Consider the following 72089-nt stretch of genomic DNA (forward strand, 5'->3'; position numbering starts at 1 on the left):
AAGAGGAAGACTTGGTCATCTTCTCCCCATTCTGCTCATAAGGATGGTCTCAGCTGTGCTCCCTCCCTGCCCCAGGAAGATCAACTACAGAAACAGGGAAATATGTACCTGGTGTATATGGTCCTGCATTTCTGGCTTGAAAAAGGAAATCCCAATGATTGATTATATCTAAAAATTGTTATATACCTGAGTTAGGGAGATGGGGGGGGAGGGAAAAATGATAAAATCTGGGTCATTTTAAGCAACAGTGTGTATGGCCCTCATAAGTTCAGTCCAAACAAGTTTAGTCCCTTTTCACAACCTGGTATAAACTGTGAGAAAGGTAGGCCTTCTGGCAACATATGATCTTATCTCTCACAGGAGCAAATATTTGTACAACGAGACATCCATCCATCCGCCAAACTAACTTTCAGAGATAGTTTAGTCTAAACCAATATAGAAAGGAACTGAAATTTAACAACTCTCCAATAACATAATATTACTTAAAATGAATCCAGTTTCCTTCACTAAACACACTACTTAATAAAACTGCATTCAAAGGTAATGACAATCTCACAGACTATTGTTTTAAAACAATGCGTGGGTTTCGCTTTCCATTTGGATAAAGGGATCATTTTGGTAATTTTTGCCCAAACAAAGTAAGCAGGCTACAAAGGCAAATTGATATTTTCTTCAGAGAAAAGTTTTGTCAGCAATTAAATAGAAAAAAAGAAATTTCTTCAGTTTCAAAACATTTTAAGCCCCACTCAGCATCTCAGTAAATTTATAATCTTTCCTTTTTGCTGAGGCTTCTATGAATTCAAAACAAACTTATATCCCACTATTGAATAATCATATGACTCTTTATGACAGAAGGTTCTGTAGACTAGCCTTTAACTACATGTAAGGAAATATTTTGAAATTTTCAAACGGGCAAAACCATGGCTAGATATCCTTTCAAATGAACATTTAAATCTCTGGGATTATCTGATCTTATAGGAATGTATACTCCTGTTTATCTTTGACTAGGCTTATTTTATAACTCCTTAAAAATTTATAGAAAACTGATAGGAATGTAAATAATTCTTGTCCATAAAAATACAGATAGTTTGAAGAATGTATTTAATTAATTTTTACTTTATGGATAGATTAAAGTTTGCAAATTCATTTCAAATGTTTCTATTGCATTTATAATTTGTACTTCTTTGATTTCTCCTTTGAACCAGCTGTAATATCTTACTGATTCCCTCATAATTTATTTTTGACATGTGTTCATTTTGTATTTTTATGAGCATCATGACTCTATCATTTTTGGAAAATATTTTTTTAAGCTCAAGTGGTAAACCTTTCTTTTCACTTATTTTTATTTCACTTCAAAAATAAAATATACTTTCAAATTATTAAAGTAATACACCACTTATTTATAAAAAATTGGATAATACAGAAAAGAATATTGAAAGAAATTAGAATCATCTGGAATCATACTATCCACATATAACCACTGTTAACAGTTGAATTGTTTTCCTCTAGATGGGGAGACAGTGGAAACAGTGTCAGACTTCATTTTTTTTGGCTCCAAAATCAGTGCAGATGGTGACTGCAGCCATGAAATTAACAGACAGTTACTCCTTAGAAGGAAAGTTATGACCAACCTAGACAGCATATTAAAAAGCAGAGACATTACTTTGCCAACAAAGGTCCGTCTAGTCAAGGCTATGGTTTTTCCAGTGGTCATGTATGGATGTGAGAGTTGGACTGTGAAGAAAGCTGAGCGCCGAAAAATTGATGCTTTTGAACTGTGGTGTTGGAGAAGACTCTTGAGAGTCCCTTGGACTGCAAGGAGATCAACCAGTCCATCTTGAAGGAGATCAGTCTTGGGTGTTCATTGGAAGGACTGATGCTGAAGCTGAAACTCCAATACTTTGGCCACCTCATGCGAAGAGTGGACTCGTTGGAAAAGACCCCGATGCTGGGAGGGATTGGGGGCAGGAGGAGAAGGGGACGACAGAGGATGAGATGGCTGGATGGCATCACCGACTCGATGGGCATGAGTTTGAGTAAACTCCGGGAGCTGGTGATGGACAGGGAGGCCTGGCGTGCTGCAATTCATGGGGTTGCAAAGAGTCGGACACGACTGAACGACTGAACTAACTAACTAATACTTCCTTTCTTAAAAGTGAAAGTGAAAGTTGCTCAGTCGTGTCCCATTCTTTGCGACCCCATGGACTGTAGCTCACCAGGCTTCTCTGTCCATGGAATTCTCCAGGCAAGAATACTGGAGTGGGTAGCCATTCCTTTCTCCAGGGGGTCTTCCCGACCCAGGGATCAAATTTGGGTCTCCTGCACTGCAGGCAGAATCTTTACCATCTGAGCCACTGGAGAAGCCCTCCGATTTTTAAGGGCTTTTTAAAACTAACTTTTAAAAATTAGTTTTTTATCTATGTAACATAAATTCAGCTTAAAAATTCAAATAGTACTAAATGAAACACTACAAATTTCCTGTTCCATCTCTCCCCAGCCCACCAGTACCACTTCTCAGAGGAAATCACCTTCAACTCTTTTGGCTGCATCCCCAGGTGTTTGTCTTCATTTTTAGAAATAATATGCTCTGCCCTCTGTCTCTTTAATTTTCAGTTTTATATATTAACTGTTGACTTCAACATCTTCGTAAATGAGGACTGAGTTCTCTCTCTCTCTCCACTCCATTCTTGTCCCTTCCCCTCTCCCTATCTCCCTTAATCAGTTATATCACAATTTTTAGTTAAGAAAATAAACAGTTAGCATTTATATAATTTTACCTATACAAATCTTATTTGCTTCTATGACTACTACCCTGTCCCCTTTCTTGTACATCCTTTGTTTGCACTGGAATTGAAAAGTGCCTATTTTTTTAAATCAGCCTGATTTTCTGTGTTTTTACATTCCACCCCCTCCCATCAATGTATAATTAATCAGCAGTCAATCTAAGAAAGAAATGGAAAATTTCATTTGCACCAACCTGAGGATTATAACCTGTGAGATAGTCTTTCAGAAAGCTCTGAGGACTGTTCTGCCTGTTAGAGGTCAAGGCACAGTTATATAAGTTTTTGAGACAAACAGTTATATATCATTGTAACATATTGACCATTTACATAGCCCAACAAAGCAGGTAGTGGGTTAGTGTGACCCATTACAGGACTGAGAAAGGAATGTTATCTGCTAAGGAGTTACATTTTTGGCGCCAGGAGAAAATTGTGTGTGTGTGTGTGTGTGTGTATGTGTGTGTATGTGCATTCCTCTATCTTCTAAGGGGATCCAGTTAACGTGTAACACAAAAGAGGGTTAGTGGCTCAAATGGACAAAGAGAGAACTTTATGTTTAAAAACGTTCTTTTCCTGCCTAAAAAATTTTTATTTCATCAACTACACTCCCAATGTTCTGTCTCTACTGCATGCCTATCAATAATATTTTCTGTATACTTAATTATATCAATTAATTTTTCCCCCTGGGGTCTGTCTTTTAGAGCTCATATATAAGGATTCTTTTTTAAAGAGTTATCTCTTTTTTAGAGATGAAGAACAGAAGCAAAAGAGGTCAAGTAACTTACCCAAGGTCACATAACTAATAAATTGGGTTACAAGTCCAGAGTTTATGCTCTTAACTACACTCTGTTACACTATGTTACCATGTCATTCTCTTTCCAATACTTTGTATGTGGCCTGTACTGTCTTTCTGGGAACATTTAGGTCTTCTCTTTGGCTCTCAGCTCTTGCAATGATGAGCCTTGTTTGTACTTCATTTGTCATGCTAGGTTTTCAATGGGTCATTACTACGTGGAGACATGTTTCTTTCAGTTCCAGAAAAATTTCATTCATTATTATTAGCACTTTTATTATTGCTATTTGATCATTTTCTTTCCCTCATCTCTCTTATTACTATTTGGCAACTTCTATTATGCAGATGTTAGAATTCCCAAATTGATCTTTTCTTTTTTTCATCTCTTTATTTTCTTATTTCTTCTTTCCCATTTTTAAACTCTTGGACATTTTGTTTTACTTTATTTTGTTATCTTTATCTTCTAATGTTCTAAACGAGTTTTAATTTGCTACCATATTCTTAATTGCCAAGAGGCCTTTCTTATTCTCCAGTATTCTCTTTATATCAAATTCTGTCCTTCCATATCTCTCAAAGGATATCAATTACTGATTTTCAAAAATGTTTTTTGGTTCCTTTTATGTTCTCTGTTTCCTCTTTGTGCCTTTGTTTATTCACTTAATGTTCAGCTTTCATAGGCTTTCTTCTAGTATCCTATTGTCCTTTCGTATTTAAGACTGAGATGCTTAAAGCTCACTTATCGTTCCATAAATGGGCAAGAATTGGTGACTGGCAGGCATCACTATAGGACAACCAGGTGTGGAAACAGTCTTTTGTTGGGGAAACTTAAATATCATTATCACAAGATATTCCCCTGATGCTATTTGGGTCTCCAAGTGTAGAATCTTCCAGCCTCCTGTCTTTGTATTTGTATTTCCAGTTGCAGGTTTTCTCAGATTTGGGTAGGGGATGAGGGCTGAGACCCTTCCACAAGGTCTATGCGCTCTCATTTAAGACCCCTGGTTTTAGCTCTGTACTTGCTCCCTATCCCAGCCCTCTTATAAGCCTGGTGTCCTCTGAACTGGGCTTTTCCATTTCCAACTCTCCAAAAACAAATCTCCTGGTACTTTTAGGAGGCTGTTTGGGAAACATGGTCATCTGGCTGTGTGGTCTGTCTGCATCCAGACTGTAGACCAACATCTGTATCGAGCTTCTTGCCTGACCCCTGCCTCCCCTGGCATCTGGCATCTTCCAGTACAGGGTCTCTGGAATGTCATGGAGTGATAAAATGCCTCACATTTTATTGGCCTTGGGTGGTAACTTCATTCTTTTCTGCCGGGTCAGTTCCATCTCCTCTCTCTACTATCTACCCTCCGTCTCCTATCACCTTCCTGTCCTGTCGTCTTTCCTGGAGCTTCTTTCTGCACATGGATTACTAATTTTTAATTTTAACTTAATTAATTTAGCAAAGCTTTAGGAGGGTGAATAGATAATTGCATGTGTTCTGCCTGCTGGGAATTCCCCTTTGCTTTCTTCATTTCCCTTTTTCTTAAGGGTTGAATTGTATCCCCTCAAAATTAATATGTTGAAGTCTTGACCCTCAGTACCTCAGAATGTGATCTTATTTGTATATAACGTCATTGCAGATGTAATTAGTTAAGATGAGGTTATATTAGAGTAGGGTGGGTCCCCAATCCAATATAATTGGTGTCCTTATATAAAAGGGGAAATGTGGAAACAGACACCAGCAGGATGCTGTGTGAAGGTGGAGTTATACTGTTGAAAGCAAAGAGGCCACCAAAAATAAGGAGAGAAGCCTGAAACAGACACTTCCCTGGCTCCTTCAGGAGGAACTAACCTTGCCCAAACCTGATTTCATACTTCTAGCCTCCAGAACTGAGAGACAAGAAATTTCTGTTATTGAAGTTACCCAGCTGGTGGTGCTTTGTTATGGCAGCCCCCAGAAACTAAAACACTTTAGTTATCTTTAGATATCTTATTTGATGTACGTATCTTCTTGGTTACCTCAAATCTTTTGTGGAAGGTGGGGAATAAATCAATAAAAGCAAGACTGAGGCTTTGATTATATCCAGCAGCAGCTTCTGTGATTGGTTGGAGAGCCTGCTGGGTAAGAGGTCAACTGTTCCTTAGCTTAGCACAGTTCCTGGAACTTAGTTTGTGTTCAATACATTTTAATTGTTGTTGTTGGTAGTATTGTTTTAATTAACTGTATTTGGTACACTTCTAGTTTTAATTCTTTCTTTCTTTCTAAATTTAATTTAGAAAATTGTTATAACTTCTCTGAAGGGATTATTTCATTCAATGAATCTCTGTGATGAACAGGCTCTGGGCTAGATTCCTGCCAATGGGAAAGGAAAGGCAACAAATATAAATCAGGTGTGGTTCTTTCTCTTAAACGTCTAATAAGGCACTCTGTCTTCTCGTTGGTTTTGTTAAGGGACTCCGCCTCATCCTGGACCCAGTGAGAAGTTTTGAGGAGGCGATACAAAACAGAAAACGATTTCATTTTGCCATTTTTTCTGCTAAAGCATCCCTCAAGAGGAAAGGGTCTAGGATGCTTAGACATAGTCACACTAAAAATCCTGACATTAAAACTGCCGTACAGTGCCTAAAACTTCTACAGTAGTTGCGACATTTCTACAGGCAATAATATTAGAGGCACAGGCTTTCAGGGCAAAGGTTAGAAGCCGCATTATGCAGATTTACTGCAATGGTGACCATCCTGGCCCGACTCTATGGGTCTCCCCTGTGGGAGGCAGCCCCCACCCTTCTTTGAGCTGCAGAATTAGCCAGGCAGAATTTAGGTGGCAGGAACGTATCGTGTGCCGGTTGTGCTCTGGTCCTTTGCTGGGCAGCTGTGGCTATTTGCACAGGCCTGTGCTGTTTATGACTCAGCATATTTGCTTCAAAGAACCATCTCATTTTCTGACTCCAGCTGCCCACACTGGTCTGGCTGCTGCTGGGATTTTCCAGCAGGCCAGCACGCTGCCACATCACTGCAGTGTCTGCCATCATCCTCTGTGGTTCTTCTGCTCTCCCAGGGTACCCAGAGTGCACCTTGGTCCATTCATTCATTTAACCACTGTGCAATGAGTACCTACTTTGTGCCAGACACTATTCAAGGCCCTGGAACTACAAAGACCAGTGAGGTGCAGTTCCTCCAGGAGTAGCTTGCAGCCTGCGAGGGTGGGAAGGGGAAGAAGGTTTGGGGGTGGGGTGGGGGTGGGAAGAGTGAAGACTGTCAGATGATTTATTGTGCAGATTCTTGGCCATTGGTGTTGGTCTCTACTACCTCTTTCCTCCATTTTAAAACCAGATCCTTTGTGGACCCCTGCCACCTGAGAGCTTCTTTTTGTCTCTCCATTCATTGTCAAACTTTACTATGTGATGGCACCAAGTCAGTAAACACAATGTGGCTTCTAGCCTAGACTGGGGCCATACTGATAAGACCATGAGTCACTCACCTGCTCCTCTCCCCAACCAAGGAAGCCAGTGCCTTTCCCTGGGTTTCACCTACCTTTCCATTGCAGGTATGTGGTGTTTGACGAAACCTATTTGACAAAACACCTGTTTGTCTCCATAGATGGTGCCTGCTCTGCCCTGGAAGCCTTGATTTCATCCTGGTTTTCCTTCTTTCTAAACAAGAAACCAACCGTTTCCAGCCAGACCAGTATGGTCTCTTCCCTCTCATGATCATTCATTTGGCTGTCATGGTTTTTCTTGTAACATCCTTCATATTGGTGTTTGGTGGTGTTATTTTTGTTGTATCATAATTTGGCTTTTTATGGAGATCATGCATGGTCCTTGTTCTCAGACCTAATAATATTCACCACTTCGTCTTGTGGAATTTGCTAAGACTGGGATTAGAATTTTTCTTTTCCTTTTTAGTTAATTGGTTAACGTGCCAGGCCTGACCTGTGAGCCCACAGATCCACTCCTTGCCCTTTCCTGCTCTGCATCACAGGAGGCTGAATTTCCCAGGATCCTGCGTCAGCTGGCTTCTGTCTGGGTTTGGCCAATAGAAGGCACCAATGGGAACTGCATAGTGGGAGAAAGGGAGAAGCCATGGTATTTCTCCTGTCCTTCCCTGTGTCCATAGTTCTTCTCTCATGGCACCTATGGCAGCTCCTTCATGGCTACAGTCCCCAGTGGACAGGCCCGTTGTAGTTCCAGCTTCCGCAGGGTGAGCTGGCTTCTGGATTCTGGCAATACCACCTTTTCTTTGTGACCCTCCATTCCAGGGATGGTAGTAAACTTCCTGCTGCTGCTAATTTCTGAATTGCCTCAACACCTCTTGTAGCTACCCCATGTTTTTGTCTCTCAAGAAACCAAAATACTCAGAACGCTCTTTCTTGGTTGGACCATAGCTGATATAGCTATTCCTTCCTCTTTTTTTGCCCCCCTTCCTTCCTTCCCTTTTGGAAGTGGTGAAATCATTAGGAGATTTTTTTTTTTTTTAATCTTGTGCCACAGATTGTCTTTCCAAGGCCAACTACTACTCTTCAAATCCTCCATCCTTGTTTGTCTCTCCCAACACCATCAGCAAAACATGAAGGAAATAGATGTCTATGAGCTGTTCTGGGAACCTGTCATTTTTATATTGCCTAGATAAGCACTTATACTTGACACTCTATAATCCAAATATACAAGTGAAATTTTTGGACATGATCCATTTGTAAATGATCAACTTACTGGGATAACAACAATCCAAGTCTGCTTTTTGGAGAACTGTTGATGATTAAAACTGGAAGGATTGTAGTGCTCTTCCTGGCTGAGTTCATTTCACCTGGGATTGACATTAAAGGAAGTATATTGTTCACAGTATGGATACAGGCTCTTCACTGCATCTATCTGTTGGGGATGAACTAGAGCATGAAAGTCAATGCAAAGGCAATATTATTTTTTCAAAGGTAACTATCCTTTTGGAAATGATACTTAATTTTTTTTTTAATGTCACTGAATTGCTACTGTTATCAGCAGCAAAGCTGACTTATGGAACCTCCTCTCTGCCATGATAGTAGCATTCCTATGAAATGCCATCTCCTTGATTACATTGAGTTGTGGTGAGTTACTTTGCATCACTCAAAGAAGAGGTGAGAAATGAAACAAACATTGCATATACCATCCTTCTATTCAGGTACAAGAGCTGGTATTCTGTTTTCTTCTGAGTACTGATTATTCCCCATCTCATGGCAATTTCTATGCCTGTCTTTGTAAAGAAATAAAGCAACATAATGAGAAGGAAATGATAACTTGTAAATGTTGATCCCTTCATAGACATTAGGATGGATTATATTCTGACATATTTGTCATAAATACGGATATGGAAGACTGCCCATTGCAAAAGTCACCCATGTGTTTGCCAAAACAAATGTAAGCACTGTTTAACATTCTGTCTTTAGAAACATACCAATTTTTACAAATTGAGTTTTAAAGATTATAATCAAACACTCTGATTTATTCTGCCTATCCTGCCAAAAGGGAATCATTTCTTACACAGTTGTCTAGCATTTAGGGCTTGGAAGAGACATGACATTTACTGTGCTATGCTGAAGTAAGACCAAGGGGAGAGGATATAATGTTGCCTAGGGGTTTTATAAAAGAAATTGCATAACTTGAAAAGTGAACCAGAAACCCACACACCAAGGTAATTTCATAATGATCACAGCATGAATTTGGGGATAACTTTGCATAGATAACTTTCATACCTAATTTTCAGTGCTTCTGCACATGTGGTCCATATGTTTACCCCAAAGCGTTTTTGCCTTCAGCTGGAACATGCTCAGAAGGGACCTGTGACATTTTCACATTCACAAGCTAAAGGGATCTATATTGCCTCCTCAGTGTCCCTTTACCTCTGTGTCATTTTCTGTTCTGTTGCCATTTCACAGGAGTAGGTTGAAAGGTGCCCTTAAGGTGATCTTCATGGCTCACAGTCAAGTGCAGAAAGCCAATGTAAAGACAGAGGCCAATTGTTGGAAAAGGTCACTGCTGCTTTCATCAGCTGACACATGAACCAGGGAACAGGTACCATATCAATGAAAAAAAAAAAAAAAGCCATGGGCAAAATCAGCCCACTGCATCCTCAGTGCCATATTCTGGGCAGGCTGCGGACCAATGTTGCTTCTAATGAGAGATACTATTTGCTTTGGCTGGAGCAGACTTTTTTTTTTTTTAAGAAAAAACAGGATAAAAATAGGTGGAACAGGAAGGCACATGTGCCTTATTGGAGGAAAGTATGCTAATTGCTGAAATTTAGGACTTCATTTTTAAAGACTAACATCTTAATGGAGATACTACTCTTAGAGAGGTAATGAAGTCAGAGGCAACTGCAGTTCCTAGGCATGCCGCCCCTGAGGGTGCACCATCCGAGAATGATGGGCTATGAGGTTGCTGAGCTTTGCTAAGGCTGTTCTAGAGTGGTGCTATTAGTAGATGGCTCTAGATCCTAGCTGCAGTCCTCACTCTTATTCATATCTGCATAGAGTCCCCTACTGTAACTGAGATCACAAAGATGCTCACTGATACTCTTTTGATAAAGCAAACTTCACTAAAGATCTTTGGAAGGACTTGTTGCTTAGGTTTTTTTCTGTTGGATTATAGATGTCAGTGACAGGAAGTGTACATGAGCCAGAAAATTGGAGCCAAGCAGCAGATGTAATTTAAAACATTTGTAAAATAAACAAACCCACTGTATACACTTATATATATATATGTATGTATATATGTGTGTGTGTTTAAATATGTAGAAAGACTTAGTCCTCTAGATAGTTGGAGTTTGCAACTGAAATGTTATGTGTGTGAGATTGAGTGACTTGAATTTTCTAGTGTTAAAAAAGAAAATGTACATATTTTGTGATAACACAGACCCTTCACCGTACTAGCATAGCACGTGCTCATTGTTTTGCAAGAAAAGTGTTTATTATTAATAATTAGCTAGGTTAGATGATTTTGCTACCAGGGTTTTAGTCCTGGTTCCGCCACCAGGCAGCGGCTGTGTAACCTTGTTTAAATTGCTTAACCTTTCCTGACTTCCATTTCCTGCTCTACAACATGAGGGGATTAAAGTAGATCAGTGATTCTCAAATTGTTGGCCCCAGCCCACTAGTGAACCATGAAGTCAACCTAGTGGGTTATGATGAGCATTTTTTAAAAATTGAATAGCATAGAAAATATTAGGGTTCATTATATGTCATATGACTAAATAGTTTCCAGAAGCTTTTCATATAAATCTATGTTCATATAGTTATGTGTGTACAGCATTGCAAGGAGAACTTTTTTCTTACTATGAGGTGAAGTCAAAGAAGTTTGAAAACACTGAGACAGATTATCTCTAGGATTAAAACCTAAGATTCCCCAAAACAGGCACTCCTGGTCACACTAGGATGCATACCAGTATATATCAAAGCACTTCAAGCTCAGCTGAGAAAATGGGACTGGAAGAGCTGTGTATCCCTCGCCTTGTTCAGAATGAGCCTTTAGCCTACCTAGAAGAGGACTCTCCAGAGAGACTACACATCGGTGGCATCACCATTATTAGACAAGAGCAGGGAGAAAAGCAACCGTTGGTCCAATGCCTCCAGATTGTGTTGTGGGGATATTGTTGAGATCCCAGTAACAAACGCCTCTAGCCCTTCTCACGCCTCTTTTCCTTCCCTCTCCCCTTTTGGAAGAGTGCGCAGGAGGGAGGACAGATCAAGGGTATTTTTAGATGGTCTCAGGCACAAGAGGAAAACACTGTTCCATTTTCCTCTCTTATTCTCATGGAATGCCCAAGATCGAAGACCAGCTCTAAAACAGTGAGAGGTCACTGAATAGCTGATGACCTGCAGAACACACAGTTAAAAATCATGTCTTGTCTCTAAAAAAATCTTTCTCACGCGAAATGTTGACCAGGTTCTGTTTTTTCTGGAAGAGATTCAGTCTTTACAGGAAAACTCTCACTATTGTTAACAAGATACATCTTGCAGTTGAACTAAGCAATGAAACATGCTGCTGTTGACAGATCGCTCTCCTATTTCATGGTAGAAGTGTGGACCCAGGAGGAGGGAAGATGAGTGTCCTCTCTGCCCTAGTTTGTTCCTGGAACTTTATAAAAATACATAGTTGATGTTAACCTATCTTTCTCTGACTCCTCCAGAGAAGGGGTGCCTTTTTCTAATTCATATGAGGGTGTCTTATGGGCTAGCAGTGATCCTGGATGTGAATTATTGATCTCAGAGCACTCTGATAGGTGCTCTAGGGAGATGTGTGAAAGTGTTACTGAAACATAAAGGAGAAAGCAACTGAGTGGTGCCTGGTAATTCAGAAGAAAGTTGGAATTCCAGGCAGGAGTAGCAGAACACTGGAACAGCTGTTCTGCATCGTGTGAAAGGCTTCCTCCACTGGTTGGAGTGTTGATGTCATTGAATCTCGCAATCAAAATCCCATCAGTAGTTAGAAATAAGCCTGAGGATCAGTATCAGCTCCAATAGCAACTTATATTTAATAAGCAAAATTGAATCTAGAGCAGTTATCCCTGCTGTGTGTGTGTGTATGTGTGTGCGCTCAGTCGTGTCCAACTCTTTGCAATCCCATGGACTGTAGCCTGCCAGACTCCTCTGTCCATGGAATTTTCCAGGCAAGAATACTGGAGTGGGTTGCCATGCTCTCCTCCAGGGGGTCTTCTCAACCCAGGGGTGAAACCCGCATTTCTTATGTCTCCTGCATTGGCAGGGGGGTTCTTTACCACTGCACCACCTGGGAAGCCTTGGTTATATAAGTTGGTAAATTTGAATGGAGCTGCACTTGTAATGCACTTAGCAACTTTTGATTTAACAAGAGATTCCTTGATCCTGAGTAAATCAAACACTTTCCTGTGACATTGTCAATATATGGAGAAATAAAATGATAAGAGATGAATCATTCTGGAAGCTTATATGAGGATGTAACATATTCTTCTCCCTTCCCCTCATCTTTAATTTTTATTTAAAGAAACAAGCTTTCTGGCTAGTTCTGAACATTTTATAAAGTACCAGATGATGGCAGGCTACAGTTCATGGGGTCGGAAAGAGTCTGAGCAACTAACACATGCACATATGATTCTGTAGCCAGTAACTTAAAGAATATTGTTTAAAAAGGCATGTGTACTATTCATATGGTCTTTGGTGAAGGTGACTCTTCTCTAGAAAGATAATCAACTTACTTTAAGTGGTATATCAGATTGTTGGTGGTTGAAGCATTCGAAGAAAGAAAAACTCAAAATTCATTGACGATAGGTCTCCGTATTCTAGGTTCTAAATAAAAATGGTTCACATGTTTTTCTAAAAATTATTTCTTTAAAAAAACCCTACAAAGAATATCAGGTTGCAGTATATATCTGAAAGCGAAAGTCATTTTTCCCCCTACTATATTGAGGGATTGGTCTAGAATGTCCTTGACAGTTTAAACACCCATTGAGTAATTCTATAACCCTTTGCCAGATATTCATCACACTGTTAAATGAAAAAGTATTTAAAAAGTTATTTTATGTAAGTTTGTTCTTTACTCTCTTCATTTACATCATCCAATCTAGGCACATTTATTCACTCATTCAACAAATATTTATAGATTGCCTATAACATGTGTGTTGCCTCTGGGGACAGAGTGGTAAAAGACAAGACCCCACCCTCAGGCCGCTTACAGTTTTGGGAGAGTAGGGAGGAAAAACATTGAGTAAACTTATATTAGATGGTTGAAGGAGGATAAGAGGGGTTAGGAGCCTGAGTGCAGAGGTGGGTGTGTTATTTCATAGAGTTCCAGGCATTCTTCCAAAAGGGTGGCTATATCACTATTTTATCACTAAAGAAGAAAAGCTCTTTGGAGCAGAGAGAAACAGAGGGGAGGAAAGTTAGAAAGGCCAGGAAAAGGGCATTTGTCCAGACCTCTCCACCCCATTGGAAATCTGAACAGGAAATGAGGTGTCCAGTAGCCTGAAAATCAGGAGGTGGTTTAGTCACTAAGTCATGTCCGACTCTTGCGACCCTGTGGACTGTAGCCTGCCAGGCTCCTCAGTCTGTGGAATTCTCCAGGCAAGAATACTGGAGTGGGTTGCCATTTCCTTCTCCAGCAGACCTTCCCCACCCAGGGATCAAACCCAGGTCTCCTGCATTGCAGGCGGATTTTTTTCCAGCTGAGCTATCTGAGAAAAGACCTTAGAATCGGCCTCTCCTTTATGAGTCTGTGCTCTGTGGCTTTCATGAGTCCTTGGGGTTTCTGATGTGTTCCAGAAAGAAGGGCTTGTGGATAAACAGTCTCTCTCTCTCTCATGTTAGAGCAAGATGAACTGAATTTAGGGGAGGGAACAAAACAGGAGTAAGCAACTGGGGTGCCGGGTAGGGGCTGCCATGCTTTGTATGATTGCAAACAACTGCAGACAAGACTGTGCAAGATACCCCAGCTCAGAAAAATGATCCCCCACATCTCTCTTCCCTTAAAAGAAAACTCCTGAGAACCTGGGGAAAAGAACAATTCTACTAAGAATGTAATATTATGTCCATGGACACAAAATTAAGAAATTTAAAGAGAGGTTGAGGGACTTCCCTGGTGGTCTAGTGGTTAGGAATCCACTTTCCAATGCAGAGGATGTGGTTCAATCCCTGGTACAGCAGCTAAGATCCCACATGCCCCAGGGGCAACTAAGTCCTCCCCAAGGAAGATCCCACATGCTGCAACTAAGACCCTATGGTGTGGGTGCTTAGTCACTTCAGTCATATCTGATTCTTTGCAGCCCCATGGACTGTAGCTTGCCAGGCTCCTCTGTCCATGGAATTCTCCAGGAAAGAATACTACAGTGGGTTGCTATTTCCCCCTCCAGCGGATCTTTCTGACTCAGTGATTGAGCTCACGTTTCTTATGTCTCCTGCACTGGCAGGCAGGTTCTTTACCACTAGTGCCCTATGTAGCCAAATAAATAAATACTAAAAAAATTAAGAGAGGTTGAGGGTAATTTTATGTGTGCTTTGGTGGGGGCCAATAGTGGGAGTTTGATCTTCATAAGGCGATATTAAAGGGGCTTATGTTAGGAAGCATATGATACATTCCACTTTATAAGATCAGTATCTGAGGGGTAAAATCCGTACTGATTTATCAAGTTTAAAGATTAGAAACTGAGTTTTCAAATGATGTTAGAAAAGTTAAATCATTTGAGATTTGTAACAGAATTTCCCAGGGATTCATAAATGCAAGATGCCATTTGATCAAAATTGTTTGACTTTAGGGGGAACACTTGCCCTTCAATTTGGCTCTACTTTCAAACCTTGGGCAGGAGTATTCTTTGTGTGCAAATCAAAAGTTAAGTGATTCACAATCTAGTCCAGCCTTTCTACTTCCTCTAGCTTGGAAATAATTATCTCCATTGAATAGTTAGTTCAGAGTATTTTGAAAGGACTCTTAAGGAAAATTCTTTCCCACGCAGGTCTGCTTCAGGAGAGTCAGCAAGCAACAAGTAGGTCTGAACTGCTTTCGGAAATAAATCATCTCAGTGTTCTGTTCAATTAAACTAAGCAAACATATGGAATAAGACAGACTTGCTGGGCAGGATTTTGAGCTGGATTTCAATCTACTTTAAATTCCCCTTCTCCTTGAATTGTGATTCTTGTGTATATGTCAACTCCTGGCTGGAAGTTTGGGGGTGACTGCAAAGCCTGGACTGCGTGCTCAACACACTTTACTCATTCTGTCTGAGTCACTTGTTCACTGATGTAGGTGAGCTGCACAGATAATGATGACCCTTGGGGGCTTACCTCTGATCTTGACCCTCTGTGGTAGCTGCCACGGTCAGTGGGAGGGTTCCCAGCTGGGCGGATCTCTTTGGATTTATGAGGGACTCTGACATCAACTCATCTTTTTCCTTTGATTGATGATCTCATCTCTAATGTCACATATGCTGCTGCTTAGTCACTTCAGTCGTGTCTGACTATGTGACCCTGTGACCTGCAGCCTGACAGGCTCCTTTGTCCATGGGATCCTGTAGGCAAGAGTACTAGAGTGGGTTGCTATGCCCTCCTCCAGGGGATCTTCCCAACCCAGGGACTGAACCCAAGTCTCCTGCATTGCAGGAAGATTCTTTATCACCGAGCCACCAGGGAAACCCAGTGTGACATATGCTTAATTATAACCAAAAAGTTAGGAAATTGTAATAATGTGAAATATAAGTAACTATTAAAATTTCCTAACTTCTTAGTCGAAGGTAGCTAAAAATGACCTCTTCGTACACATAAAGAATCCTCTATGAAACACTATATCTGACATCAACTACTGGACAAAATTTATCCAATTTTCTTGTTTCTCTTTCTCCCCTTTCATTTTTGATCTACTGTATTGAGCTTTCTGTTAAGTTTATGAACCTGATTTGAATGAAATTTGAGCTTCTGATTTGGCCTCAGGATCAGATTGCCTGGATAATATTTCTTCTATAAATAACTATAGACAGGACTTTAAGTCTCTCTCTATATATATACACATATTCTACAATAGCTAGTATATGTATATTACATATGCATATATGTATAATATTTATATAGATATATTCAACAATAGCCCCTAAATATTTTCTAATGCTTCCTTTAATTCCTTTAGTAGCAGTGCCCTTGAATTTTAACATTAGTCAATCTCTGTGTATAACTGTAATAGAATGCCTTAAAATAGATTGAAACCATAATTGGTGCCATTTTTTTAGGCCAAAAGGGGTCAAATAGTGACAATTTGATATGGTAAAACCTGGTATAATATCCACACATCCCACAAATACCGAAGTGCCTATGGTGTGCCTTCGGCCAGTTGCCATGGGGGTTGGAAAATGAGAATGAGTGGCTCCTCCTTGGAGCCTCTAGTCTACAGAGCACAACTTGAGTATTAGGTAGAAAGCAATTCATTCTTTAGAAGAGTAGCACCTTGGTTTGGAGGAGTGGCCCATGCTTTCAAGGGTAATTCCCTACACTTTCATTGTAGTAACTAGAAGTCCATAGAATCCAAGACAAAGCCCTATTCTCAAGAATCTTTGGTGCCCCAAAGCCTTCTAAGTCAAGTTCAGAGCCCTTAGTCAAGCAATCAAAGTACCTTGCTGTTGTTCAGTCGCTAAGTCGTGTCCGACTCTTTGTGATCCCATGGACTGTAGCATGCCAGTCTCCTCTCTCCTCCAGTATCTCCCACAGTTTGCTCAAATTCATGTCCATTAAGTCAGTGAGACTATCTAACCGTCTTATCTTCTGCTATCCTCTTCTCCTCTTGCCTTCAGTCTTTCCCAACATCAGGGTCTTTTCAAATGAGTCAGTTCTTTGCATCAGGTGGCCAAAGTATTGGAGCTTCAGCTACAACATCAGTTGTTCCAGTGAATATTCAGGGTTGATTTCCTCGAGGATTGACTGATTTGATCTCCTTGCAGTCCAAGGGACTCTCAAGAGTCTTCTCCAACACCACAGTTCAAAAGCATCAATTCTTCAGTGCTCAGCTTTCTTTATAGTCCAACTCTTACATCCATACATGACTACTGGAAAAACCATAGCGTTGATTAGATGGACCTTTGTTGACAAAGTAATGTCTCTGCTTTTTAATATGCTGTCTAGGTTGGTCATAACCTTCCTTCTAAGGAGTAAGCATCTTTTAAGTTCATGGCTGCAATCACCATCTGCAGTGATTTTGGAGCCCAAAAAAATAAAGTCAGCCACTTTTTCCACTGTTTCCCCATCTATTTGCCATGAAGTGATGGGATCAGATGCCATGATCTTTGTTTTCTGAATGTTGAGCTTTAAACCAACTTTTTCACTCTCCTCTTTCACTTTCATCAAGAGGCTCTTTAGTTCTTTACTTTCTGCCATAAGGGTGGTGTCATCTGCCTATCTGAGGTTATTGATATTTCTCCTGGCAATCTTGATTCCAGCTTGTGCTTCCTCCAGCCCAGCGTTTCTCATGATGTACCCTGCATATAAGTTAAATAAACAGGGTGACAATATACAGCCTTGACATACTCCTTCTCCTATTTGGAACCAGCCTGTTGTTCCATGTCCCATTCTAACTGTTGCTTCCTGACCTGCATACAGATTTCTCAAGAGGCAGGTCAGGTGGTCTGGTATTCCCATCTCTTTCAGAATTTTCCATAGTTTATTGTGATCTACACAGTCAAAGGCTTTGGCATAGTCAATAAGGCAGAAATAGATGTTTTTCTGGAACACTTTTGCTTTTTTGATGATCCAGCAGATGTTGACAATTTGATCTCTGGTTCCTCTGCCTTTTCTAAATCCAGCTTGAACATCTGGAAGTTCTCGGTTCACGTTTTGCTGAAGCCTGGCTTGGGGAATTTTGAGCATTACTTTGCTAGCGTGTGAGATGACTGCAATTGCACGGTCGTTTGAACATTCTTTGGCATTGCCTTTCTTTGGGATTGGAATGAAAACTGACCTTTTCCAGTCCTGTGGCCACTGTTGAGTTTTCCAAATTTGCTGGCATATTGAGTGCAGCACTTTCACAGCATATCTCAGGATTTGAAATAGCTCAACTGGAATTCCATCACTTCCACTAGCTTTGTTCATAATGATGCTTCCTAAGGCCCACTTGACTTCACATTCCAGGATGTCTGGCTCTAGGTGAATGATTTTTAAAACTATCTTGTAACAAGTTTGCAAAGAAAGATTGTACTCTATATTGCCATTAATAATACTCTTTTAAGACCTTTGAGATTACTTATCACAATGATCTATTCACAGTATCTGCACCCCACGATATTAAGGATTTGCTTTAAAATAATCCTGGAAGAGAAGGGGTTACAAATGAAACAAGAATGTTCATGAGTTAATAAATGTTGAAACTGCTGATGGATTTCATTAAGCATTTTATGTAATTTTTTTGTTTATTTTATAGAATATATTTACGTTATACTTTTTTTTTCCTGTTGTATATTTTTGGGAATTTTTCGTGATAAAAAGTCTTAAAAATTTTGTCTCCAAAACTGAGGACCTCACGCAAAGTGGTATGTAACAACTTAGGGGCCATTCTACTTTAGGTAGTGAGTCTTACAAACCAGTACTTCACCCAACTGATGTGTGTATAGTATCCAACATCCAAAAGGTGCGTTTTGGAAGACAGGTGTCACTGCTGCCTCAAAGAGTGCCCTCATCCATCCTCCTCCATCCATCTGGCACTAACTTCAGTTGGCAAGCCCTATGCAAGCTAATCCTCTCACTGGAAACGTTGATGTTTACTCAGGTACCCTTGAGTTCTGTTAATTACCTCCAAATTCCTCACTGAGAGTTTGGGAAATGGAAAAGCAACTCAACAAATCTGGTTTATTCTTTGGGAAGTGAGAGGATCAAGATGGAAGTAAAAAATAACATGAATGCCAGGGTTGTTGCTGAATGTGAGATCACGCCCCTCTGGACCATGACTAGATGGACAAATCTTCTGAAATGACACAAAATAAGTCAGGGAAACAGGAATGTGATTCTTCAGCTTTGAAATATATACTGTAATGAATTGGAAGAGTAACAGATTCACCTAGGCTGGGCTGGCTATTTATGAACCTTGTGTTTCAGACCTAAAGAAGGAAACTCCAAAATGGCTAGCTTTGGGGCACACAGAAGGCAGGCTGCAAGAGACTTCTGGAGGTACTTTTTCTGTAGGTGTAAAGCCCTCTGGGGTTATGGATCTCAGAGAGTATGGAGTTCATTTTGAGCATACACTGAAAACAACAGTTGCACAAGCCCAGGCTGTTATGAAGTCTGCTTAACTAGCAGGATCGCAAATAGCAAATTAACCATAAAGACTTTACTTTCATGAATTTGAAAGGAATCAGAGTGATTAGCATCAACTACAGGAAGCATCCTAGATTAGAATACAGCAGCTCCTAAAAAGTATTCTTTTTTTAAGAAATCATTTTAATTTAATGTTTATAAACACAAAAAATATAACTCACACAAATGCAAGTTATGATGTATAATTAAACAAGCACTTAGGAGCCTACTGTACAGTTAAGGGACTAGAACATTACCAGTTACATCTCTCCCTCCTTCCCGCCACACTGCATCAATAACTACTATCCTGAATTTTCTGTTTACTATTTCCTTCTTTTAATTACTCATTTTTAACCCTTACAAAATATATATTGGTTTTGCTTGGGTTTGGGCTTTATAAAATGACATCTTTATATTTGTAGTCTCTTAGGACTTGTTTTTTTCCCCCACTTAGTATTGTGTTTCTAAACTTGATCCACGGCCACGTGAAGAGTTGTTTGTTCATTTTCACTGCTGTATAATAATCCATTGTGTGAGTAGAGCACAGTTTATCCATTTGCTGTGGGCTGTTTTCAGTTTCTCAACGTCATGAGCAGTGCTGCTATGACCATTCTCATGTCTGCCTCCCAGGATACATGGACAAGAGTTTTTCTGGGTGGAAATGCTGGACATCAGGACATCAATGTTCAATTTTACATGATGAACGGGATGTCATTACAATACAAGAGAATGTCAAATTGCTTTCCAAAGCAGTTGTACTAATTTCGGCTCCAAGCAGCACCGAGCAAGCATTACCATTCATTTACGTCATCTCCAATCACTTACTCTGTTGGACTTCTGGATTTTTGCCAACCTAGTGGGTATAAAATATCTCACTGAAGGTTTAAATTGCATTTACCTGTTACTAATGATCTTTTCCTATGCTTATTTACCATTCATTTTGCTTCTGTGAAATGCCTGCTTATGCTTTTTACCCCTTCTTTAATCCACATAAGGCTATCTTTTTTCTTACTAATTTTGTAGCGTTTTTTATATACTAAGCAGTGTTCGCTACGATTTATCAACTTGTTGATGTTTAAAATCTCAGATATATGGCATTTAGAACTGGAAGGACCTTGCAAAGTATATAGTAAATCTCCTCCAGATTACCAGTGAGAAAAACTGAACTATAGAGAGGTGAGACAGCTTGTTCAATATCACAATTTGTGTTCATCAGTAGGACTGAGATGAGTACTTGAACCTTTTAACCCCAAATTAAGTTGTGTTCTCATTTTACTATGACAACCTCCTTTATTGGTTTGTCTCATTTTTATTTCAGAGAAGGCACTGGCGACCCACTCCAGTACTCTTGCCTGGAAAATCCCATGGATGGAGGAGTCTGGTGGGCTGCAGTCCATGAGGTCGCTAGGAGTCGGACACGACTGAGAGACTTCCCTTTCCCTTTTCCCTTTCATGCACTGGAGAAGGAAATGGCAACCCACTCCAGTGTTCTTGCCTGGAGAATCTCAGGGACGGGGGAGCCTGGTGTGCTGCCGTCCATGGGGTTGCGCAGAGTCGGACACGACTGAAGCGACTTAGCAGCAGCAGCAACGGCATTTTTATTTAAAAATTTTAAAAGTGCTCAAGTAATACTTGGCCATGGAAGAAAAGGGAAAAACAAATAGCAGAAACAAAGAAAGTAAAAATCAATTTAATCCCACCTTCTAGATGCACCTCCTGTATACATTCTGTATTTCCTTTCCAGATAATAATGTAATAGATAATTATTACAGATTGCTGACTATGGGATAATTAGTATGGAGTGCTTACTGTGTGCCAAGCACTATTCTAATCATTTTACATGTGTTTGTTAATTCTTTTGATCTTCTTCACAACCTCATGATGCAGATTATTACCATTATCCTGAAGGTAGTAAGCAGAAGAATATCCATTCAAAGATGTCCACATCCTAATCCCAGAAGCCTGTGAATATGTTATGTTTCATGTTCAAGGAGAATTAAGGAAGTAGATGGAATTGAGGTTGCTAACGAGCTGACCTTGAAATAGGGAAATTATTTTAGATTACCCAGATGGGCTCAACATAATCACAAGGGTTCTTAAATATAGAAGAGGGAGCCAGAAAAGTTAGTGTGGGAATGATACAATCCGAGAAAGATTCCACCAGCCATTGCTGGCTTTCAAGAATGAGGAAGGGGTCCATGAGCCAAGAAATACATGCAGCCTCTAGAAGCTGGAAAAGGCAAAAAGACAAATTCTCCCTTAGAGTCTCCAGAAAGGGCTGCCACCCTGTTGACACCTTGATTTTAGCCCTATGTGGTAGAATAATGGTTCCAAAGACATCCTGTCCTAATCTCTAGAACCTAAGAATGTGTTACCTTACCTGGCAACAGCAACTTTTCAGACGTGATTAAGAATCTCGAGATAGATTATCCTGGATTATCCAGGTATTATCACAAAGACTGTTTTAAAAAGGGGACTGGAGGATGAAAGTCCACCGAGACTGCAGAGATTGGTGTGCTGTGCTTTGAAGACGGAGGATAGGGCCATGATATAAGGAATGCAGGCAGCCTCTAGAAAAGGCAAGCAAACAGATTCTCCCCTTGAGCCTACATAGGGGAGATTTTGACCCAGTGAAAGCTAGTTTGGGCTATCTCCAGAGCTGTAAGATGATACTGATAAGTCTGTGTTGTCTTAAGTCACAAAGTTTGTGGTAATTTATTATAGCAGCAATAGAAAACTAATGTGTTTAGTTTATAGCTGACCACAGCCATACAGCTAGTTAGAGGTAGACTATGCTTAGTCATTCACTTGGGTCTGACTCTTTTTGACCCTTTGGGTTGTATAGCCTTCCAGGCTCCTCTGTTCACGGGATTCTCCAGGCAAGAGTACTGGAGTGGGTTGCCATGCCCTTCTCCAAGGGATCTTCCCCATCTAGGGATTAGATCCCTGCACTGCAGGGATGCTTTACCCACTGAGCCACTGGGGAACCCAGTTAGTAGTAGATCGAGATCTGAATTCAGGCCAGCTGGCTCCAGAGCCCATCTCCTTTACCATGATGAGATATACATAGATAGAGATTTAAACAGTACATACATTTCAATGCAAATCTTTGACATTCTTTTAATATCCACTCAGCACGATCATACTAAATAGTTGTGTTCCACTGATTAACTACTAGATTGGCCAAAAAGTTCATTTGAGTTTTTTTGACAACATTATTGAAAACTCCAAATGAAATTTTTAGCCAATCCAATACCATATTTTATCTAATACATGTCCCTATTATTGGATTCTTACATTGTTTCTAATGTTTCAGTGCTCTAAAACTGACAGTGATAAACATCTTTCCAGTGATAGTAATAATTTCTTTAGGAAAAACTCTTAGAAATGCTAGTTCAAAAGAAATGCATTTTTTAAAAAAGGCCAAATTACTCTCATAAGATTGCACTGGAATAGAATTTAAAAGAAGTAAAATACCCAGTTAGAGCAAGACTTTCTGTTGCTGCAGCATTAGTCTATTTTTCTTATCCATGGTATACACCACATTTTATTTTTGTTTTTGAAGGTTTTAACTATAATCTTTTTTTCCAGTAGAATCATAGGTGTTAGAGCTAGAGAATGTATAGATGACATTTAACGTAACCCTTTAATTTGTAGGTAGAGTCCCTGAGGCTCAGAGAGGTGAGGCGATTAGAAAGGGTACCTCAGTGGAGCACACACTTGGTCAGAACCCACTGGCCTGACTCTTAAGCCCAGCATCTTTCCACATTTGCTGCAAATGTCATGAGGATGGCCCCTAAATTGGTAGAGTTATTTTTTTCTTCAAATCATGCCAGAAACCTCTTGTCCTCATTAATCAAAAGCATATGTTAAGGACTGTAGATTAATAATTAATAATGATCCATATATCCAGTTCATCCAAAGATGAACTCTAATCCTTTCCTGGAGAGAGCCTGTTTTTCTTTTCTTTTCTCATTGTGAAATTTGGTAGGATGGAGGCAGACGATAACCTCCCCCTTCCCAATGTCTTATGTAGCAGTTCTTAGAATGGATAATAGGAGGTTTCCATCCCACTTTTGCCTAAGAATATATAACTTTCTAACTTTGGTTCACATGTCACCCAACAGCACTAACGTTACTCTGTCCTGGAATCTGATGTACACAGCGGTATGCAAACTCCTTCCTTCCCTCTGAAGCAAACAATGAAATAGGAAAACACACTGCCATTTTCTGACTGACCTCAATCGCTGAGGGTGGACCCCGCACGTTACATCAGCAGCCCGGCTCCATTACACTGCCCTGCGCTGTGCTCGAGCTACTGAAATATTGATTTTTACAGAGCCGGCGCGCACGCACTGAAAAATCAATATTCCAGTGCACACAACTGAACAGGCAGCAGAGCCAGGACCAACTCCGAGGCCCAGCAAGCGCTGCCGGCAGGCCCTGGCCGAGGAGGGGTTGGGGGGCTGGACGAGACAATGCCAAGGGAGAGGCCCCTGCAAAGCCGGGAAGGGTCAGATAAACCCAGAGTGCAGAGCAAAGAGAAAGGAGAGTGGAAAAGCTCCTTGAGGATAAAACAGTTGGAAGGAGCAATGATTTACCTTTCCATAGGGGGAAATGGGGAGAAGGAGAGTAAATTAAGAAGAGAGGATGGGAAGAATTTTACAGGTAAGAATCTTCCCATGAAAATGTATCTTTTGCTTTTCTGTATCAGACTTTTGATCGACAAAGGATTAAGATGATACAGATATTTTATTACAGGAAGGAAAAAATAATTGGGCCAATTTTGAGGAAAAAAAAACATTTTTTTTTTAATGCAGCCCCTGTCCTTTTTCTTGGTGACTAGAAGCTGGCAGATCTTACAATAACCATCAGAGTCAGCATTTATAATATGGGCTTTACCTTTGCATTGCTGTTACTTTCTTTTCCTTGGGGAAGGGGGAGGGAAGGAAGAGGTCTTGGTCATGTGGCCATTCATCGATTCCCTTTCTTTCTAAAAAGCACCTTCCTTGGCATGCTTGGGGAACCACGTTAGGCATTGATTCCTTTTACATGCCTCGTGACTTCTCACGGAATTCTGAGCTCCCGAAGTCACACCTCCATCCAGATGTAGGGAGGAGAACGCGTCCCTGGGTTCCACTCTCGGCTGCCCAGTACTCAGCAGAGGGCGGGGTGGAGATGGACCGGCCTGTCGGTTAGTCCTTGTAGACTCGTTTGTTTGTTTGTTTGTTTTTTAAATCAGGACTTTTAGTATTTTGGTCTCTTTTTATGGGGGTGGGAAGAGACAGAAGGCATTTAATTAAAAGGGAGTACTTTTAACCCTGACGAATTCTTGATTTTGCTTTTGTCCCAGAATTCTCTTACTGGGAATCTCGCTGTTAGTTCTCTCAACTCCCTGCCAAAGGAGGAAACTGCCCTCCCCGAGGTTTCCATTTCGTTCTCAGCCCTGCAGGCAGCCTGGCTGCCTCCCCTTCCCTGGTCCAGGAGACCCGCGGCCCAACCGGGCTCGGCTCGGGTCTGGTGGAAGGACTCGGAAGGAAGCGGGCAGTGAAGGGTATCTTACAAAAGCCGGGGTTCCTGAGGCCCAGCGGGGCTAGCGGGGGAAAAGGTCCAGCAGACTCACTAGAGGCAGAAAAAGCAGGGGGGCCGGGGTGGGATGGGTGGCAGAGGGGCGTGGCGGGACGCCGAGCCAGGTGGCCACCTGGAGCACCCCGCCCCTCCCGGTTCCTCCCCGGGCCCGGCAGGCGAGCCGCAACCCCGCCCCCGCCCCGCGCGCCCGCCTACTCCCGCCTCCGTCCCGCCCCCAGCCCGGCGCGGCTGCTGTATTTGCATAAGGAGGTGGCTCCCGGGCCTGCCCGGGGCGCACGTGACCCCGGGGAGGCGGAGGGAACCTGCTGACTTGACACGAGCCGCTGTGCGGCTCCCCTTGGCGCGGAATAGCGAGAGCAGCCGTGACCTCCGACCCCGCCCGCCGGCAGCCAATAAGAGCGCAGGTCGTCTCCAAACCCAAAATTTCCACGTCGGCAAAAGTCAAGATGGAAGGGAGCAGAGCGGAGCGCGAGGGGGGGAGCCCGCCCGGGAATGCCTGGCTGCTGCTGCTGGAGGGGCAGGCTGGGGAGCCTGTGGCGGGCGCAGGAGGGGCCATGCGGGAGGGCGCCCCGGCCCTGGGAGGCCGGAGCCCGACCACCCGCCCCCAGTCCCCGGCGCCTCGGGGGCATCCCGCACTTCGTCAGCCGCCTGTGCACCCCACTGCCCCTCCGGCCCTGGTTCTGGGGGGTTGTAGGGTAGGGGACGGTGGCGAGCGGTTGGGGGGGAGGTGGGGAAGGCACTTTGCAGACCTGTTGCACGGGTGCAACAGCTGTTCGGGTGCGGTATGTAGGGGGAGGGGGCTGTCGGGGCTGGGAGGGCGCTCGGCCGCTGAGACTGCGAGGGCCGGGGGTGCAGGGCCGGGGCTCAGAACAGAGAGGGTGGCGTGTGCTAGGGGGAAGCACAGGGGGTCCGCGGGAAGCTCGCTAACTACTGGGGCAGAGAGAATCCCAGAGAGTGGGTGGGTGGAGCGGAGGGGAGAGGACTGCATAGACGCGAGTTCTGGGGCTGGGCGCGGGCAGCGGGGAGACCGGGAATTGAGTGGTGGGAATGGCTGGGGGAAGGGGGGCCGCTGTGGAGGCCCCGAGCTGCCTCGCTTCCCTGGGCCGTCCCATCCGCGGGGCATTTCCCGAGCCTGTATTCGTCCCTCTTCCCCCCCGCTTTTAACTCTTCCAGCTCCGAGAATTCGTCTTCGGGCAGCCCCCTCCCCCACCAACTTTCCAGAAGGGAAGGTAAAAAGTTGCCACGAGTTAAGTGGAGTGAGTTAGCAGCTTGCAAAAGTTTAAAGAGCAGGACCGAGGAGAAGGTGGGGTTCGACCGGGAGTAGGTTCTAATCTGGGATGGGTTGGAAGGCGGGGGAGGGCGTGTGATTGCAGCAGCCCGCTTGCTGTGACATCGCGAGCAGAATTTGTCGAACCGGGCTGTTGAAACACCATTTCTGTTGGGCATTTGCTCCTGCTGACTGCGGCAGTAACTTTCCATAATTAATGACCCGTTCCATTATCGGTCGCATCCTGAGCTAAATTGCTTTTAACGAGTTGTTCTTTGTCTTAGCTGGGGGTTGGTGGGGGAGCACACCTGCAGGAAGAAACTTCTGGAGGAGGACAGTTTGGTCTTTTGAGGCAAAGTTCTGAGACACTCCGACTCTGAATATGATAGAAGTCAGTGCACTACAGAACTTTGTCTCTAGGGACTGTGGTCGTCGTCGCCGCCACCACCCGCTGCGAGGGCGTCGGCGGACTCGGGACCGGGTAGCCCCGGTGGCCACGTCGCAGCGCCTTTCCCTTGGGGGGAGGGGCGAGGCCAGAAGGGGTCCAAGCACTGGGGAACGTGGTCAACTTCCTTGAAGCCGGTGGCTTAAACCAAAATCTGAATCTCCCTTCCTTCATTTTGCCCTGGTGGACTCCTGACTGCAGAGATTTTGGTTTAAAAAAAGAAAGGGGAAAGAAAAAAAAAAAAAAAAAGGTTTGGGCTTTTCAAGGTTATTTAAAAGGTACTCAAAAGACCGACTTCACTTATTGAGCGAGGAGAGGAGAGCCACAGGTTTATTAATGGGTGTGTGGGTGTGCAGTGCCTTACAGGAATTTAAACTCTACCCTTGAAGAAGAAAATGTATTTGTACAAAAGCCATGGATAATGGTCCTTTTACTCAAGTGACCTGCTAGATAAATGAGATCCTGCAAGGACTGAGTTTGGCGATCCAGTCTCATTTCTGTTTCCGATTTAGGTCCAATTCACTCTTATTTTTTTAAAAATAGGTTTTATTAATGGAAAGGAAGCACTTTTTTCAAGAAAATTTTGAAAGGCAGCTGGTTGGGTGGGAGGCAGATGGGGGGCAATATTTACTGTTTGGGGCTGTAGAGATACTTTTCGCTGGAGACACTGCTCCTCATTACTGGAATGTGGGTTTTGGTTGGGGAGTTCCTATCAATAGCCTGCTCTGTGCAGTGGGCCAGTGACTGGCACCCGTTTATAGTCCTGTTCCATTGACACTGCCCTATTTTGATTTTATGAGTTTTTGGCTGGAGAGTTGATTGATCCAAAGAATTACAAAAACTTTGTGTTAACAAAGGCATTTATCCAACAAATATGCTTGACGTGTTTGCTGGGTGCCAGGCTCAGGGCACAGGGTGGTGAGTAAAAAGGAAACAGTTCCTGTGCCATCTTGCTGACAGTCAAGTGGAGGAATGACTCACTTTTGGTGTAATTTATAGGATTTTTCAGAAGCTGTGGGGGTGGGGATGGGGGTTGGTTACCTGTTTGTGTCTGTAAGAGGTCCTTGATTTTATAAAAGCCACCATTTCCATCCAGAGAGGGTGATAATGGAGGGAAGATCAATGGGGGGCAGGGAGGGGAGAAGTATTCACTTGCTTGATAGCAGAGCTTAATGGTAGGACTTAGTTGCTTTTCACAGGAATGATGTGTCCTCATCCTAAGACAGCCTGGATTCTCTTTTATGTGGCTATTATCCATTTGCCTGCCTTTCCATCATCAGTGACTGTTTTGCTCCAGTTCTTCAATCCTTTACCCCAAAGATGGCTGGATTATATCTGTGCAGTAAAATAAAGTATTTCAAACTCATGTACTTGTATTCATTTGAGATATAAGGTGTGCTTACTTGTAAAAAGGATTCTTCCCCCTTATATTTGTATCTGAATATGTCCATGAGATAACTAAAACAACAAAACTTCAACCAACCTTGCAAGAGGATGAAGGTGACTCTTTGAGGGTGGGGCTGTGGAGTGGTGGACTGGGAGAGCAGTCATCCAAGCAAAGAGATGAGATCAGGGTCTCACCTCCCAAGAAGATTAAGATTTGGAGTCCCCTGATGGGATCATGTCTGCTTTCACTGTATTGCTTAGAAATCTTTTGCTTTGTCTCCTGCCTGTGACTGTTGATGAGTTAAAGGACTAAGTAGACGGGGCTGTGGTGTACTCTGGTGCTAAGGATGATGGGGATGGAACCAGGAAAATTGGCAAGCTGGGGTGCTTATGGTAAACTTAGTATTTCCTCATTGACTTTGGCCATTCAGCAACCTGTGTCTTGTCATCCCCTGAGTATCAGGTGTTACTCTAGAGGCTAAGGATTGGGGAGTGAACAAATAAGCCAGAATCCCAGGTTGGAGGTTATTCTTGTGCCAGAAGTGGACAATAAAAATATCAAAAGAAGAAGGGAAAGCATGTCAGGAAGGGGAGAACGGGAAGTGCTGGGGAGGCAGAATGCTATTGGAAGTGGAGTCGTCAGGCTGAAGGGCACCATCACCAGCAGCTTACTTGGCATGGCCCAGCCCTCTCATCGTTATTTTCAACATTTCAAGTGAATAAACCAAGGTGCAATGGAAGCTATATATTATTAAACATTGGTAGCCTTTCACTTTTAAAAAAATTTTAATTTTCAAGTTCAAAAGTTGGGAAATAGGAGGGTGCTAGAAAATCTTCCCATGAGAAACTGACGAAACACGTCACTGATTCCTCACCTGAGCAGAATGCTAGGTAACCTATCATTTCTAGGAAAGCTTATTCCAAAGAACTCCCAAGTGCTCCCCCAACATTTTTCAGATAGTGGAGGGGAGGATTGGGGGGTGGACACGTTTTTTTGGGATCCCTAAGAGCCAGAGGAGTCCACCATCTAGGCCACATGTGATTTCAGGAATGACTCCTGCTAACCTCTTGTTACTTGACTTAAATTTTTCTTATTCATGCAGGGAGTACATACAGGGTGCTCTGATGACATAATTGCTACAGACACACAGAAACCTTAGAAAAACAAAAGCTGTGGGCAGGAAAAGAAAAAGGCAGAACTCATTGTTCACCCTGCTCTATATAACATGTCAGGAATAAAAACCTGTGTTGCTTTGGTCACCTTGGCAGAACCAGATGGAAGGAGGATGGTGTGTCTTCAGCAGATCCTTGGCGACATTAGACAAAAGGTCTCATGATTCTGACCTGTGACTTTATTAACTGGTGCTAGGAGAAGGAAATGGCAACCCACTCTAGTATTCTTGCCTGGAGAATCCCAGGGACGGGAGCCTGGTGGGCTGTCGTCTATGGGGTCGCACAGTGTCGGACACGACTGATGTGATTTAGCAGCAGCAGGAGAGCTAGCCGTGACTTCACCACAGCAAAAAGCTACTCTTGAAATAACTTGTCTGCTTTGCTCCTCAAACATGCCTCTCTTTATCATTTAATAGGAACAAAACAAAACAAAAAACTAGTAAAGAGTACTTTATTTATGCTAAGTGCTATTATAAACATTTTCACTTGTTAAATCATTTACTATGAGGTCAGTTCTGTTAATACACTTGCATGTTACAGATAAGGAAACCGAGCCTTTAAAGAGGTTAAATAACATGCCCACAGCACAAAGCTGGTCAGTGGCTAAAGCAAGGCACTGGCCCAGGCAGTCTAGCTCAGAGTCTATAATCTTAGCAGCTATGCTGTACTGGGTATCATTCAGTTGTCTAGTTGGTTACAGCCAAGGATAAAGCCTGAGAGGTTCAAAGTTAAAAGCATTGATTACAATCAGGGTTTATACCTCAATGCAAATCTTCATCTGTCTTTAGCATGTGAGGTTGGTTCCCAGGGCCCTGTGGTAGCACTATTTTAAGCTTTATTTTGCTATTTTGAGTCCACTGGTCACTTTTGCCACTGGGCAGAATTGAATCCTGAAAGAGAGAACAGAAGTTTTTTCAAAGTATCCTTATTGATACAGTACAAACAAAGCAATAGAAATAAATAACTCTATTAATGTACTCATTGAACAACTTTGCGTTCCTACCATGAGTCAGCCCCTGGATGTGAGCAGTTTCAGTGTAGTGTGAGATGCTCAGAGTGCTGGGAATACTGATCACTGAACCTGGAATGTCCAGGAAAGCCTCCCAGAACAGGTGATAACTGAGCTGAGTGGTATAGGGTAAGTAGGCGGTGGCTGAATGGAGGGAAGGGCATTCTAGTTCGAGGGAACAGCAAGTACAGATTCGTGAAAATGTGCAGCATTATGATGTGTTTAGGAATCTGCAAGTCCTTGTGTGTGGCAGGCTAAGTCATGTGTAAGTGAGTGACAGGAAATGAGGCTAAGGAGATTGGCGGGTGGGGCGGCAGGGGTGGGGGGCAGTGCGGGGGGAGACCGTGATGGGCCTTGTGTGGTATATTTAAATTTTTGAACTTGATCCTGAAATGGAGTAACTAAAGGATCTTAAACCTGATGAGCTCTGCTTTTTTAGATGTATTCTGGCAGCAAAGGAAAGTGAGTTGTTTAGAGGTGGATGAGCCAGTTTCTAAGCTATTAGAGTAAAGCAGGGAACAGAACAAGAGCCAGTGGGATGCACAGGAGGGGTGTGGACAGACAGAGCAGGAAGACCAGCTGACCAAGGGCAGCCCTCCAAGGCAGCCTGCTCCTAAGGCCCTTACATGCATTTTGTTGGTCGTACTCACCCAGGGAATGAAATTGGCGCTAAACTGCACTGTGTATGATATTTTGAAATACTAAACTTGCTTGGCTATCATCTCAAGTAAATTCTGGAAGTGTAATAATGTTAGAAACATCTCCTTAACCCTTTATGGTATATTGGAAATTTTACCCTAGTTCATCAAATCTGAGAAGTCAACAATTTCAAGATGTACCTTCATTTATGTGTCACTAAGAAAGAAAAAGTGCTTTCAATTAAACGATGACACAGTGCTTATGTGTCACGTAGATTTTCAAGGAAAATTTAAAGATCTCTTTTAGATTAAGATATAGATTTAAAAAACCCCAGAACCCCAGCCAGAAACAAAAATCACCCTCTATAGCCCAGCCAGAAATAAAGAGCACCCTCAAAAGTTGGGGGACTGTTGCAGGTTTGATGAAAAGAATACTTAACAAAGGGTGTAGGCAGGGTTGGGGGAAACCAGTAGGAAAGAGTTAGATACCCTGGGGTTGGTTGGCATGGAAAGTAGATACCATTTCCAGGCCACAAAGGGTGAAGGACAGATCCTGGAGAGAGCCAAGGTTGTAGAACAGCAGTCCCCCATCTTTTGGGCACCAGGAACCAGTTTCATGGAAGACAATTTTTTCATGAACCTGAATGGTGATGGTGGGGGGAGGATGGTTTTGGGATGATTCAAGCGCATTAATTTATTGTACGTTTTGTTTCTGTTATTTCATCAGCTCCACCTCAGATCATCAGGCATTAGATCCCAGAAGTTGGGGACCCTGGCTGTAGAAATCAGCTGTCCCATAGCATAGGATCTGGGGCCTTTGGTGGAGGAACACAATTATGACCAACCCACAGCCCAGCAAGGATGGAGCCAGGGGAGTAGATGCGTGTGTGCTTGCTAAGTTGCTTCAGTTGTGTCTGACTTTTTTGCAACCCTTTGGACTGTAGCCCTCCAGGCTTCTCTCTCCATGGGATTCTCCAGGCAGCAATACTGAAGTGGATTGCCATTTCCTCCTCCAGGGGAGTCTTCCCGACCCAGGGATTGAACCCACGTCTTTTACGTCTCCTGCATTGGCAGTCAGGTTCTTTACCACTAGAGTCATCTGGGAAGCCCAAGGGAGTAGAAACTTGGAACCAAATGTCCATAGAGTTCGACTTTCCACGAGTAGGGACGGGTGGAGGGTGCATCTGCAGGCTCAGATAGAGAATTGCCAAAACAAAGTGTTGTTGTCCTGTCCTCCTGTGCATACATAACAAGAAAAACTATCAGAGAGATAAATTGCTTAAAGTCTTCCTAGAACCTCATATTCAGCATCCTCAATGGCTAATTGTTTCACATAGTCTCATCCTCTGTGCCAATAAGAGCACAGGTGAAGATGCAGTGTTTCTTAGAAGGGTACCCCCACTGTTGTCTCTGCATCCAAGCCACTGATACCTTTTGTGTAAGGTTGATGCTGGGCCTTTAAATTTTTTTAAATTTAATTAACATTAAATTTACCATTTCAACCATTTTAAGTGTACACTTCAGTGGTGTTAAATACATTCACACTGTTGTGCCACTATCACCATCATCCATCTCTAGAACTTTTCGTCACCCCAAACTGAAACTCTCTACCCATCAAACAATAACTTCCCGTGATGCTGGGGTTTTCCTGGCCTTACCAGAAGGAACCTACAGAAGATTTTCAGATTGAATTTGTGCAAAGGTAGAAAATGTCAATGAGAAGATACCTGCTGCCTGGCTGGCAGTACTTGTGAGGTGTTGTCCATTGTAAGATGCATCTTAATTTCAGAGATAAAAATGTGAAAAAATACATTGCTTAGAATCAATGAGATATGATATATCTCTTTAGAGATTCACTCACAATTCATGTTCCATGAATGGGTTTCAAGTGGGCCAAATATTGTTCTCCTCTGCCCTCAGGGAGGCCAGGCAACTGGAGCCCTTAGACTGAAAACTGTTTTCTTTGAACAGTTTTATCCATTTACCCCAATGTGCCCTAAAATATTATCATTTAGTAGATGTAGTGTGATATGAGAAAGTCTAGGACGCACAGTTCTGGAAGTTTCCCATCTTTAGTCGGGCCAGATTTCTGATTTTATATTTATTACAAAGGTGGTGCTAGTGGTAAAGAATCCACCTGCCAATGCAGGAGACCTAAGAGACCCAGCCAGGTTCCATCCCTGGGTTGGGAAGGTCCCCTGGAGGAGGGGATGGCAACCCACCCCAGTATTCTTGCCTGGAGAACCCCACGGACAGAGGAGCCTGGTGGCTACTGTCCATGGGGTCACAAAGAGTCGGGCACAACTGAAGTGACTCAGCACACACACGGTATCATCTGTCTGCATCAGAAGGTAGGGGACACTGAGGGATGTGCTGTTCAAATACACTTGGACTAATGTAGCAATAAAGCTCCCGTTCTAGAGAATGGAAAGAAAAGACAGTGAAGTCGCTCAGTTGTATCCAACTCTTTGGGACCCCATGGACTGTAGCCTACCAGACTCCTCCCTCTGTGGGATTCTCCAGGCAAGAATACTAGAGTGGGTTGCCGTTTCCTTCTCCAGGACATCTTCCCTACCCAGGGATCGAACCCGGGTCTCCGACATTGCAGGCAGACACTTTACCATCTGAGCCAACAGGGAAGCTCCTAGAGAATGGAAGATGTATCCAAACCACTAAGGTCCTTTTCATATTTATGCTATGAAAAGGTTAAACAGAAATTACTTTAGAGTACTTATCAGAATAAAACCCCTTTCATACCCTTTCAACCAGCAATCCCATTTGCATTGGTTAAAATAGTTTGGGTTCTAAGTATTACAAACCCAAGTTCAACTGACTGAAATATTTAGCTCACTTGACAAGAAGCCCAGAAGGAGGGAGACTTCAGGGGTGGTTAATTCAGCAGCTCAACAGCACATTAAGGATTTGGGTTTTTCCATCTTTCCCTTCTGCCATTCCAGTTCCTTTGCCTCATTCTCAGACTAGGCCCTCTCATGGCTGTGTGAAGGCTGCATCAACTCTGGATGTGACAGGAGAATGTCCCAGAGACTCTTGTTTTCTCAAAGGCCCAGACACTTCACACTGTTTCCCATTGGACCCAATCAAGGTGGATGCTCAGTCATTAACCAATGATTGTCATGGAAGTGGAACCATATGACTGGCCTGGACCAAACAGGACTTCATTCTGACTCATGAGGAGTTGAGGTGGACCGTGATCTGAATCTATTCAGTTAGTAAAGAAAAGATGGAGGAGGGTATGTCTTTTGGGTAGGCAAACAGAAATGTCTGTTGAACCATATTTAAGGAGCAGTCTAACAAAGCAGCAACTCCATGTTGAGTGAACACTTGTTGCAATATTATTTTTAAAGGAAAAAATTTAGAATTAATCAAAATGTCCATCAGTGGAGAACTGATAAATTGTGGTATTGCCATACAGTGAAGTAGCTACTAGGAGAGGGTAAGTTATTAGGTTGGCAAAGATATTCATACAGATTTTCTATAATATTTTATGGGAAAACCCAAATGAACATTTTTGCCAGCCCAATAGCTATACATGCAATCAATATGGATGAATGAAGGAGATTTAGGTTTCAGCAAAGAAAACACCGTAGAACAATAGAGGAGGTTGATCCTATTTTGATCCTTCTAGGTACACTCATGTATTATATATATATACTCAGAATAGACATAAGTTTGTATGTTTTGCTCTGAAGGGGATTAAGATGGGGGAGGCAGTGGTGGTAGAAAGAGGAAATTACACTTAATAGATTATACACTTTTGGTTTTTTAACTTTTTTTAACAGTATAATACTTCTGTGATAAAAACATTAATTTGCCACATGAAAGTGAAGTCACTCAGTCGTATCTGACTCTTTGTGACCCCGTGAACTGTAGCCTACCAAGCTCCTCCATCCATGGGATTCTCCAGGCAAGAATACTGGAGTGGGTTGCCATTTCCTTCTCCAAATGGGAAGAAGGCAAATAGAATATGACCGTGACAATAGTATACTGCTAGTAATGAGATAATGCTCTCCCACATTATAGTCACATGTATAAATAAATTAACCCCTACTTTGTTACTATCTTTTTTGAAGTCTTATGCCCACACTGGATGGGCCTAATCTTTGGTAGTTAACAGTGTAGCCTTTTGAGCTGGCCTGTCCAAAACCGTAGCAACGAATCACACGTGGCTGTTTAAATTTAGATGAATTAAAGTGAAAGAAAATAAAAAATTCAATTCCTTAGTCACACCAGCCACATTCCAAGTGCTCAGTCATTTCATTTGGCTGTGGCTGCCATGTTCAACAACTTAGGTTATAGAACATTTCAATCATGGCAAGAAGGTCTATCAGACTGTGCTGCTTGAAACCTCGCTGCTGGAGTTCAAGTGAAGGCTTTAGCCTCTTCGTAGCTTTGTGGCTCTGGGAAAGTGTTTTTTAACATCCTTTTTCCTTAGCTTTCTAGTCATTAAAACAGGGAGGATAATAGTACTTACCTGATAGGACTGATGAACAGATTAAAATTCTTAGTGCCTGCTATATGGTAGATCATCAATGTTTATTCATTCTTATGAGAATTGTTATTAGAAACATTTCTACCCACAGCGACTGAACAAGTACTGAGTGTTGGGCACTGTCCTTGCACCATCATTTTATGGATAAAACTGTGGTTTGACAAATGAAGTAAAGCAAGGCTGTCTATCCCAAAGAGGCAGAGCAGAGTCTGAGCCAGGTCAGACCAAGACTTATGCTCCTTGGTGTTTAATCTGTAAGTGACTTTTTTTAAGGGGATGGGAGAACTGAGTAGTTGCTGCCCCGCCTTCTGCCCTCCTTCCCCCTTTCTGAACAAGAGCTAACTGATTCAAAAGGACTATAGATTTTAGATTTCTGGTTAGCTTTTCTTCTTTTTTACTTTTTTGACGGCAGAAGGATTGGAGGTGAGAAAAATGAAATTTATTAGCAGCTCTGTGCCCATATTCTGTGGTATGTGATTATTGTTTCTTCTTGTGGGTTTTCCAAAATTCGAATGGTCCTTTTAAGAGGAAACTGCTTTGTGACCAAATTAGAGAAGGGGAGATCTTACTTGAGGATGAAACAGGAAGAGACAATTATCTTCAAGAGCTCCTAATCAAAGTTTAAAATCATCATCATATGTCGCTGCTTAAAAGTTTAGTTACACATCCCTTGCTTGGGGGTAGGAAATCTATAGGAAAGGACAGGGATTATGCAGACATTTACATGGCCCTCCATAGGCTCACAAGAAGAGGCTAGAGGTGTCATTTTCTTCAATGATTTGGGAGGGGACTTGTATCCGTCACAACTTCTTGGGCTGGACCTGGGTTCATCTTCATTGGAAATGGCACCCTTAATTAGAGGATCTTTAGAACTGTTTTCCTAATTATGCAGCATGCTGTCAGAAAATGTGTTCCATCTCAGTGGTGAAGATAAACCCCTGTAGCAGCACAGAAAAGTAACGAGTATTTGCAGATAAGGTCTTGCTTTTAATTTCATTTCTTAAGTTACAATTCCAGTTGGCTGCTGTTTCCCTCTGAGTCAACATTTATCTTGAAGTTATTACCATGAGCTGAAGTGCTATGGAAAATACGCCTTCAGTTTTTTTCAGTCTTCATAAGCTCTGTGTGTGTGTGTGTGTTAGGGGAGAGGAAAGACAACTAACGCAGTTTTGAAAAGCCATTGAGAACTGGTTTTTAAGGGCATCACAATGTTGTCTGGGGATGAGAGAAAAGGAAGAGGATGGTTAAGCAAGCCTAGCTGGGGCTGTTAAACCATCTGATGTTAACAGTTGACCAGGATTTATCTGTACCCTGTGAAAACTGAAAATTGAATTCAGTTCATCTTTCTGGCTTCCAAATAGTGATTTCAAATTGAAATAACTATTTGGCACTTCACTATACAATAAATTGTGAATAATTTACCTTGAAAAGCTAAATTTGAGTAGAAAAACAGAAAATAGTAGAAAACCTTTACTCCCTTATATCATTCCTTCCTCCACAATGCAACACAAGAGATTTCATTTTGTTTCTGAAATATGATTTACTGAAAATAAACTTTAGCACAATTCCTAGAATATGGGTCACACTGGTTTTGACTCTAAGCTCCATGAAGGCAAGATCATTTGTACTTGACTTGTTGCTATATCCCAGCATTTGTCAGATGATTGGATGGCATCACTGACTCGGTGGACATGAGCTTGAATAAGCTTTGGGAGTTGATGATGAACAGCGAAGCCTGGCGTGCTGCTATCCGTGGGGTAGCAAAGAGTTGGACATGACTGAGCGACTGAACTGACTGACTGACACACAGTGGCCTTTCCATAAAGACTTGAATGTGTAAGTGAGTTTGGGGGTCTTAACCTTATGTGTGTTTTAGTATCTTTGAGAGTTAATGTAATTTCAATCTATCTTCACTGATGTGGGTTCTTTAGATGTTTGATATGATGATAAGTGAGATTACCACATCCTTCCATATATTTGCTTTCCAGGGTTTTCTTTAGTGGAATTAGTTAAAGCATACATTTCTCTTCTGACATTTCTTTTTAGGTTGATCCTGGATTGGAAAGTTTCCAGCTTGGAATGATTATAATCGAAAGAAATCTTTCTCCTTATTCTTCTTGATGCCAACATGCCCACTTCTCTCTTTTAAAACAATAGCATGGTATCTTTGATTAATGTTATGAAGCCCAGAGATCTTCAGAATGGGTCTTCAGAGATCTGCAGTGACTCCATGCATTTCTACAAGCTGTGTTTGAGACTTCATGGGCTGTTGTAGTATGGGCTTGTAAGTGCAGGAGAAAGAAGACAAGGTAAGAGACATGCAGGGACCACACATCATGGGGAGCCTAATATTTAATGCCAGGATATTGGACTTTATGCTGAAAGCCATCAGGAACCTCTGAAGGGCTATACACAGGAAGAGACATGGTGAACATGTTGAAAAATAGCTCTTGCTGCATTTGGAATAGTATGATTTGGAATAGGTTTGTGGGTGTTGAGCAGGGTATGTGGGCAGTAAATCTGAAGAATGGTAGACCAGATAGGAGGTTATGGTAGTAGTAACTTTAAAAAAAAATTATTTTATTGAAGTATAGTTGATTTACAAAATTGTGTTAATTTCTGCTGTACAGCAAAATGATTATTATACATTCATATACCTTATTTTTCACATTCTTTTCCATTATAGTTTATCACAGGGTATTGAATATAGTTTCCTGTACTGTACAATAGAATCTTGGTTCTTTTTCCATTCTGTGTATAATAGTTTGCATCTGCTAATCCCGCACTCCCAATCCATCCCTCCTCCATCCCCCTCCCCCTTGGCAACCACAGGTCTGTTCTCTCTGCATGTCAAGTCTATCTGTTTCATGGATAAGTTCATGTTGTATCTTAGATTCCACATATAAGTGATATTATATGATATTTGTCTTTTCCGGTCTGACTTACTTCACTTAGTATGATCATCTCTCAGTCCATCCATGTTGCTGCCAATGGCATTATTTCATTCCTTTTTTTATGGCTGAATAGTATTTCATTGTATGCATGTCCCACTTCTTTTTCTATTCATCTGCTGATGGGCACTTAGGTTGCTTCCATGTCTTGGCTGTTGTAAATAGTGCTGTAGTGAACATTGGGGTGCATGTGTCTTTTCAAGTTATAGTTTTCTCTGGATATATGCCCAGCAGTGGGATTGCTGGATCATATGGCAACTCTATTTTTAGTTTTTGAAGAACCTCCATACTGTTTTCCACAGTGGCTGCACCAATTTACATTTTCATATGGTCGTAACTCATGCAAAATTGCTTAAGAGAGATTTAGGATGTGCGAGAAGCCAAACTTAGTTTTGGCCTAAATGAAAATGAAGCTTAGGCTGACACTCAGATTTCTGGCTTGAAAAGTTTCTAGACTACTACTTTTGGAGGTGTTGGTTGTGGTATAAAAGAGAAGGGAATTTGGAAGGATAGGTGGTAGAAATTCAATACAGAATGCTGGCATGGGAACTGTTAGTTCTCTCCCAAGTCCAGTCTTCTCTTCTTTTGGAGCAAAAGAGACTTTGATTTTTAGTTGAACTAAATAATTACATTTTTCAGGGTTTTTTTTTGTATCTAGGCATGGCCATGTGACTAAGTTCTGGCCAAAAGGAGAAAACTGAAGAGTCCTGTGATAAATCTTGGAAACATCTTTGAAACACAGCTGATACGTACCTCTTACTCAGTCTCTAAGTCATGTCTGACTCTTTGTGACCCAACGGACTGTAGCCCACCAGGCTTCTCTGTCCATAGGATTTTCCAGGCAAGAATACTGGAGTGGTTTGCCATTTTCTTCTCCATATATACCTTTTACCTTCTTATTTTTGTTCCCCCCTTCATCATGCTGCCTGAAATATGATTGCTTTCATCTTCTATCATTGGGACCAAAAGAGGATCTTGAGAGAGCTTAGCTCAATGAACTAAATGAGCTCAAATGAGCTCAAATGGGCCTGGATCCCTGAGGACTCAGTGGAGAACAGGGCCATAACCACCCTGGACTGCCTGCTTCTAGATTTCACTTACATGAAAAAGACAAAGATTTTACTTTGTTTAGGCCATTGTTAATTTGATTATCAAACCCTAACTCTAATGAATTCACAGCATATTTATGGAATTGATACATACTCTTATTTTGAGGACTTCCATGCATTATCAGTTCAAGTGAGTGGTTTTATGGTCATTCAGTGAAAAGTCTTAGACAAGTAAGATTTCATTTCTTTACTTCAGCTTTCTTTGAAATTCTCAGAAAGAATCTTCCTGAGTTCAGGAGAAACGAGGGGTGAAATACATGTTTAGACCTTAACTCTCGCTTCCTGTTTAATTCCAAAGAATTACAGTTGATAGGTCTATTAGTCATGTCTTTTTATTCTGCATTTTTGGTGCTTTGACATCTCAGGGCCTTGCTGACCCTGGAGAGACTGCCCTTTCTGGGGCCAGTTAATGCCCAGTGAGAGCAAACACCTCCCCTGTGAGCCTGCCTTTCATACGCAGACCAACCCGTTCAGAACCCACATCCCCAACCACTGCCTCTGGTGGGTTCTTACTCATTGAGCCGTCACTCCTCTGACCTCATCACCCCAGATCCTGATACCTAGAGACAGCCCCTCACCCTGGAGACCCCTGAAATTATTCAAACTTGCCAATACTAAACCTGCTTACCTTACCTGTTCACTCCTTTCTGCAGAAACCACAATAAAGGCTCTTGCCCACGCTTTTCCCTCTCTCTGCTTCCTACTGACCTTTGTGTGCATGTGGGGGCCAAGGGGAAGTCTTTGTTGGTACTAATACATGGGTTACAGAGAAATAATAGAGTGATGGTTTTTAGGGGAACAGAAGAGTAGAATCTCAGTCTCTCTCCACCTGCCTCTAACTCTCAGCTGCTGCCTTCTTATTGGCCACATTGGATGATGAGGCCTTGGTGGGAATGCCATGTTTTCTAGGGTCCTTGGGGGCCTCTGCCTTTCTGGTCAGTGGTACAGGTGCCATCTTGGAAGTACCACCCTCAGGAGGAGCAGGGGCCTTGGCTTTCATCCCCTCTGTGGCCCCGTGGGCAGCGACCTCTTTAGACACTTTGTTCTCCATCTTCTTCCTGTCTGAGGAAGTAGCACCATTCTTGCCCTTGACTTTCCCACATGGCCTTGCGTGGCATGCTATGTCTCCTGTTTTTAAGGATCTATAAATATAAAAACCTTCTTCCTTTATGATCGTCTTCTCTGTATCTGCCTGCCTTACCATATTTGATTAATACAAATCCCAAGTGCCTGTAAAACAATGTTTGCCTCAGTTTACCTAGCTGAAAGATCAGTGTACAGTTCTTCAGCAGGAGACACTGATGAAATGCTTTGGAAAGAGAAAAATGCAAGAGGGAGAGGACTCAATAAAATGATGTACATTCATTCATTCATATTCATAACGTTTGCTTTACCAAAATGATGATTCAGTCCAGCTGAGAATTTGTGTTTTAGATTGGATGCATAATAGTTATTAATAAAGGAATGTTATTGAATCCTTAGATTAAGTGCATAGTCTTCTAGGTGTTTATTGTTTTTTTCTCTGAACATTTGTTCTATTAATTCATGTTTATGTAGTACTTATAAATGGCATGGTATACTTTTACACAGGTAAACTATATGCTTAATAAGAAATATAGGCCCTTGGGAGCCTGTAGTTAAGAAAATTATGTTATTTGGAATTCATGTAATGTAAGTAGTTATAACTAAGATTGCCTTTCATTTAAAAAGGATAGAAATCCTCGTCTTGAGGACCACAATGGAGCATGTTAGAATCCTGAGTGAGTCATCCCCACACATGGTGCTGGAGGCCTGAGCCATCACCTTCCTTCTTAATCCCAATTGCACTGCCAAAGCAATCATGCATTAAGAACCGCAGTTTGTTAGCTGCAGCTGAAGAATAAATCACTCCTGGGGACCCTGCAGTTCAAGTATAATATAGTTCAAGCAAACCCAGGATATGAAAATCTGTATTTACACAACAGATAGATTAAGGATAATAATTCACTTTCCAAAGGATTTAATACTGCAGGCCCTATGAACTAACATTCTATATATAAAGTGTGATTTGATTTTCAAAAGATCCCTTCTATAGGCAATTTTGGAGGAAGAGTCTGTTGTGTAAATGAAGATGGTCAAGGGAGATAGGAATTATAGGCTAGCTATGTAATGGGGCAGTTTGTTTTTTAGTTCCTTTGTGAGTTTATCTCTATGCTTTGTCAACTTCAAAGTTGTGACATTCTTTAGAATGTGTCATGGTGTACAGAGATGGAGGCCTGATTGCAAGCAATTAAAAGATTAATCGAATATATAAAGTTCTAGCATTCTTTAATGTAATTGAATGCTAACTGTCTTTGCAAGGGTCTAAATAACTCTGGGCTTCCCTGGTGGCTCAGTGGTAAAGAATGTGCCTGCCAATGCAGGAGATGTGGGTTCAATCTCTGTGTTGGGAAGATCCCCTGGAGAAGGAAATGGCAACCCACTCCAGTATTCTTGCCTGGGAGATCCCATGGACAGAAGAGCCTAGCAGGCTATTGTCTGTGTGTGCATGCGTGCATGCTAAGTCATTTCAGTCATATCTGACTCTGTGTAATCCTATGGACTGTAGCCCACCAGGGTCCTCTGTCCATGAGATTCTGGAGTGGGTTACTGTGCCCTTCTCCAGGGAATCTTCCCAACCCAGGGATCAAACCCACATCTCTTACATCTCGTGCATTGGCAGGCAGATTCTTTACCACTAGTGCCACCTGGAAAGCCCAGGCTCTAGTCCAGGGAGTTACAGAAGAATCGGACATGACTAAGTGACTAAACAACAGCAACAAATAACTCTGCCTTCAGTAGAGCAGATTACAGCTTTCTGAGCATGTTATATACATTATCTCATTTGATCTCCATAGCAATGCCATGGTATAGAAGCCATGGTGATGTTTTCATCCCCATTTCACTGATCAGAGTCCCAAATTGGATGGATCAGAAGAGGTGGAGCTGGGTGTAGAACACAGATCCTAGTCTATGGTACGTCCCATTACCACAGGAGTACCCATTCTAACTGTGGTTGGTTTTAGAGTGAGCCAGTGGCCCCTAATTTATCTTTTTAACTCCTTGAATTTCATAAACTTTCATCATCTCTGAAAGAAAACTAGCCCTCCTTACTACTTCACTGGTGTGTCTGAATCAGCTCTGAAATGCAGATTTAGTGATTTCTGGATTGTATTTGTGACTGGAGATATTGATAGTGGAAAGTATTTACTCCTGAAGCTCTAGGGGAAAGTAACATGAGTTGTACCGCTTTCCTGCCAAATACACATTTTGTTCTTTAAAGTAAAGAGAAATGTTGAGAGATTCCTGTATTTATTTGTGGTGATAAATGCTTATATAAAATGAGAATTTGAAAACTGCTTGCATAATGACCCACATTTTTAGAGAAATTATATTAATAATGTTCTTTTTAGTAGTACATGGCAAATACTTTTAGGAGAATGGAAAATTCAATGCAAGCATTATAAAAGTAATTCTGTAATAAAACTTATTTTCAAAAGAAAGGCTTTTAAAACATCAGATACAGTTATGGTCCAATAAATGCACCAGTTAGGATAGGCACTTTGGCAAGGTGAACTTTGCCTAGAGTAAGACCTTTGGGAAGAACCATCTTCAAACACTCAACTCAGAAGGAAATTCTCCCCAGAGTAATGGATAGGTACTGATTTCAATTCAATTTGACTCAAGAACAGATAACAGCAATTATCCACTTCAGAATCTTCTGAAGTTGCTCTGAAGTTGCACATCTGACAGAATGTGGTCTACTGGAGAAGGGAATGTCAAACCACTTCAACATTCTTGCCTTGAGAACACCATGAACAGTTTGAAAAGGCAAAAAGATAGGACACTGAGAGATGAACTCGCCAGGTTGGTAGGTGCCCAATATGCTACTGGAGAGCAGTGGAGAAATAACTCCAGAAAGAATGAAGAGACGGAGCCAAAGCAAAAACAACAACCAGTTGTGGATGTGACTAATGATGGAAGCAAGGTCTGATGCTGTAAAGAGCATAGGTACCTGGAATGTTAGGTCCACGAATCAAGGCAAAGTGGAAGTGGTCAAACAGGAGCTGGCAAGAGAGAATATCAACTTTTTAGGAATCAGTGAACTAAAACGGACTGGAATGGGTGAATTTAACTCAGATGACCATTATATCTACTACAGTGGGCAAGAATCCCTTAGAAGAAATGGAGTAGCCATCATAGTCAATAAGAGTCCAAAATGCAGTACTTGGATGCAATCTCAAAAACAACAGAATGATCTCTGTTTGTTTCCAAGGCAAACCATTCAATATCATGGTAATCCAAGTCTATGGCCTGACCAGTAATGCTGAAGAAGCTGAAGTTGAACAGTTCTATGAAGACCTACAAGACCCCCTATAACTAACACCCAAAAAAGATGTCCTTTTCATTACAGGGAGCTGGAATGCAAAAGTAGGAAGTAACAGGCAAATTTGGCCTTAGAGTACAGAATGAAGCAGAGCAAAGGCTAATAGAGTTTTCCAAGAGAATGCACTGGTCATAGCAACCACACTCTTCCAACAACACAAGAGAAGACTCTACACATGGACATCACCAGATGGTCAACACAGAAGTCAGATTGATTATATTCTTTGCAGCCAAAGATGGAGAAGCTCTGTATAGTCAGCAAAAACAAGACTGGGAGCTGACTGTGGCTCAGATCATGAACTCCTTATTGCCAAATTCAGACTTAAATTGAAGACAGTAGGGAAAACCACTAGACCATTCAGGTATGACCTAAATCAAATCCCTGACTATTATACAGTGGAAATGAGAAATAGACTTAAGGGACTAGATCTGATAGAGTGCCTGATGAACTATGGATGGAGATTCATGACATTATACAGGAGTCAGAGATCAAGACCATCCCCAAGAAAAAGAAATGCAAAAAAGCAAAATGGTTGTCTGAGGAGGCCTTAAAATAGCTGTGAAAAGAAGAGACATGAAAAGCAAAGGAGAAAAGGAAAGATACACCCATTTGAATGCAGAGTTCTAAAGAATACCAAGGAGAGATAAGAAAGCCTTCCTCGGTGATCAATGCAAAGAAACAGAGGAAAACAATAGAATGGGAAAGACTAGAGATCTCTTCAAGAAAATGAGAGATACCAAGGGAACATTTCATACAAAGGTGGGCTCAATACAGGACAGAAATGGTATGGACCGAACAGAAGCAGAAGATATTAAGAAGAGGTGGCAAAAATAAACAGAAGAACTGTACAAAAAAGATCTTCATGCCCAGATAATCACGGTGGTGCGAAAACTCCCCTACAGCCAGACATCCTGGAATGTGAAGTCAAGTGGGCCTTAGGAAGCATCACTACGAACAAAGCTAGTGGAGGTGATGGAATTCCAATTGAGCTATTTCAAATCCTAAAAGCTGATGCTGTGAAAGTGTTGCACTCAATATGCCAGCAAATTTGGGAAACTCACCAGTGGCCACAGGACTGGAAAAGATCAGTTTTCATTCCAGTCCCAAAGAAAGGCAATGCCAAAGAATGCTCAAACTACCACACAATTGCACTCATCTCACACGCTAGTAGAGTAATGCTCAAAATTCTCCAAGCCAGGCTGCAACAATATGTGAACTGTGAACTTCCAGATGTTCAAGCTGGTTTTTGAGAAGGCAGAGGAACCAGAGATCAAATTGCCAACATCTGCTGGATCATCGAAAAAGCAAGAGAGTCCAGAAAAATATCTACTTCTGCTTTATTGACTATGCCAAAGCCTTTGACTGTGTAGATCACAATAAACTATGGAAAATTCTGAAAGAGATGGGAATACCAGACCACCTGACCTGCCTCTTGAGAAATCTGTATGCAGGTCAGAAAACAACAGTTAGAATGGGACATGGAACAATAGACTGGTTCCAAACAGGAAAAGGAGTATGTCAAGGCTGTATATTGTCACCCTGTTTATTTAACTTATATGCAGGGTACATCATGAGAAACGCTGGGCTAGATGAAGCACAAGCTGGACTCAAGAATGCCAGGAGAAATATCAATAACCTCAGATATGCAGAAGACACCACCCTTATGGCAGAAAGTGAAGAAGAACTAAAGAGCTTCTTGATGAAAATAAAAGAGGAGAGTGAAAAAGTTGGTTTAAAGCTCAACATTCAGAAAACTAAGATCATGGCATCTGGTCCCATCACTTCATGGCAAATAGATGGGGAAACAGTGGAAAAAGTGGCTGACTTTATTTTTTTGGGCTCCAAAATCACTGCAGATGGTGACTGCAGCCATGAAATTAAAAGACACTTATTAAAATAGAAAGCCCAGAGATAAATCCAAGCACCTATGGACACCTTATCTTTGACAAAGGAGGCAAGAATATACAATGAAGAAAAGACAATCTCTTTAACAGGTGCTGGGAAAACTGGTCAACCACTTGTAAAGAATGAAACTAGAATACTTTTAAACACCACACACAAAAATAAACTCAAAATTGATTAAAGATCTAAACATAAGACCAGAAATTATAAAACTCCTAGAGGAAAACATAGGCAAAACACTCTCCGACATAAATCACAGCAGGATCCTCTATGACCCACCTCCCAGAATATTGGAAATAAAAGCAAAAATAAACAAATGGGACCTAATGAAACTTAAAAGCTTTTGCACAACAAAGGAAACTATAAGTAAGGTGAAAAGACAGCCTTCAGAATGGGAGAAAATAATAGCAAACGAAGCAACTGACAAAGAATTAATCTCAAAAATATACAAGCAATTCCGGCAGCTCAATTCCAGAAAAATATACGACCCAATCAAAAAATGGGTCAAAGGACTAAACAGACATTTCTCTAAAGAAGACATACAGATGGCTAACAAACACATGGAAAGATGCTCAACATCACTCATTATCAGAGAAACGCAAATCAAAACCACAATGAGGTACCATTTCATGCCAGTCAGGATGGCTGCTATCCAAAAGTCTACAAGCAATAAATGCTGGGGAGGTTGTGGAGAAAAGGGAACCCTCTTACACTGTTGGTGGGAATGCAAACTAGTACAGCCACTATGGAGAACAGTGTGGAGATTCCTTAAAAACTGGAAATAGAACTGCCATATGAGTTAGCAATCCCACTCCTGGGCATACACACCGAGGAAACCAGATCTGAAAGAGACATGTGCACCCCAATGTTCATCGCAGCACTGTTTATAATAGCCAGGACATGGAAGCAGCCTAGATGCCCATCAGCAGACGAGTGGATAAGAAAGCTGTGGTACATATACACCATGGAATATTACTCAGCCATTAAAAAGAATACATTTGAATCAGTTCTAATGAGGTGGATGAAACTGGAGCCTATTATACAGAGGGAAGTAAGCCAGAAAGAAAAACACCAATACAGTATACTAATGCATACATATGGAATTTAGAAAGATGGTAACAATAACTCTATATGTGAGACAGCAAAAGAGACACAGATGTATAGAACAGTCTTTTGGACTCTGTGGGAGAGGGTGAGATGATTTGGGAGAATAGCACTGAAACATGTGTATTATCATAAGTGAAACAGATCGCCAGTCCAGGTTTGATGTATGAGACAGGGTGCTTGGGGCTGGTACACTGGGATGACCCAGAGGGATGGGATGGGCATAGAGGTGGGAGGGGGGGTTCAGGATGGGGAACACATGTATACCTGTGGTAGATTCTTGTCAATGTATGGCAAAACCACTACAATATTGTAAAGTAATTAGCCTCCAATTAAAATAAATAAATTTATATTAAAAAAAATAAATAAAAGACATTTACTCTTTGGAAGGAAAGTTATGACCAACCTAGACAGCATATTAAAAAGCAGAGACATTACTTTGCCAACAAAGGTACGTCTAGTCAAGGCTATGGTTTTTCCAGTAGTCATGTATGGATGTGAGAGTTGGACTATAAAGAAAACTGAGCACTGAAGAATTGATGCTTTTGAACTGTGGTGTTGGACAGAGACCCTTGGGACTCCTCAGAGTCCCTTGGACTGCAAGGAGATCCAACCAGTCCATCCTAAAGGAAATCAGTCCTGAATATTCATTGGAAGGACTGATGCTGAAGCTGAGGCTCCAATACTTTGGCCACCTGATGCAAATAACTGACTCGTTTGGAAAGATCCTGATGCTGGGAAAATCGAAGGCAGGAGGAGAAGGGGATGACAGAGGATGAGATGGTTGGGTGACATCACCGACTCAATGGACATGAGTTTGAGTAAAGTCCAGGAGTTGGTGATGGACAGGGAGGCCTTGTGTGCTGCAGTCCATGGGGTCGCAAAGAGTCAGACACGACTGAGTGACTGAACTGAACTGATGCCACATTTTCCTTATCTTAAACAGGTATAAAGATACCCAATTTGCTGAATTATTGTGAGTAGTACCTGTGGCAAATACGTTAGGTGTTAGTGTAAACTTGGCATATAGAAGGTACTAAATAATGTAAGTCTGTAAAAGCTAGAATTAAGCTTCATCATGAGGAAATTCAGCCTTGGTCTATCTACATACTCTTGCTTTAAACCATAAATTCCTGAGAGCTGACAATGACAAAGGTTTTATTTGCCGAAAGTGAAAGAGGAGAGTAAAAAAAGTTGGCTTAAAGCTCAACATTCAGAAAGCTAAGATCATGGCATCTGGTCCCATCACTTCATGGCAAATAGATGGGGAAACAGTGGAAACAGTGTCAGACTTTATTTTGGGGGGGCTTCAAAATCACTGCAGATGGTGATTGCAGCCCTGAAATTAACACACAGTTACTCCTTGGAAGGAAAGTTATGACCAACCTAGATAGCATATTGAAAAGCAGAGACATTACTTTGTCAACAAAGGTCCATCTAGTCATGGCTATGGTTTTTCCAGTGGTCATGTATGGATGTGAGAGTTGGACTGTGAAGAAAGCTGAGCGCTGAAAGATTGATGCTTTTGAACTGTGGTGTTGGAGAAGACTCTTGAGAGTCCCTTGGACTGCAAGGAGATCCAACCAGTCCATCCTAAAGGAAATCAATCCTGAATATTCATTGGAAGGACTGATGCTGAAGCTGAAACTCCAGTACTTTGGCCACCTCACATGAAGAGTTGACTCATTGGAAAAGACCCTGATGCTGGGAGGGATTGGGGGCAGGAGGAGAAGGGGACAACAGAGGATGAGATGGTTGGATGGCATCACCGACTCGATGGGCATGAGCTTGAGTAAACTCTGGGAGTTGGTGATGGACAGGGAGGCCTGGTGTGCTGCGATTCATGAGGTTGCAAAGAGTCGGACACAACTGAGCGACTGAACTGAACTGAAGTGAACTGAGACATGGTTCAGCCAAACCATGCAAAAGACTGTTCTCTCAGATAGGGATGTGAAGCAGGTTGTATCTAATACCCTACCCCGATCTGTTGGTATGTCTGCCTGAGAACTGTGGAAAGGGTTCTGAGAGCATGTGTAGCCTCAGAGGGACAGAGGGCCGTCACTGATTAGTCATGCCTGTCATGGCGTTGGGGGTAGGGGTGGTGGCACATGTGCAGGCATTCTGTATGCCTGGCTTAAGTTACATTTCCTCGTGTCTTTGCCCAAAGAGTTGAATACCTAGTTCTACCACTGCTGAACTACATGCAAGACTTCCAGAGGTAACCCTTCATTCTATTGGAAAGGCAGAAAGCAGGAAATCTATCTTCCTGGCTTCATGCCTCCACACTGCGTGCCATCCACCTAGTGATCAGTCACATTGCAATGTCTCCATTTTCCAGTGTGGACCCTGCCCTTTCACAACTACATGCCTTGGCACTTGGTATTTCTACTTCTAAGAATGCTATTCCCTATCTTTTGCCACATGGCAAATTCTACTTGTCCTTCAGGATCTAGTTCCAGTGTAGATGTTTATTGTAAGGAAGCTGAATAGATTCATTTCCTGATTTTTCTTGTACCCTTGATGCCCAGTTCATAACTGTCCCTGGATTAGTGTTGATTGTATACGGATATAAAGAGCAAGATACTGATGTGCAAGAGGTCAGGAATTTTCCTGAGAAAATAATCTAGGTTTTGTGACTATTGTTTCTGTCCAGAGTTTGTATAAACATGTTGTTTGGGTCCCTTCAAATTTGAAAGGGGTGCTAGCTCTGATTAAGGTTTAAGATAAAAAACTAAGCAAAAATATCTTAAATGGACTTATCAAATTATGATAATTGGGTCATATAAGAACTAAGACTAGAAAGACTTGAAGTTTAACAAAAATATGATAAACTGTGAAGATTTAAGTAAGTGAAAGTGAAAGTCGCTCAGTAGTGTCTGATTCACTGTGACCCCATGGACTGTAGTCCATGGAATTCTCCAGGCCAGAATACTGAAGTGGGTAGCCTTTTCTTTCTCCAGGGGATCTTCCCAACCCAGGGATCCAACCCAGGTCTCCCTCATTGCAGGCAGATTCTTTACCAGCTGAACCACAAGGGAAGCGATAAAATACACCTAATATAAAGTTTACCATCTTAGCTATTTTTCAGTGTACAGTTCAGTGGCATTTACATTGTTGTTCAACTATCACCACTACCCATCTTCAGAAACCTTTTCATCTTGCAAAACTGAAATTCTGTACCCATTAAACAGTAACTCTCCATTCCCCTACCTCTAGCCCCTGGCAACCACCAGCTCAGATAAGTGGAATCATATGGTAATTGTCTCTTTGTGCTTGGCTTATTTTGCTTAGTATAATGTCCTCAAGGTTCATCTATATTGTATCATGTATCAGTTTCCTTTTGAAGGTGAATAGTATTCCATTATATGTGTATTTCATGTTTTATTTATCTGTCCCATGGACACTTGGGTTACCTCTACTCCTTGGCTATTGGGTATAATATTCTTATGAACATGGGTGTTCAAATACCTCTTCAAATCCCTGCTTTTGATTCTTTGAATACACACCCAGAAATGGAATTGCTGGATCAAATGGTAATTTTATTTTTAATTTTTTGAGGAACTACCATACGATTTTTCATAGCATCTGCATCATTTTACTTTCTCACTAACTGTGTAAGGGTTCCAATTTCTCCACATCTTTGCCAACAGTTGCTATCTTCTGGTTTCTTTTAATAATAGCTATCCTAGTGTGATGTGGGTGTGAGGTGGTATCTCACTGTGGTTTTGATTTTCATTTCCCTAGTGATTAGTGGTGTTGAACATCTTTTCACTTGCTTATTCACTATTTGTGTATATTATTTGGAGAAATGTCTGTTCAAGTTGTTTATCCATTTTTAAAATTTGGTTGTTTGACTTTCGCTGTTGATTTGTAGGAATTCTTTATGTGGTCTGGGTAGTAATTCCTGATCAACATAGATCACTTTCAAATACTTTCTCCCATTCTGTGCACTGCCTTTTCACACCATTGTTTGTGTCCTTTGATGCACAGAAGTTAAAAATTTTAATGTAGCCCAATTTATCTATTTTTATTGCTGTTTCCTGTGCTTTTGGTGTCATATCCAAGAAATTATTGCCAAATCCAATGTCATAAAACATTTCCCCTGTATTTTCTTATAAAAATGTTTGATCCATTTTGAATTAGCTTTTGTATATGGTATAAAGTAAGTGCCCAACTTTATTCTTCTGCATACGAATACCCAGTTTTCCTGACACTGTTTGTAGAAAAGAATGCCCTTTCCCCATTGAACTGTCTTGGTATCCTTGTGGAAAATCAGTTGACCATAAATGTTAGATTTCATTTCTGGGATCTTTGGTTTATTCTGTTGACCTATATGTCTGTCTCTATGCAGGTACCAAAATTTTTTGAGTACTGTAGTTTTGCAGTAAGTTTTGAAATCAAGTTTTTTCAATACTGTTTTGACTATACAGAGTCCTTGAAATTCCATATGAATCTTAGGAGGGATTTTTCTATTTCTATTGGGATTTTGATAGTGATTGAATTGAATCTGTAACTATTTTTGGGTAATGTTGAATCATAACAATATTGGGTTTTCCAAGTGATGACATAGTATCTTTCCATTTATTGGTGTTTTCTTTAATTACTTTCAGTAATGTTTTATAGTTTTCAGCATATGTCTTTACCTCCTTGATTACATTTATTCCTAAGTATTTTATTCTTTTGGATGACATTATAAATGGAATTGTTTTCTTGATTTCTCTTTCTAATTGTTCACTGTCAGAGTTTAGAAACAACTAATTTTTGAATGTTAATTTCATATCCTGTAATTTTTTGGAACTTATTTATTAGTTATAACATGTTTCCAGTTCCAAATTTTTCTTTATTGGGAGGTTTTCTTTATTATTACAGATTCAATTTCCTTAGTAATTATATGTCTGTTCAGATTTTCTATTTCTTCATGATTCGGTCTTGGTAGTTTTTCTGTTTCTAGGAATTTGTCCATTTCATCTAGGTTATCTAATTTGTTGGCCTACAGATGTTTAAAGTAACATCTTATAATCCTTTTTATTTCTAAGAAATCAGTTGTATTGTCCCTTGTTTCATTTCTGATTTTAGTTGAGTCATTTCTTTTATTCCTAGTCAACTTGGTTAAAAGTCTGTCAATTTTGTTGAATTTTTGAAGAAAGAACTTTTGATTTAATTGACTTTTCTATTGTTTTTCTAGTTTTTATTTTGTTTATCTCTGTTCTAATCTTTTTTATTTTCTTCCTTCTGCTAGTTTAGGGTTTAGTTTATTCTTTTTCTAGTTCCTTTTGGTGTAAATTTAAGTTGTTGATTTGAGATCTTTTGTCTTTTTAATGCAAGTATTTTGAACACATTTAAATAACACTATCTACATGTATTAATATTTATTCTGGTAATTTTCCAGCAAAAACTAGTGAGCAGTTGGCAAAATTTCACTCCAGATGAGATACCCTCATTAAACACTTTCCCACTCCTTATATTTCAGTTTCAGACTTCCACGCAGTTTTGGCATCTAAGATTTTGGCGGGGACTCTTCCTGTCTGTATAACCCCATCAAGTTTGACAGTAATATTTTATTTTTTGTATTGTGGATTATTTGGCTCTTTTATTAGGATAGGAGTTTCTTTTTTTAAAAAGATTTTTTTTTAATGTGGGCCTTTTTAAAAGTTTTTGTTGAATTTACAAAGATGGTTACAATATGGCTTCTGTTGTTTAGGTTCTGATTTTTTGGCTTCGAGGCACGTGGGATCTTAGCTGCTTGACCAGGGATCAAACTCGCACCTCCTGCCTTGGAAGGTGAAATCTTAACCGCTGGACTGCCAGGTAAGTCCCTCAATTTTATTTTAGACTTAAGTAATTTTATTTTACTGTGATTATATCTATATTTAACAATGGACTCATTTTGTTTGAAATAGCTCTTAGAGGAAATGAGTTTACTTTTGCTTCTAAAATATTTAATATGAAGTGCTACCTTAACTTCATTAAGAATAGATCAATTGGAGTAGTATTTAAATAAGAGTAAAAATAGTAACTCTTCAGGGAAATAGATGGATTAGGGTTTTACTGGCTCTCCAAATTTATAACCTGGTGAAGAAATGTGTTTGGCTTGTATCCACTTGCTTGGAATGGCAAGTAAATCCATCACACCAAGGGTTGGAACACTATTTTGTGGTTTGAATACTGGTGGGAAGGCATATATATTAGCATGTTTTTGCTGTATGTAACAGAAAGGGGGACTCACACGGACTTCAATAATAGAGAAATATATCTTTTCCCATTACTAGAAGTTCCGAGGCAGCCAGGCTCTGAAGCAGCAAAACTCAGGTATATGATCCAGGACCCAAGGATCCAGCCCGGATCACCTCATGGTCATAGAAAGCTGCCAGTAACCAGAAAGGGTGGTATGTTTTCTTACTCAAAGCTTGGAATATTCCCCCTCTGCCCTCCCAGTCTAAAACATGGGATTAAATTCCTCCTATACTGTCCATTATGGTAGTGGTTACCATATGTGACTATTAAATACCTGAAAGATGGAGAAGGAAATGGCAACCCACTCCAGTATTTTTGCCTGGAAAAGTCCATGGACAGAGGAGCCTGGCGGGCTGCAGTCCATGAGGTCACATGACTGAGCACACATGCATGAGGGTGGAGGGAGGTGGGTCGGTAGCAATAAACTGGTAGAACTAAACATAAATAAATAAATACCTGAAATATGACTATTCCAATGGACATGTGCTGTTAGTGTAAAAAGCAGACTCAACTTTGAAGACTTCATATGAAGTAAAAGAATGTAAAGTATCTCAATAATTGTTATACTGACTACATGTTTGAATGATGATACTTTGGATATATATAAGGGATACGTAAATGTATTTTAGAAGTTAATTTCACCTGTTTCTTTTTACAGTGTGACTACTAGAAAACAGCATTATGTTTGTGGCTTGCTGTATGTTTCTGTTGGACAGCTCTGCTCTAGTCTCACAGGACCAGCTTTGGACACAATTTGGGCTGGACAGGAATGCCATGTACTAAGTGGCTGAGGGAGTGAGTAGTTATTGAGAAGAGTCGATCATAATGTCCCCCACAAAAGGAGGGGAATGGGGGACATCTGTGTGTCTCTGTGCTCTGAAAATGACTTTTTAGTACATTGAGTGTGTTCTGGTATGTGAAACAATGCCGACCCTCCCAAATCCACTCCTCATTTCCTTCTTTCATGCCTGTTTTCTAGTCTACATGAAGCCATTCCCCGATCTGGTTGTAGAGAGGACAAGATGAATTAGAGAGTGATGGGAAGAGGAAGGCAGAATGAGGGTGCTGGCAGTAGTAAGTTAGCTGCACAAATAGCTAAAGTTCCATCACAGGTGAAGACACTTCGGAAATGCCCTGTAGAAACTGCTTTGCATAAGCTTGTCATTTCCCCACTTCATATGATGGAACATTCTAACAGATATTGCTTTTCCGCTGGCTGTGTTGGCCCATGTGAAAAAGCACATAGAAGGACTTGGTTAATGGGATGGGAGATGCTGGTGGCTTCTTTCCTGGCACCCTGTCTGGGAGAGGGAAGAAGCTGGGGGTGAAGGTGCCGTGCTAATCCCCTGTACCATTCTAGAGTTCTGGTTGCTTACCACGGTTGCCATTTTGATGCTTTCTGCTGATTTTCTACTCTCTTAGTCCTATACATACTGACCACCTTTATCCACCACATTTTTTACTGTGGAGTTTCTCCAAATGCCCTTTGGCTTCCTCTCCACATAAAACCTAGCGTGTGTTACTCACCATCACATTGTTTCTACCAGACTTTTTTTCAAAGTGTCATCCGGGCCGCGTGCTTCAGAATCATCTGAGGAGCTTGTTTAGAAGCAGCTCTTTGGGACTTCCCTGGCAGTCCAGTGGTTAAGACTGTGCTGCCAAGGCAGGGGACGCAGTTTTGATCCCTGGTCAGGGAACTAAAATCCCACAGGCCATGTGGCAGCTAAAAAATGAAAATAAATAAACAAAGAGTTTGTTTGTAGGTCAGATATTTACAAATGGAATTGAAAAAGAAAAAAATAGCTCATCGAAGCTACTGGATTAGAATCTCTGACAGTCTCCCCAGGTGAATCCCACCCTTGCCCAAGTCCAAGAACTTCAGAGACTCTTATGGAGAGAGCGGAGGCAAGCAGATGGGGAAGTGGTTGCTTTTGAGTGTGGATCCTGGTGAGGGTTCAGTATTAAGTTGGAGAAATGGGCCTTTCCGGATTTCTGTAAGGAAAGCAGGACCAGTGTCTGGTGGACTAAAGGGTGATGGTGGTGTCAAGATGAAAAAGTGCAGCCAAGAAAGTGTGCTCTCTTTGGGGGCCTGGCAGCTGAGGCCAGGAAGCGACTCGTCCCTCTAGTGGCTCAAGGCCTCTCACAAGGAGTCCACACCCTGGAGAACCCAGGTGTGTTTGCTTCTGAGAAGAGGCACACTCACTGGGGATTTTCAGAAACAACTGTGGAGGTGGGGGAGGAAGTGAAGCCCTTCAGCTGGGCAGATGAGGCTTCACATGGTTTCTGGGCTTGGTAAAAATAGTAACCTGCAGTTACGCTAGTAAGGCTGGAGGACAGTTCAGTCACCATCAAAAAATTTTGCAAAATAGCAGGAAAGCATCGCTTATAATGCATTTCCCCCAGGATTCCGTAGCTTCAGTCTACACAGTTGGAGCCCCATCTGCGTGGGAGATGTGAGTAGAGACATTCATGCTTGTTTTCCCAGCTCTTGCTGGATCCCTGTGCCCCTCTCCTCACTATATATTCAGGGACTCAACCTTTTGCCTTGAAGGCAGGGCCAGAGCTCCTCAAAACTGGCAGAGCCGTTGGAGCTGCCCCAAGCAGGGAGTGTCCTGGCATTTCCTGCATCCCAGCAGATGCCAGAGAAGCACCAGGCATCTGAGTCAACTGCCCATCCTGGGGCCAACATAGGCATCAACTCTGTACTTCTCCGCTGTGCCTTTGAAGGGTATGGTTGTGTTTTGGGAAGAGACCCAGAAGAACTGGGAGCCCTAGGCCACATTGTGAGACTTCCACCATTTCCAGAGAGCGCAAGAGCTGCTCCTTGGGGTGGAGGTGAACAAAGAGGGCAGCTGCCTGGCAACTTCCCTTGTGTGCATCTCCTCTGCATCAGAGGAGATGCAGCCTCTAATCTTCAGGCTTCTGCCCTGTAATTCCTCCACCCAAGAGGCCTTTGAAATAGCCACAGTACCACCCAGTACACTGGAACTTTGGACTTTTCGGCTTCCAGAAAGTGGAGGCACCTGGAAAACCAAGTCTACAGGCAGGAATGCCTATATGTGGAGGGAAGGTGGTTGTTGGATAGGAAGCACCCTGAGATCTGGAATTCTGGGTGCCCCAGTTGAAAAAACATTTCTCTCTGTTCTAGACAGTCAACTCTTTCTGGCTGCATACTTTTTGGCCTTTGACAACATGAATGTTAGTTATAGTCCTGCATGTTTTTATTGATCTTACCTGTGAATAACACTTTGTATTATATGAACACCTTGGTATCCTCTAGATATAATATGCAGGAGCCACTTCAGCTTGGACCTTTTGGGCCATTGGGGTCACCATTGTATGCAGGCTGCCTCTGATGAAAGGTATGGAGCTGGAATGTGTAAGAGCTGTTACTGTTCCCACAGAGCATGTTCATTTCTTTCTGACAGTATTTGAGGCTATAGGCTCTATTTCTCTCTAAAGAAAGAAAACAGTATACAATAAAAATCTTGTGACATTAGGTTAGGTGAAACCAAAGGCACTGATTTTTCTTTAATCGAGGACACCCATTTCAATAACTGAAGGAATTGAGAATGTTTAACATTCTGAAATCATGTGAAGCTGAGTTTAAGTGAAAGATGACTCCGGGTTCTTTCAGTCTTGCTTTAAAAATAAACTATATAATTAAACAGCTATAGATACTTCTCTTGTGGGGAGGAAAACAGCAGTCAAGTTATTTTTGCAATCGTGCCAACAGGGCAGTAGGTTTCCTAACCCTTTGGCAAAATAGAGAATCAATATCAATCTGAAAAAATGCTAACAAAAGGGAAAAATCTCATGGGAGACTCAGGCGATAAAAGATTTAAAATGTGAGTAAAACATCACAGGTCAGCATTAAAATAGACAATACATTTCTTTGCCAAGGCAAAGTATCCAGCTAATAACTAGAGGTGTAAAATGGACTTAACCACACTGAGGGGTAGAATATCCACTTCACTTCCCCCTCACTTCCATGCAGAAAGAAGTCTCTTTTCACAGAGAGCCAGTCACTCCACAAGCAGTCATTTGGGGTCAGATGTTTTTCCCTGAAGGTAAAAATCCCTGGGAATATAAACCTCGTCCATGCTTAATTTCTCAATTTTGATAGCAAAGAGACCAGACTTGCTTTCAAAGAAGAAAACTGATTGCCGCTGCTGCTGCTGCTAAGTCACTTCAGTCGTGTCTGACTCTGTGCGACCCCATAGATGGCAGCCCATCAGGCTCCCCTGTCCCTGGGATTCTCCAGGCAAGAACACTGGAGTGGGTTGCCATTTCCTTCTCCAATGCGTGAAAGTGAAAAACGAAAGCGAAGTCACTCAATTGAGTCCAACTCTTCGTGACCACATGGACTGCAGCCCACCAGGCTCCTCTGCCCATGGGATTTTCCAGGCAAGAGTACTGGAGTGGATCGCCATTGCCTTATCTGGAAAACTGATTCCCTGTTGGTTAGTTTTGCAAATAAATAAGATGCTTTAAAATATTTATTGACAAAATGAAGAAGTAAAAAGTGGTCCATTATATAGACAGGCTGAATTCTGACTAAAAGCAAATTGAAGTCATCTCCATTTGGAAGGGTTTTATGCTCAGTTGGTAAAGAATCCGTCTGCAATGCAGGAGACCCTGGTTCAATTCCTGAGTCGGGATATCTGCTGGAAGAGGGATAGGTTACCCGCTCCAGTATTCTTGGGCTTCCCTTGTGGTTTAGCTGGCAAAGAATCCACTGGCAGTGCAGGAGACCTGGGTTGTATCTTTGGGTGGGGCAGATCCCCTGGAGAAGGGAAAGAATATCCACTCCAGTATTCTGGGCTAGAGAATTTCACGGACTGCACAGTTTACGGGGTCGCAAAGAGTCAGACACTACTGAGCAACTTTCACCATGGACTCATTAGAGAGGAACTCTCATTTCAGTTCAGTTCAGTTCAGTTCAGTCACTCAGTCGGTCTAACTCTTTGCGACCCCACAGACTGCAGCAAACAAGGTCTCCCAGCCCATCGCAAACTCCCAGAGTTTACTCAAGCTCATGTCCATTGAGTCGGTGATGCCATCCAACCATCTCATCCTCTGTCGCCCTCTTCTCCTCCTGCCTTCAATCTTTCCCAGCATCAGGGTCTTTCCAAATGAGTCAGCTCTTCGCATCAGGTGGCCAAAGTATTGGAGCCTCAGCTTCAGCATCAGTCCTTCCAATGAATATTCAGGATTGATTTCCTTTAGGATGGACTGGTTGGATCTCCTTGCAGTCCAAGGGACTCTCAAGAGTCTTCTCCAACACCACAGTTCAAAAGCATCAATTCTTCAGCGCTCAGCTTTCTTTATAGTCCAACTCTCACATCCATACATGACTACTAGAAAAACCAGTAGCTTTGACTAGATGGACCTTTGTTGGCAAAGTAATGTCTCTGCTTTTTAATATGCTGTCTAGGTTGGTCATAACTTTCCCTCCAAGGAGTAAGCGTCTTTTAATTTCATGGCTGCAATCACCATCTGCAGTGATTTTGGAGCCCAAAAAAAGTCTGCCTCTGTTTCCACTGTTACCCCTTCTATTTGCCATGAAGTGATGGGACCAGATGCCATGATCTTAGTTTTCTGAATGTTGAGCTTTAAGCCAACTTTTTCACTCTCCTCTTTTTCTTTCATCAAGAAGCTCTTTAGTTCTTCTTCAATTTCTGCGATAAGGGTGGTGTCATCTGCATATCTGAGGTTATTGATATTTCTCCTGGCATTCTTGAGTCCAGCTTGTGCTTCCTCCAGCCTAGCGTTTCTCATGATGTACTCTGCATATAAGTTAAATAAACAGGGTGACAATATACAGCCTTGACATACTCCTTTTCCTGTTTGGAACCGTCTGTTGTTCCATGTCCCATTCTAACTGTTGCTTCCTGACCTGCATACAGATTTCTCAAGAGGCAGGTCAGGTGGTCTGGTATTCTCTTCTCTTTAAGAATTTTCCAGAGTTTGTTGTGATGCACACAGTCAAAGGCTTTGGCGTAGTCAATAAAGCAGAAATAGATGTTTTTTCTGGACTCTCTTGCTTTTTTGATGATCCAGTGTATGTTGGCACTTTGATCTCTGGTTCCTCTGCCTTTTCTAAAACCAGCTTGAACATCTGGAAGTTCACGTATTGTTGAAGCCTGGCTTGGAGAATTTTGAGCATTACTCTACTAGCATGCGAGATGAGTGCAATTGTGTGGTAGTTTGAGCATTCTTTGGCATTGCCTTTCTTTGGGACTGGAATGAAAACTGACCTTTTCCAGTCTTGTGGCCACTGGTGAGTTTCCCAAATTTGCTGGCATATTGAGTGCAACACTTTCACAGCATCAGCTTTTAGGATTTGAAATAGCTCAATTGGAATTCCATCACCTCCACTAGCTTTGTTCGTAGTGATGCTTCCTAAGGCCCACTTGACTTCACATTCCAGGATGTCTGGCTCTAGGTAAGTGATCACACCACCGTGATTATCTGGGCATGAAGATCTTTTTTGTACAGTTCTTTTGTTTTTTCTTGCCACCTCTTCTTAATATCTTCTGCTTCTGTTCGGTCCATACCATTTCTGTCTTGTATTGAGCCCACCTTTGTATGAAATGTTCCCTTGGTATCTCTCATTTTCTTGAAGAGATCTCTAGTCTTTCCCATTCTATTGTTTTCCTCTGTTTCTTTGCACTGATCACCGAGGAAGGCTTTCTTATCTCTCCTTGGTATTCTTTAGAACTCTGCATTCAAATGGGTATATCTTTCCTTTTCTCCTTTGCTTTTCACTTCTCTTCTTTTCACAGCTATTTGTAAGGCCTCCTCAGACAACCATTTTGCTGTTTTGCATTTCTTTTTCTTGGGGATGATCTTGATCCCTATCTCCTATACAATGTCATGAACCTCCATCCATAGTTCTTCAGGCACTCTATCAGATCTAGTCCCTTAAGTCTATTTCTCATTTCCACTATATATTCGTCAGGGATTTGATTTAGGTCATACCTGAATGGTCTAGTGGTTTTCCCTACTTTCTTCAATTTAAGTCTGAATTTGGCAATAAGGAGTTCATGATCTGAGCCACAGTCAGCTCCCAGTCTTGTTTTTGCTGACTGTGTAGAGCTTCTCCATCTTTGGCTGCAAAGAATATAATCAATCTGACTTCTGTGTTGACCATCTGGTGATATCCATGTGTAGAGTCTTCTCTTGTGTTGTTGGAGGAGTGTGTTTGCTATGACCAGTGCATTCTCGTGGCAAAACTCTATTAGCCTTTGCCCTGCTTCATTCTATACTCCAAGGCCAAAAGAGGTGGCCATTATCTCCATTACCTCCACCACTGTTTAAAGTGAAGTCACTCAGTCATGTCCAACTCTTTGTGACTCCATGGACTGTAGCCTACCAGGCTCCTCCATCCATGGGATTTTCCAGGCAAGAATACTGGAGTGGGTTGCCATTTCCTTCTCCAGGAGATCTTCCCGACCCAGGGATTGAACTGGGGTCTCCTGCATTGTAGGCAGACGCTTTACCATCTGAGCCACCAGGGAAGTCCCTACCATAGTTTGGCCCCAAGTAAATAACAGGGAGGGAACACAGCCTCACCCATCAACAGAAAATTAGATTAAAGATTTACTGAATTTGGCCCAGCCTGTCAGAACAAGACCCAATTTTCCCCCCAGTCAGCCTTTTAAGCTTCCATAAGCCTCTTACCCTTCTCCATCAGAGGGCAGATAGACTGAAAACCACAATCACAGGAACTTAACCAATCTCATCTCATGGGTCACAGCCTTGTCTAACAGTGAAACTATGAGCCATGCTGTGTGGGGCCACCCAAGACAGATGGGTCATCTTGGAGAGGTCTGACAAAACATGATCCACTGAAGAAGGGAATGGCAAACCACTTCAGTATTCTTGCCTTGAGAACCCCATGAACATTATGAAAAGGCAAAAAGACAGGACTCTGAAAGATAAACTCCCCAGGTCAGTAGGTGCCCAACATGCTACTGGAGATTGGTGGAGAAATAACTCCAGAAAGAATGAAGAGACAGAGCCAAAGCAAAAACAACACCCAGTTGTGGATGTGACTGATGATGGAAGCAAGGTCTGATGCTGTAAAGAGCAATATTACATAGGAACCTGGAATGTTAGGTCCATGAATCAAGGCAAATTGGAAGTGGTCAAACAGGAGATGGCAAGAGTGAACGTCGACTTTTTAGGAATCAGCGAACTAAAATGGACTGGAATGGGTGAATTTAACTCAGATGACCATTATATCTACTATTGTGGGCAAGAATCCCTTAGAAGAAATGGAGTAGCCATCATAGTCAATAAGAGTCCAAAATGTAGTACTTGGATGCAGTCTCTAAAATGACAGAATGATCTCTGTTCATTTCCAAGACAAACCATTCAATATCACAGTAATCCAAGTCTATGCCCCGACCAGTAATGCTGAAGAGACTGAAGTTGAATGGTTCTATGAAGACCTACAAGACCTTCCAGAACTAACATCCCAAAAATGTCCTTTTCATTATAGAGGACTGGAATGCAAAAGTAGGAAGTCAAGAAATACCTGGAGAGAGGAAGTCTCTGTAGTCAGTAATTATTCAGGATCATCCAGTTGTTACTGAGTGCTCACATCATGGGAATTTCCATATTTCAAAACCAAATCCTTACACAAAACAAAACAAAAAACACTGTTATGGAATCTAGCTATTATCAAGGGAGTGCATTTGGCAAATATAAATCAATTCTTTTTTTTTTTTTGCCATATCATGGAGATTGGATCTGCATCTTCACCATTTGAAAGAATGCAAGCCACTTCCAATCAGAAACAATCTTTCTGGGCTGCTCAGGTGACCTGATCTTATGTACCTAAAATTGCTGCATCAGTGCCTAAAGATGTCCATGATAAGGCTGGCCATGACAAATGAAATATTGTTAATAACTAGAGTCTAAGCTTGCACCCAGATTTCATAGTATTTTAGAATTTAAAATGTTATTATTATTTTAGAATTTGAATGTTTTAAAAGTGAATTGCAGAACCCAACTTACATATTTATGTTAAAATGAACTGCATTTTAAATTCATTTAAAATGAATATGAGTTTATCACAGGGGCATGATAACAACAGCTAGTTCTTATTCCTGTTTCTCAATTAACCATGTGGCTTTTCTTAATAATATCTTGGCATTCATATAATAATGGTTAATACTTAATACTTATTGAGCATACACAAATGTGCTAGACACTATGCTAAGCCCTTTATTTACATGGGTTTTTGCAATCAATTCTCATAGCATCTCTATGAGGTACGAGATGTTATTGCAGCCACTTTAGAGATAGAGAAACTGAGGGTTGGTAAACTTGGCCAAGGTCACCCACCTCTACCACCAAAATGAGGCCAAGGCAGTTTGATAGGAATGTGGGCCCTTAACAAACACTGTACATGGTTTCCCTGAGTTCAGGTGGTGTGGACTGTGTACATATTCACATGTATACCACCTCATTCAGTCAGTCAGTTCAGTCACTCAGTTGTGTCAGACTCTTTGTGACCCCATGAACCACAGCACGCCAGGCCTCCCTATCCATCACCAACTCCCGGAGTCCACCCAAACCCATGTCCATTGAGTCGGTGATGCCATCCAACCATCTCATCCTCTGTCGTCCCCTTCTCCTCCTGCCTTCAGTCTTTCCCAGCATCAGGGTCTTTCCAAATGAGTCAGCTCTTCGCATCAGGTGGCCAAAGTATTGGAGTTTCAGTTTCAACATCAGTCCTTCCAATGAACACCCAGGACTGATCTCCTTTAGGATGGACTGGTTGGATCTCCTTGCAGTCCAAGGGACTCTCAAGAGTCTTCTCCAACACCACAGTTCAAAAGCATCAATTCTTCGGTGCTCAGCTTTCTTTATAGTCCAACTCTCACATCCATACATGACTACTGGAAAAACCATAGCCTTGACTAGATGGACCTTTGTTGGCAAAGTAATGTCTCTGTTTTTCAATACACTGTCTGGGTTGGTCATAACTTTCCTTCCAAGGAGCAAGCGTCTTTTAATTTCATGGCTGCAATCACCATCTGCAGTGATTTTGGAGCCCAGAAAAATCAAGTCAGCCACTGTTTCCACTGTTTCCCCATCTATTTGCCATGAAGTGATGGGACCAGATGCCATGATCTTAGTTTTCTGAATGTTGAGCTTTAAGCCAACTTTTTTACTCTCCTCTTTCACTTTCATCAAGAGGCTCTTTAGTTGAGCTTCCCTGGTGGCTCAGATGGTAAAGCGTCTGCCTGCAGTGCGGGAGACCAGGGTTCAATCCCTGGGTTGGGAAGATCTCCTGGAGAAGGAAATGGCAACCCACTCCAGTACTCTCGCCTGGAGAATCCCACGGATGGAGGAGCCTGGTAGGCAACAGTCCATGGGGTCACAAAGAGTCAGACACGACTGAGCGACTTCACTTCACTTCACTTCACTTTCTGCCATAAGGGTGGTGTCATCTGCACATCTGAGGTTATTGATATTTCTCCCAGCAACTTGATTCCAGCTTGTGCTTCCTCCAGCCCAGCATTTCTCATGTTGTACTCGACATATAAGTTAAATAAGCACAGTGACGTTACTCAGCTACTATTTCTGCTCTAGAACTGCCAATATTTCAGTCCTTATGAATGTTCATTCAATTCTCCTCCTTTTAGTTTTGCCTCTCCCATTTATTTCCTGTTTGCAGAATTGTTTGTCTTACACAATAGGTAGTTATCTAGAAATACTTGTTTTCTCAGTGTTAAATGCAACAAATATTGTTCAATTTGTTGTTTTTTTCTGTTCTGGCTGGTCTAGCTTCAGTAAGATAGCTTTTACTTCAATTTAGAGGAAGCCTGCAGAAGAAATAACTCAGTATCTCTTGTTTAACATACTGATGTGTGGGATCCACAAATTATAAAGGTGGCATCCGATAACGCAGTGCCGGTACTGCCCTTTTCTTTATTCTTTCTAAAATGGTGACACAAATCACTATCCTTGTAGTTGGTATTTTCCTGGAGCAATCTGATATCTGCTGAAAAATCTCAAATGAAAGTTTCTTTCTTTTTGAAAAATTACAGCTATTCTTCCTTCAGATGAAGTTGTTATACAGTTGATCTCCAATTGCTGCTGCTGCTAAGTCGCTTCAGTCGTGTCCAACTCTGTGTGACCCCGTAGACGTCAGCCCACCAGGCTCCCCCGTCTCTGGGATTCTCCAGGCAAGAACACTGGAGTGGGTTGCCATTTCCTTCTCCAATGAGTGAAAGTGAAAATTTAAAGTGAAGTCGCTTAGTCGTGTCCGACTCCTAGCGACCCCATGGACTGCAGCCTACCAGGCTCCTCCATCCATGGGATTTTCCAGGCAAGGGTACTGGAGTGGGGTGCCATTGCCTTCTCCAATCTCCAATTTGGAACATTCTAATTAAGAAACATAGGAGAACTTGATGGTGCAAGATGTATTTGTGAACAACGAAGTAAAAATATTAATGTTTCATGTTCATTATAGCAATATTTATAATAGCTTAAAATTGAGAGTAATGTAAATGTGCCTAAACAAGTGATTGGTCAAATAAATTATGTCATCCATATTTTAGAATATCATACTGCCCCCCAAAATATTTTAGAACATATTTTAAAAGTATAGGAGAAATCTTTATGATAGATTATTAAGTGACAAAAGCAAATGATGAAGTCATATGAGTTATTCCTTAATCCAAGAATTATTTAGATGTCTATTTTTACTTTTTCCAAAAATAGACTTTTTACTTTTTTTGTTGAGTTTACTATTTGATAATTTTCATATTATTGCTGACAGACAACACTGTCTCTATGATAACAGTTCTTAGAAATTTGTTGAAATTTTCTTCTGATTTGATACAGGCCTCAGGGGCAGCCAATTTCATACATGTATATTGGCTGGATTTTCATTTCACATGATAACTCAAAATTAACTTCCATACACAAAACTGGGCTTGGTGTCCCAATCTCCCAAATCAAACTGCACCTGTTATTGATATTTGTGTTCAAGTCTTGTCTGGATTTCAGAAATAAAGGACACATCTTTGACCAGTTCTAGAACGCAAGTCAGAGCCTATGGGATTAATCATTTTCTTTTCTCGGTTTGACATTTTATAATATAAGCGTTAACCTACAAAAGATGATATATTTATTGGTTGATATTGGCTATAGATCAGGGTTTCTCATCTTTAACACCACTGACATTTCAAGCTGGAGAACTTTTTCTTGAGGGGGCATGCTGTCTTGTGCACTGTAGAATGTCTGGCAGCATTCTTAGGCTCTACCCTCTACATGCCAGTAGCAAAGGCTCCCTCCTCAACTGTGACAATTAAAACTGTCCCCTAGGGGGAAAAATCACCCCCAATTGAGAATTATTACCATAGAGAAATGGCAAGTTCCCTTTTAAAACTAGTGGCTAAGTGTGGGTTTCACTGAGTCAATAAGCACTGTATTGTAATAAGTCAATGTATCGAGTCTTTAATGTGTACAGGGCATGGTGCTTTTACAGAAGCAGGTTTTTTTTTTTTTTTTAATTTACAAGTATTCCCCATCCCGATCCCCCCTCCCACCTCCCTCTCCACCCGATGCCTCTGGGTCTTCCCAGTGCACCAGGCCCGAGCACTTGTCTCATGCATCCAGCCTGGGCTGGTGATCTGTTTCACCCTAGATAATATACATGTTTCGATGAGAAGCAGTTTTATTTAGGCATATAGAAAGTAAGCTACAGTCTGCCTTACTCTCATGAAGCCATCTGTGGGGCATGATGACTTTGTAATACCAGGTTTCATTCTGTACCATGAAAGCGATCACTCTGTCTTCTTAGAGCCCTTGGAAGAATGTGTGCACAGAGCGTCAAAGCCTGCTGGGACATACTGTCACTCAATAAATTGCAGCTTTTACTATTATTATTATAGTGACTTCATGCATGTAGACCAGGACCATCAACTGGCTTGAGGAGTCTGCCCCTTCAGCTCACAATACACACCATACCCACCCATCTTTCTGAATTGTTTTTACCAGAACAATCTCAGCATCCATGAGCAAACAAACAAGCAAACAAACGCATTGAAGAAAATCATGTGAAGCAACTGAGTATCTGGCCAATGGTTAAAGTTCATGTTCCAAAGCCCCTCTGTGCATCGGAAGAACCATGGTCTCTGCAACAGCGTAGGACCCACATGCTATTTATATCTTGGGTGGCACATCGATGCTACTGCTGGAGGAATGAATGGCTGTTTGGAGATTTCTTTTGCCTGGTTCATTATCTGTTTTAAACTATCAGGGCTCCATCTGAGTGGGCCAACAGGAAGCCTGCTTTTGATTTAACAGTGCTCTGAACAAGCTCCTTCTATGGCTTTCCAAGAATTAATTACAGAGCTTAGTAAAGGCGCCGGCTGCAAAGTCCCACAGATGCCTTTACGAGCAATTACTGCAGCCACACTGATGCCAGTAGAATAAGAATTTCCTTGGAGGACTGCTTGGAAAGAGAGGACTGGCTGGTGGAAATATAGGCACACAGAGTTCCCATCTATAGTTTACAGGGGAATTTAAAAAGTCACAAAGCAAGAAGAGATTGGTTGATGGTGCACAACATCTGTGTTATTAGGCACTTGTAGACCTAGGCTTGTGTAATTTGACCAGAAAAAAAAAGAGAGAGAGAGATCATTTGATATGTTGAGACTGGAGCACTGTAGAGGGAAAGAAACACCTCAGTGCTCACCAGGGAAGGGCGCAAAGCCGAAGAAGTCTGGGATCTAATTGCATGTCCGTGCAGCACAGAGTCATTCAGACTGGCGGGCTTGCAACTCTGGCATGAAGCAAATCCATACAGTGGCTCTTAGCCAACTGCAGCAATCGAGTGAGTCCTGGGAGCACGTTTGCTTTAGGAGGGCAAATTGAATACTGCTGGACTCCTTGCTCAGATGTTTCCCTTGTTTATATTGGCAGTGTGTGATGACAAGATGCAGAGGTGAATCCAGTGGGAAACCCATTGAGAGAAGGGGGTTCCTTTGCTGAACAAAGGGTTGTACAAACCTTCCTGGGGCAGGTGCCTGCTGTCTCCTGAAGGGCAGGCTCACTGCTCCCATGCAGGTGGATGGAGCTAAAATGGCTTTCCATAGCTACTTAGTGAGTGAATGAAGAGATGAATGACTCAGAACTGGTCACTTCACAAGCCACCCACTTACACCATTAGGAAGAAATTAGAGTAGTGGGAGGAACTACTCAGCCTCTTATTCTTGTTGGTAACAAAGGTAGATTTCAGAAGGGCAGGCGTTTTAATATAAATATCCAGCTGTGCAATAGTCTCATGGGCTTTAATTAGGGGTCCCACTCACCAGGGAGCTGTATGTCCCCTCTCTCCTTGTGTCCTGGGCTGTTGGATGCTAAGAGCGAAACTTCATCTCCCAGTAATTGAAGAGTGTGGCCTCTGGCCTCTATGCACTTGTGGGTTTTGCCTGGTGCCAATGTTTTCATGTACACAAGGAAGTTCCACACTTACTCTTTGCCCACACATTTGTGAGGTTTTTGTAGAGGCGTGGGGCTCCTGGCCAAAATCTGTTACCATAATTGAGAAAAATAAATTTAAAAATTAAATTTGCTCCTATAATTTTGTTTTTCTGTGGGGAATGGTTTAAATCATTGTCAAACAATCCTGTGCTCTTAATCATTTCTCCCTGTTTTTAAACATTTGGGGAAATGAAATTCTCCATTTGGATGAATGGGTCATTCTCACCAGCCTTTACCAGATAGCATAAGCCCCTTAGTGGTCTTGTCCAATCTCCCAGTTTTTGTAGACTGTAACTTCCAAATTTGCATTTCCAGCCCAGCCTGTTCTCCTAAGACAGGCTCATGTCTCTGAGATAACCACACCCAACTCCTGAATTCACTGATGCAAATCTGTGCCACCTGGTCTCCCCCGACATCAGGAGATGGCCAGTTCAGCTTCCAGCAGCTCAGGTTAAAAACTTTGTCATCAAGGACTTCTCTGGTGGCCCCGTGGTTAAGAATCTGCCTGCCAATTCAGCGGACACAGGTTCAGTCCCTGGTCTGGGAAGATCCCACATGCCCCAGGACAAAAAAGACTGCACGCTGCAACTACTGAAGCCCGAAACTAGAGAAAGCCTGCACACAGCATTGAAGACCCATCACAGCCAAAAACAAAAAATAATTTTAAAAAACTTTGTCATTCATAAAAAGGAATGAAATATTGCCATTTGCAGCAATGTGGACAGACCTAGAGGTTATCATACTGAGTGAAGTCAGACAGAGAAAGACAAATGTTATATGATATCATTCCCATGTGGAATCTGAAAAAATAATGCAGATTAATCTACATACAAAATAGAAACAGACTCACAGACATAGAAAGCAAATTTATGGTCACCAAAGGCAAAAGAAGGTAGAGAGGGATAAATTAGGAGTAGGGGTTAGTATACACTACTATATATAAAGTAGATGAGCAATAAGGATTTATTATATAGCACAGGGAACTATAGTTGGTATCTTATAACCTATAATGGAAAAGAATCCTGAAAAAGAATAAAAATACATCTACATCAGAATATACACATATGGGCTTCCCTGGTGGCTCAGCAGGGAAAGAATCTGCCTGCAATGTAGGAGACCTGGGCTCTGTCCTTGGGTTGGGAAGATCCCATGGAGAAGGGAATAGCTACCCACTCCTGTATTCTTGCCTGGAGAAGTCCACAGACAGAGGTGCCTGGTGAGCTACAGTCCATGGGGTCGAAAAGAGTCGGACACAACTGAGCGCTTTTTACACACACACATATATATAACTGAATCACTTTGCTGTTGACCTGAAACTAACACAATGTCATAAATCAACTATACTTCAATTAAAAAAAAAAAAAGCAAACAAAAAGCTTTGGCATCAATCTGGACTCTTTCCTTTTGCTCACCTACCCCGCCCTACACCATCTAATCTGCTTGGAAAATCTGTGACTCTTTCTTCAAAAATCTATCTGCAGTCCATTTCCTCCAACTCCTCTGCTACCACTCAAGACTAGGTTACTTTTGTCTCTACCTAGTTACTTCAGTTAGTAAAGATTCTGGACCAAGTTCCAATATGTGTGTGTTGGGGGGTGGGGGCCAGTGCATGGGGTGGGGGGTGATGAGTTTCTCCATAGATTCCACAAGAACTTTGCTTCATCAGTTGTGCGTCCTACAATTCATTCCAATTCTGACACTATCTACCCAGAGATAGTATCAGATTCCACAGGTTAAGGGCTCAGTCCTATAGGACATTCCCCCTTCCTCTTCAGAGGCCAGTCTCAAGTCCTGGTTGTCACTCATGCTTCTGATCAACCTAAAGATGAGAAGTTCCAATGATGCTCTCCTTGTGTTTGATTAATTTGTTACGGCAGCCCACAAAACTCACAGAACCCTTGTACTTACCAGACTGCTAGTTTATTATAAAAGGATAGAACTCAGGAACAGTCTGGAGAAGGAAATGGCAACCCACTCCAGTATTCTTGCCTAGATAATCCTGTGGACAGAGGAGCCTGGTGGGCTGCCATCTATGGGGTCGCACAGAGTTGGACACGACTGAGTGACTTAGCAGCAGCAGCAGGAAGAGTCAGATGGAAGAGATGCACAGGGCAAGGTATAAGGAAAGGGCAAGGAGCCTCCACATCTCCCCTGGGTGGACCACCCAGGCTGCATGTATGTACCAATCCAGAAGCAAGACAAAGCCTGTCCTTTTGGACCCTTATGGAAGCTTCATAGTGAAGTCATGTAGTATATATGTGATTCATGAAATTGTTGGCCATCAGTGATTGAGTCAACCTCTAGTTACTCTCCCATCCCAGGAGGTCCGGTGATGGGGGCCGGGGGGTGGGATTGAAAGTTCCAACCCTCTTAACACCTGGTTGGTTCCTCTGTGACCAACCCCCATCCTTAGGTGACCTAGGGACTCACCAAAAGTCACCTCGTTTACATAACAAAGGGCATCTGTTCCGCTTTCTTCACTTAAGAAATTTCAAGGATTTTAGGAACTCTGTGCTGGGAAGAGGTCGAAAAATAAATATGTATTTCTTATTATGAACCACAAGATCACACTTGGATATTTAGCATCTCCTAACTGGTTTCCTTACCTCTACCCTTGCCCCTGAGGTTCTTCTCAACACAGCAGCCAGGGCGGTGCTTATAAAACCGAGTCTCATCATATCACCGGAGAAGGCAATGGCACCCCACTCGAGTACTCTTGCCTGGAGAATCCCATGGATGGAGGAGCCTGGTAGGCTGCAATCCATGGGGTCGCAAAGAGTCGGACAGGACTGAGTGACTTCACTTTCACTTTTCACTTTCATGCACTGGAGAAGGAAATGGCAACCCACTCCAGTGTTCTTGCCTGGAGAATCCCAGGGATGGGGGAGCCTGGTGGGCTGCCATCTATGGGGTCACACAGAGTCGGACACTACTGAAGTGACTTAGCAGCAGCAGCATCATATCACTCCTCAGTCCGCAATCCTCAGGGGTGTCCCACCTCACCTAAAGTAAAGCCAGGTCCTTCCAGTAGATTATGAGGCTGTGTAAGATCATGACCCCCAACCCCTTTTCCCTCTGTGGTCTTTCCTCCTCTCTCTTGCTTACTCTGCCCTAGCAACACTGGCCTGCTTACAGCTCCTAGCCATGACCTTGCACTGACTGTTGACCTTGCTGGAACATTCTCACCCCAGAAATCCACAAAGCTGACTGACTCATGTTCAATCAAGCTCAGATATTCTCTATGAAGCCTGCTCTGGGAATCCTCTTTAGAACTGCCATCTGCCCCACTACCCCTCTGAATTCCAAACTCCTCTTATCCTTCAGTATTTATGTTTTCCTCTAACCCACATCACTCTCTAACACAATATATACTTTCTATTCATTGTGGTCTTTGTTCATTGCCTGTTTCTCCCAATTAGGATATAATCTTTGTCAGGACAGATATTTTTGACTATTTTGTTTAGTGATACACTTCAACTGCTTAGAACATCTTCCTTCATCATATGTAAAAATGTATGAGGTACTATAGAAATAGGCAAAGGATTCAATTCCTGGAAGGGTATGAGTATAAAAATCAATGGTTTGGCTCAGTTTCACTTTTTTCATCTTCACCTATGATGTACAATAGAAGAGTCAAATACATCAAGTTTTAGATTCATTAGGCTGGAAACTGCTTATGTAGGTAGGGACCAATCAACCCAGTTTGGCACTGTGTTCTAACCCTGACCCTGAGCTCTGCACTTGGTAGGTGCTCCAAATTATGAGCTGAATGAACAACGAATGAATTTAGGGCTTAGCCTTTCCATCCACACAAAGGTCTATTCTGCTATTTTGGGTCACTGAAGCAAACTATTTACCCATATTTTTTAACTAAGAAATAAATTCACTAATGTGAGATTTGTTTTTTTTTTAATGAAGGATGGGGTAGGGTAGGGGATGTTGTGGTAGAAGAAGTAGATTTGGGAGTTGGAAATCCTGGATTCAGTTTCTGGCCCCAACATACTGTGAACAGTTTTACTTATTCAGGGTACTATATGACTTTGTACATGCTGTTTCACTTGTCCGAATTCTGTTTCCTTTTCTAAAAAGTGTGGGAAATGACTGTAAAATCTGGAGAGATTTTTCTAAACATTCTTTCTTTCTAAGAAAAAGAAGCAGCAGTAACTTTTGTTCACTTTCCTTCCTTCTTTTATTCTTCCTATTCCCTTCCTCAGCAGCTAAAGAATGAGACTCTAAGAAAAAAAATGTATTAATGCTAGAGCAGCTGGATCAGGTTTGAATCCAGGATCTACTTCCTACCAGCTGTATGACTTGGGGGTAAATCATTTAACTCTGCTGAGCATCATTTCCTCATCTGAAAGATGGGATAAATACTTCCTGCCCTACAGGATTATATCATGTGGATCACAGGAGATGATGTCCACTGCACTGTACACAATCTGGCACAGAGGAAGCATTGGGCAGACGGTAGGTTTGGGAAAGGACGCATGGAAAGGAAAGAGGGCATGTGTGCCCTTTGAGAAGTGGAGTAACTCAG

General features: G+C 41.8%; 1 protein-coding gene across 1 annotated transcript; it reads left to right on the forward strand.

Annotated features, from left to right (window-relative positions):
- The first annotated feature begins 23794 nt into the window (after positions 1-23794).
- Positions 23795-29394, forward strand: LOC122673866 (translation initiation factor IF-2-like). Its single transcript, XM_043871788.1, has 3 exons — positions 23795-23984; positions 24721-25182; positions 25257-29394. The coding sequence occupies exons 1-3, from the start codon at positions 23795-23797 to the stop codon at positions 26168-26170; spliced, it is 1566 nt and encodes a 521-aa protein (XP_043727723.1). The 3' UTR covers positions 26171-29394.
- Positions 29395-72089: the final 42695 nt, after the last annotated feature.

The sequence above is a fragment of the Cervus elaphus genome, chromosome 18 (genome assembly GCF_910594005.1).
Source record: "Cervus elaphus chromosome 18, mCerEla1.1, whole genome shotgun sequence".
Lineage (NCBI taxonomy): Eukaryota > Metazoa > Chordata > Mammalia > Artiodactyla > Cervidae > Cervus > Cervus elaphus.

Excerpts from the sequence above, each read along its gene's own strand:
- LOC122673866 (XM_043871788.1), top strand. The coding sequence starts at position 23,795 with ATGCCAAGGGAGAGGCCCCTGCAAAGCCGGGAAGGGTCAGATAAACCC. Across the intron at positions 23,985-24,720 it reads GGATGGGAAGAATTTTACAG|GAGGAAACTGCCCTCCCCGA; the intron begins GTAAGAATCTTC and ends TCCCTGCCAAAG. Across the intron at positions 25,183-25,256 it reads CGGGCCTGCCCGGGGCGCAC|CGAGAGCAGCCGTGACCTCC; the intron begins GTGACCCCGGGG and ends GGCGCGGAATAG.